The sequence below is a fragment of the Oncorhynchus gorbuscha genome, linkage group LG10, assembly GCF_021184085.1.
Source record: "Oncorhynchus gorbuscha isolate QuinsamMale2020 ecotype Even-year linkage group LG10, OgorEven_v1.0, whole genome shotgun sequence".
NCBI lineage: Eukaryota > Metazoa > Chordata > Actinopteri > Salmoniformes > Salmonidae > Oncorhynchus > Oncorhynchus gorbuscha.
Window position 1 is genome coordinate 82,538,839 of NC_060182.1, and position 60,964 is coordinate 82,599,802.

At 43.2% G+C, this 60,964-nt stretch overlaps 1 protein-coding gene across 1 annotated transcript; it reads left to right on the forward strand.

Annotated features, from left to right (window-relative positions):
• The first annotated feature begins 48,017 nt into the window (after window positions 1-48,017).
• On the forward strand, window positions 48,018-59,040 carry LOC124046649 (galectin-5-like). The gene is made up of 6 exons (XM_046367262.1): window positions 48,018-48,157; window positions 49,989-49,999; window positions 56,136-56,540; window positions 56,750-56,838; window positions 57,825-57,993; window positions 58,381-59,040. Exons 2-6 carry the CDS (start codon window positions 49,994-49,996, stop codon window positions 58,534-58,536), a joined length of 825 nt encoding a protein of 274 aa, XP_046223218.1. The 5' UTR covers window positions 48,018-48,157; window positions 49,989-49,993; the 3' UTR covers window positions 58,537-59,040.
• Window positions 59,041-60,964: the final 1,924 nt, after the last annotated feature.

Genomic DNA, 60,964 nt, shown 5'->3' on the forward strand with positions numbered 1-60,964 from the left:
CCTTCCAGACTCATATTAAGCATCTCCAATCCAAAACTAAATCTTAGAATCGGCTTCCTATTTTGCAACAAAGCCTCCGTCACTCATGCTGCCAAACATACCCTCGTAAAACTGACTATCCTACCAATTCTTGACTTCGACGATGTACAAAATAGCCTCCAAGACTCTAGCAAATTGGATGCAGTCTATCACAGTGCCATCCGTTTTGTCACCAAAGCCCCATATACTACCCACCACTGCGACCTGTATGCTCTCATTGGCTGGTCCTCGCTACATATTCGTCACCAAACCCACTGGGTCCAGGTCATCTATAAGTCTTTTCTAGGTAAAGCTCCGCCTTATCTCAGCTCACTGGTCACCTTAGCAACACCCACCTGTAGCAGGCACTCCAGCAGGTATATTTCACTGGTCATCCCCAAAGCCAACACTTCTTTGTCTGCCTTTCCTTCTAGTTCTCTGCTGCCAATGACTGGAACAAATTGCAAAAAAATCACTGAAGTTGGAGACATATCTCCCTCACTAACTTTAAGCATCAGCTGTCAGAGCAGCTTACCAGTTGCTGCTGCTGTACACAGCCCATCTGTAAATAGCCCATTCAACCAACTACCTACCTCATCCCCATATTGTTTTTGTTTTTCTGCTCTTCTGCACACCAGTATTTCTACTTGCACATCCTCATCTGCACATACAGTATATCACTCCAGTGCTAATTGCTAAATTGTAATTACTTCACCACTATGGCCTATTTATTGCCTTACCTCCTTACTTCATTTGCACACACTGTATATTGTTTGCAAACACTGTATGCTGTTACCGTCAATATTACTCGCCAACGTGCAATCATTGGACAATAAACTAGATGAGGTAAGATCACGAAAATCCTACCAACGGGACATCAAACTGTAATATCCTATGCTTCACGGAATCCTGGCTGAATGATGACATGGATATTCAGCTAGCGGGATACACACTGCACCGGCAGGATAGAACAGCACACTCCGGTAAGACGAGGGGGGCCGGTTTGTGCATATTTGTAAACAACAGCTGGTGCACGAAATCTAAGGAAGTCTTTAGATTTTGTTCGACTGAAGTTGAGCATATTGTGATAAACTGCAGGCCACACCACACTACAGGCCTAGAGAGTTCTCAGCAATACTTTTCATGGCTGTTTATTTACCACCACAGACAGATGCTGGCACTAAGACCGCACTCAGTCAGCTGTATAAGGAAATAAGCAAACAGGAAACCATTCACCCAGAGGCGGCGCTCCTAGTGGCCCGGAGACATTAATGCAGGGAAACTTAAATCAGTCCTACCAAATCTCTATCAACATGTTAAATGGGCAATCAGAGGGAAAAAAATTCTAGATCACCTTTACTCTACACACAGAGACGCGTACAAAGCTCTCCCTTGCCCTCCATTTGGTAAATCCGACCACAACTCTATCCTCCTGATTCCTGCTTACAAGCAAAAATTAAAGCAGGAAGCACCAGTGACTCTGTCTATAAAAAAATGGTCAGATGAAGCAGCTGCTAAACTACAGGACTGCTTTGCTATCACAGACTGGAACATGTTCCAGGATTCTTCCGATGACATTGAGGAATACACCACATCAGTTACTGGCTTTATCAATAAGTGCATTGAGGACGTTGTCCCCACAGTTACTGTACGTACATACCCCAACCAGAAGCCATGTATTACAGGCAACATTCGCACTGAGCTAAAGGGTAGCGCTTCCGCTTTCAAGGTGCGGGACTCTAACCCGGAAGCTTACAAGAAATCACGCTATGCCCTGCGACGAACCATCAAACAGGCAAAGCGTCAATACAGGTGTCATGTTTTGTCATTGATTATCATGCCTTGTCCCTGTTCTTCTCCTTCTATTCGTTTCCCTCTGCTGGTCTTATTAGGTTCTTTCCCTCTTTCTATCCCTCTCTCTCCCCCTCCCTCTCTCACTCTCCCGCTCTCTCTTCTCTCTATCGTTCCGTTCCTGCTCCCAGCTGTTCCTATTCCCCTAATCAATCATTTAGTCTTCCCACACCTGTTCCCGATCCTTTTCCCTGATTAGAGTCCCTATTTCTCTCCTTGTTATTCGTTTCTGCCCTGTCGGTTCCTTGTCTAGAATTCACCGTGCTGTGTTTGTGTATCGCCCTGTCGTGTCGTGTTTTCCTCAGATGCTGCGTGGTGAGCAGGTGTCATGCGGGTGAAAGAGGACCCAAAAGCGACTTAACAGAAACAGAGTTTATTTAAGTCCAAACAGGGAATAACAGAAATCCTCTAGTCTGTAGAGGGGAATAACTGGAGAAGCGGCCACAGACTGCAGGTCGCTTCGGGTAGGCGCAGGCCGTAGTAGACAGAGACACCTGCTCACACGCAGCATCTGATGAAGGCAAAAAACACGACAGGACAGGGCGATACACAATCACAGCAAAAACACGACAGGACAGGGCGAAACGCAATCACAGCATGGTGAATACTAAACAAGGAACCGACGGGACAGGAACGGAACACAAAGGAATAAATAGGGACTCTAATCAGGGGAAAGGATCGGGAACAGGTGTGGGAAGACTAAATGATGATTAGGGGAATAGGAACAGCTGGGAGCAGGAACGGAACGATAGAGAGAAGAGAGAGCGAGAGAGTGAGAGGGGAGGGGGAGAGAGAGGGATAGAAAGAGGGAAAGAACCCAATAAGACCAGCAGAGGGAAACGAACAGAATGGGGAGCACAGGGACAAGACATGATAATAAATGACAAACATGACAGTACCCCCCCACTCACCGAGCGCCTCCTGGTGCACTCGAGGAGGAATCCTGGCGGCAACGGAGGAAATCATCGATGAGTGAACGGTCCAGCACGTCCCGAGACGGAACCCAACTCCTCTCCTCAGGACCGTAACCCTCCCAATCCACTAAGTATTGGTGACCCCGTCCCCGAGAACGCATGTCCATGATCTTATGTACCTTGTAAATAGGTGCGCTCTCGACAAGGACGGGAGGGGGAGGGAAGACGAACGGGGTGCGAAGAAAGGGCTTAACACAGGAGACATGGAAGACAGGATGGACGCGACGAAGATGTCGCGGAAGAAGCAGTCGCACAGCGACAGGATTGACGACCTGGGAGACACGGAACGGACCAATGAACCGCGGAGTCAACTTACGAGAAGCTGTCGTAAGAGGAAGGTTGCGAGTGGAAAGCCACACTCTCTGGCCGCAACAATACCTTGGACTCTTAATCCTGCGTTTATTGGCGGCTCTCACCGTCTGTGCCCTGTAACGGCAAAGTGCAGACCTCACCCTCCTCCAGGTGCGCTCACAACGTTGGACAAACGCTTGAGCGGAGGGAACGCTGGACTCGGCAAGCTGGGATGAGAACAGAGGAGGCTGGTAACCCAGACTACTCTGAAACGGAGATAACCCGGTAGCAGACGAAGGAAGCGAATTGTGAGCGTATTCTGCCCAGGGGAGCTGTTCTGCCCAAGACGCAGGGTTTCTGAAAGAAAGGCTGCGTAGTATGCGACCAATCGTCTGATTGGCCCTCTCTGCTTGACCGTTAGACTGGGGATGAAACCCGGAAGAGAGACTGACGGACGCACCAATCAAACGACAGAACTCCCTCCAAAACTGTGACGTGAATTGCGGGCCTCTGTCTGAAACGGCGTCTAACGGGAGGCCATGAATTCTGAATACATTCTCAATAATGATTTGTGCCGTCTCCTTAGCGGAAGGAAGTTTAGCGAGGGGAATGAAATGTGCCGCCTTAGAGAACCTATCGACAACCGTCAGAATCACAGTCTTCCCCGCAGACAAAGGCAGACCGGTAATGAAGTCTAAGGCAATGTGAGACCATGGTCGAGAAGGAATGGGGAGCGGTCTGAGACGACCGGCAGGAGGAGAGTTACCCGACTTAGTCTGCGCGCAGTCCGAACAAGCAGCCACGAAACGGCGCGTGTCACGCTCCTGAGTCGGCCACCAAAAGCGCTGGCGAATAGACGCAAGAGTGCCTCGAACACCGGGATGACCAGCTAACTTGGCAGAGTGAGCCCACTGAAGAACAGCCAGACGAGTGGAAACAGGAACGAAAAGGAGGTTACTAGGACAAGCGCGCGGCGACGCAGTGTGCGTGAGTGCTTGCTTAACCTGTCTTTCAATTCCCCAGACTGTTAACCCGACAACACGCCCATAAGGAAGAATCCCCTCGGGATCAGTAGAAGCCACAGAAGAACTAAACAGACGGGATAAGGCATCAGGCTTGGTGTTCTTGCTACCCGGACGGTAAGAAATCACAAACTCGAAACGAGCGAAAAACAACGCCCAACGAGCTTGACGGGCATTAAGTCGTTTGGCAGAACGGATGTACTCATGGTTCTTATGGTCTGTCCAAACGACAAAAGGAACGGTCGCCCCCTCCAACCACTGTCGCCATTCGCCTAGGGCTAAGCGGATGGCGAGCAGTTCACGGTTACCCACATCATAGTTGCGCTCAGATGGCGACAGGCGATGAGAAAAATAAGCGCAAGGATGAACCTTATCGTCAGACTGGAAGCGCTGGGATAGAATGGCTCCCACGCCTACCTCTGAAGCGTCAACCTCGACAATGAATTGTCTAGTGACGTCAGGAGTAACGAGGATAGGAGCGGACGTAAAACGTTCTTTTAGAAGATCAAAAGCTCCCTGGGCGGAACCGGACCACTTAAAACACGTCTTGACAGAAGTAAGAGCTGTGAGAGGGGCAGCAACTTGACCGAAATTACGAATGAAACGCCGATAGAAATTAGCGAAACCTAAAAAGCGCTGCAACTCGACACGTGACCTTGGAACGGGCCAATCACTGACAGCTTGGACCTTAGCGGAATCCATCTGAATGCCTTCAGCGGAAATAACGGAACCGAGAAAAGTAACGGAGGAGACATGAAAAGAGCACTTCTCAGCCTTTACGTAGAGACAATTCTCTAAAAGGCGCTGTAGAACACGTCGAACGTGCTGAACATGAATCTCGAGTGACGGAGAAAAAATCAGGATATCGTCAAGATAGACAAAAACAAAAATGTTCAGCATGTCTCTCAGAACATCATTAACTAATGCCTGAAAAACAGCTGGCGCATTGGCGAGACCGAACGGCAGAACCCGGTACTCAAAATGCCCTAACGGAGTGTTAAACGCCGTTTTCCACTCGTCCCCCTCTCTGATGCGCACGAGATGGTAAGCGTTACGAAGGTCCAACTTAGTAAAGCACCTGGCTCCCTGCAGAATCTCGAAGGCTGATGACATAAGGGGAAGCGGATAACGATTCTTAACCGTTATGTCATTCAGCCCTCGATAATCCACGCAGGGGCGCAGAGTACCGTCCTTCTTCTTAACAAAAAGAACCCCGCCCCGGCCGGAGAAGAAGAAGGCACTATGGTACCGGCGTCAAGAGACACAGACAAATAATCCTCGAGAGCCTTACGTTCGGGAGCCGACAGAGAGTATAGTCTACCTCGAGGAGGAGTGGTCCCCGGAAGGAGATCAATACTACAATCATACGACCGGTGAGGAGGAAGGGAGTTGGCTCGGGACCGACTGAAGACCGTGCGCAGATCATGATATTCCTCCGGCACTCCTGTCAAATCGCCAGGTTCCTCCTGAGAAGTAGGGACAGAAGAAACGGGAGGGATGGCAGACATTAAACACTTCACATGACAAGAAACGTTCCAGGATAGGATAGAATTACTAGACCAATTAATAGAAGGATTATGACATACTAGCCAGGGATGACCCAAAACAACAGGTGTAAACGGTGAACGGAAAATCAAAAAAGAAATAGTCTCACTGTGGTTACCAGATACTGTGAGGGTTAAAGGTAGTGTCTCAAATCTGATACTGGGAAGATGACTACCATCTAAGGCGAACATGGGCGTAGGCTTCTCTAACTCTCTGAAAGGAATGTCATGTTTCCGAACCCATGCTTCGTCCATGAAACAACCCTCAGCCCCAGAGTCTATCAAGGCACTACATGTAGCACCCGAACCGGTCCAGCGTAGGTGGACCGACAAAGTAGTACAGGACTTTGATGGAGAGACTTGAGTAGTTGCGCTCACCTGTAGCCCTCCGCTTACAGATGAGCTCTGGCTTTTACTGGACATGAATTAACAAAATGTCCAGCAACTCCGCAATAGAGGCACAGGCGGTTGGTGATCCTCCGTTCCCTCTCCTTATTCGAGATGCGAATCCCTCCCAGCTGCATGGGCTCAGTCTCAAAGCCAGAGGAGGGAGATGGTTGCGATGCGGAGCAGGGAAACACCGTTGATGCGAGCTCTCTTCCACGAGCCCGGTGACGAAGATCTACCCGTCGTTCTATGCGGATGGCGAGAGCAATCAAAGAGTCCACATCTGAAGGAACCTCCCGGGAGAGAATCTCATCCTTAACCACTGCGTGGAGTCCCTCCAGAAAACGAGCGAGCAGCGCCGGCTCGTTCCACTCACTAGAGGCAGCAAGAGTGCGAAACTCAATAGAATAATCCGTTATGGACCGTTCACCTTGGCATAAGGAAGCCAGGGCCCTAGAAGCCTCCCCACCAAAAACTGAACGGTCAAAAACCCGAATCATCTCCTCTTTAAAGTTCTGGAATTTGTTAGAGCAATCAGCCCTTGCCTCCCAGATAGCTGTGCCCCATTCTCGAGCCCGGCCAGTAAGGAGTGAAATGACGTAAGCAACCCGAGCTCTCTCTCTAGAGTATGTGTTGGGTTGGAGAGAGAACACAATCTCACACTGCGTGAGAAAGGAGCGGCACTCAGTGGGCTGCCCGGAGTAGCAAGGTGGGTTATTAACCCTAGGTTCTGGAGGCTCGGCAGGCCAGGAAGTAACAGGTGGCACGAGACGTAGACTCTGGAACTGTCCAGAGAGGTCGGAAACCTGAGCGGCCAGGTTCTCCACGGCATGGCGAGCAGCAGACAATTCCTGCTCGTGTCTGCCGAGCATGGCTCCTTGGATCTCGACGGCAGTGTAACGAGCGTCTGAAGTCGCTGGGTCCATTCCTTGGTCGGTTCCTTCTGTCATGCGGGTGAAAGAGGACCCAAAAGCGACTTAACAGAAACAGAGTTTATTTAAGTCCAAACAGGGAATAACAGAAATCCTCTAGTCTGTAGAGGGGAATAACTGGAGAAGCGGCCACAGACTGCAGGTCGCTTCGGGTAGGCGCAGGCCGTAGTAGACAGAGACACCTGCTCACACGCAGCATCTGATGAAGGCAAAAAACACGACAGGACAGGGCGATACACAATCACAGCAAAAACACGACAGGACAGGGCGAAACGCAATCACAGCATGGTGAATACTAAACAAGGAACCGACGGGACAGGAACGGAACACAAAGGAATAAATAGGGACTCTAATCAGGGGAAAGGATCGGGAACAGGTGTGGGAAGACTAAATGATGATTAGGGGAATAGGAACAGCTGGGAGCAGGAACGGAACGATAGAGAGAAGAGAGAGCGAGAGTGAGAGGGGGAGGGGGAGAGAGAGGGATAGAAAGAGGGAAAGAACCCAATAAGACCAGCAGAGGGAAACGAACAGAATGGGGAGCACAGGGACAAGACATGATAATAAATGACAAACATGACAGCAGGTGTCTGAGTCTGTTTGGTTCAAGTGCCTTCCCGAGGCAACCTGCTGTTCACCTGCTGTTCAAGATCGAGTCTCCAGTTTGTCCTCGTCATTTCGAGTGAAAGTTGTGTTTTTTGATTGTATTTACTTTACTGGATTAAAGACTCTGTTTTCGCCAAGTCGCTTTTGGGTCCTCTTTCACCTGCATGACAGAAGGAACCGACCAAGGAATGGACCCAGCGACTTCAGACGCTCGTTACACTGCCGTCGAGATCCAAGGAGCCATGCTCGGCAGACACGAGCAGGAATTGTCTGCTGCTCGCCATGCCGTGGAGAACCTGGCCGCTCAGGTTTCCGACCTCTCTGGACAGTTCCAGAGTCTTCGTCTCGTGCCACCTGTTACTTCCTGGCCTGCCGAGCCTCCAGAACCTAGGGTTAATAACCCACCTTGCTACTCCGGGCAGCCCACTGAGTGCCGCTCCTTTCTCACGCAGTGTGAGATTGTGTTCTCTCTCCAACCCAACACATACTCTAGAGAGAGAGCTCGGGTTGCTTACGTCATTTCACTCCTTACTGGCCGGGCTCGAGAATGGGGCACAGCTATCTGGGAGGCAAGGGCTGATTGCTCTAACAAGTACCAGAACTTTAAAGAGGAGATGATTCGGGTTTTTGACCGTTCAGTTTTTGGTAGGGAGGCTTCTAGGGCCCTGGCTTCCCTATGCCAAGGTGAACGGTCCATAACGGATTATTCTATTGAGTTTCGCACTCTTGCTGCCTCTAGTGAGTGGAACGAGCCGGCGCTGCTCGCTCGTTTTCTGGAGGGACTCCACGCAGTGGTTAAGGATGAGATTCTCTCCCGGGAGGTTCCTTCAGATGTGGACTCTTTGATTGCTCTCGCCATCCGCATAGAACGACGGGTAGATCTTCGTCACCGGGCTCGTGGAAGAGAGCTCGCATCAACGGTGTTTCCCTGCTCCGCATCGCAACCATCTCCCTCCTCTGGCTCAGAGACTGAGCCCATGCAGCTGGGAGGGATTCGCATCTCGACTAAGGAGAGGGAACGGAGGATCACCAACCGCCTGTGCCTCTATTGCGGAGTTGCTGGACATTTTGTTAATTCATGTCCAGTAAAAGCCAGAGCTCATCTGTAAGCGGAGGGCTACAGGTGAGCGCAACTACTCAAGTCTCTCCATCAAAATCCTGTACTACTTTGTCGGTCCATCTACGCTGGACCGGTTCGGGTGCTACATGTAGTGCCTTGATAGACTCTGGGGCTGAGGGTTGTTTCATGGACGAAGCATGGGTTCGGAAACATGACATTCCTTTCAGAGAGTTAGAGAAGCCTACGCCCATGTTCGCCTTAGATGGTAGTCATCTTCCCAGTATCAGATTTGAGACACTACCTTTAACCCTCACAGTATCTGGTAACCACAGTGAGACTATTTCTTTTTTGATTTTTCGTTCACCGTTTACACCTGTTGTTTTGGGTCATCCCTGGCTAGTATGTCATAATCCTTCTATTAATTGGTCTAGTAATTCTATCCTATCCTGGAACGTTTCTTGTCATGTGAAGTGTTTAATGTCTGCCATCCCTCCCGTTTCTTCTGTTCCTACTTCTCAGGAGGAACCTGGCGATTTGACAGGAGTGCCGGAGGAATATCATGATCTGCGCACGGTCTTCAGTCGGTCCCGAGCCAACTCCCTTCCTCCTCACCGGTCGTATGATTGTAGTATTGATCTCCTTCCGGGGACCACTCCTCCTCGGGGTAGACTATACTCTCTGTCGGCTCCCGAACGTAAGGCTCTCGAGGATTATTTGTCTGTGTCTCTTGACGCCGGTACCATAGTGCCTTCTTCCTCTCCGGCCGGGGCGGGGTTCTTTTTGTTAAGAAGAAGGACGGTACTCTGCGCCCCTGCGTGGATTATCGAGGGCTGAATGACATAACGGTTAAGAATCGTTATCCGCTTCCCCTTATGTCATCAGCCTTCGAGATTCTGCAGGGAGCCAGGTGCTTTACTAAGTTGGACCTTCGTAACGCTTACCATCTCGTGCGCATCAGAGAGGGGGACGAGTGGAAAACGGCGTTTAACACTCCGTTAGGGCATTTTGAGTACCGGGTTCTGCCGTTTGGTCTCGCCAATGCGCCAGCTGTTTTTCAGGCATTAGTTAATGATGTTCTGAGAGACATGCTGAACATCTTTGTTTTTGTCTATCTTGACGATATCCTGATTTTTTCTCCGTCACTCGAGATTCATGTTCAGCACGTTCGACGTGTTCTACAGCGCCTTTTAGAGAATTGTCTCTACGTAAAGGCTGAGAAGTGCTCTTTTCATGTCTCCTCCGTTACTTTTCTCGGTTCCGTTATTTCCGCTGAAGGCATTCAGATGGATTCCGCTAAGGTCCAAGCTGTCAGTGATTGGCCCGTTCCAAGGTCACGTGTCGAGTTGCAGCGCTTTTAGGTTTCGCTAATTTCTATCGGCGTTTCATTCGTAATTTCTGTCAAGTTGCTGCCCCTCTCACAGCTCTTACTTCTGTCAAGACGTGTTTTAAGTGGTCCGGTTCCGCCCAGGGAGCTTTTGATCTTCTAAAAGAACGTTTTACGTCCGCTCCTATCCTCGTTACTCCTGACGTCACTAGACAATTCATTGTCGAGGTTGACGCTTCAGAGGTAGGCGTGGGAGCCATTCTATCCCAGCGCTTCCAGTCTGACGATAAGGTTCATCCTTGCGCTTATTTTTCTCATCGCCTGTCGCCATCTGAGCGCAACTATGATGTGGGTAACCGTGAACTGCTCGCCATCCGCTTAGCCCTAGGCGAATGGCGACAGTGGTTGGAGGGGGCGACCGTTCCTTTTGTCGTTTGGACAGACCATAAGAACCTTGAGTACATCCGTTCTGCCAAACGACTTAATGCCCGTCAAGCTCGTTGGGCGTTGTTTTTCGCTCGTTTCGAGTTTGTGATTTCTTACCGTCCGGGTAGCAAGAACACCAAGCCTGATGCCTTATCCCGTCTGTTTAGTTCTTCTGTGGCTTCTACTGATCCCGAGGGGATTCTTCCTTATGGGCGTGTTGTCGGGTTAACAGTCTGGGGAATTGAAAGACAGGTTAAGCAAGCACTCACGCACACTGCGTCGCCGCGCGCTTGTCCTAGTAACCTCCTTTTCGTTCCTGTTTCCACTCGTCTGGCTGTTCTTCAGTGGGCTCACTCTGCCAAGTTAGCTGGTCATCCCGGTGTTCGAGGCACTCTTGCGTCTATTCGCCAGCGCTTTTGGTGGCCGACTCAGGAGCGTGACACTCGCCGTTTCGTGGCTGCTTGTTCGGACTGCGCGCAGACTAAGTCGGGTAACTCTCCTCCTGCCGGTCGTCTCAGACCGCTCCCCATTCCTTCTCGACCATGGTCTCACATCGCCCTAGACTTCATTACCGGTCTGCCTTTGTCTGCGGGGAAGACTGTGATTCTTACGGTTGTCGATAGGTTCTCTAAGGCGGCACATTTCATTCCCCTCGCTAAACTTCCTTCCGCTAAGGAGACGGCACAAATCATTATCGAGAATGTATTCAGAATTCATGGCCTCCCGTTAGACGCCGTTTCAGACAGAGGCCCGCAATTCACGTCACAGTTTTGGAGGGAGTTCTGTCGTTTGATTGGTGCGTCCGTCAGTCTCTCTTCCGGGTTTCATCCCCAGTCTAACGGTCAAGCAGAGAGGGCCAATCAGACGATTGGTCGCATACTACGCAGCCTTTCTTTCAGAAACCCTGCGTCTTGGGCAGAACAGCTCCCCTGGGCAGAATACGCTCACAATTCGCTTCCTTCGTCTGCTACCGGGTTATCTCCGTTTCAGAGTAGTCTGGGTTACCAGCCTCCTCTGTTCTCATCCCAGCTTGCCGAGTCCAGCGTTCCCTCCGCTCAAGCGTTTGTCCAACGTTGTGAGCGCACCTGGAGGAGGGTGAGGTCTGCACTTTGCCGTTACAGGGCACAGACTGTGAGAGCCGCCAATAAACGCAGGATTAAGAGTCCAAGGTATTGTTGCGGCCAGAGAGTGTGGCTTTCCACTCGCAACCTTCCTCTTACGACAGCTTCTCGTAAGTTGACTCCGCGGTTCATTGGTCCGTTCCGTGTCTCCCAGGTCGTCAATCCTGTCGCTGTGCGACTGCTTCTTCCGCGACATCTTCGTCGCGTCCATCCTGTCTTCCATGTCTCCTGTGTCAAGCCCTTTCTTCGCACTCCCGTTCGTCTTCCCTCCCCCCTCCCGTCCTTGTCGAGAGCGCACCTATTTACAAGGTACATAAGATCATGGACATGCGTTCTCGGGGACGGGGTCACCAATACTTAGTGGATTGGGAGGGTTACGGTCCTGAGGAGAGGAGTTGGGTTCCGTCTCGGGACGTGCTGGACCGTTCACTCATTGATGATTTCCTCCGTTGCCGCCAGGATTCCTCCTCGAGTGCGCCAGGAGGCGCTCGGTGAGTGGGGGGTACTGTCATGTTTTGTCATTGATTATCATGCCTTGTCCCTGTTCTTCTCCTTCTATTCGTTTCCCTCTGCTGGTCTTATTAGGTTCTTTCCCTCTTTCTATCCCTCTCTCTCCCCTCCCTCTCTCACTCTCCCGCTCTCTCTTCTCTCTATCGTTCCGTTCCTGCTCCCAGCTGTTCCTATTCCCCTAATCAATCATTTAGTCTTCCCACACCTGTTCCCGATCCTTTTCCCTGATTAGAGTCCCTATTTCTCTCCTTGTTATTCGTTTCTGCCCTGTCGGTTCCTTGTCTAGAATTCACCGTGCTGTGTTTGTGTATCGCCCTGTCGTGTCGTGTTTTCCTCAGATGCTGCGTGGTGAGCAGGTGTCTGAGTCTGTTTGGTTCAAGTGCCTTCCCGAGGCAACCTGCTGTTCACCTGCTGTTCAAGATCGAGTCTCCAGTTTGTCCTCGTCATTTCGAGTGAAAGTTGTGTTTTTTGATTGTATTTACTTTACTGGATTAAAGACTCTGTTTTCGCCAAGTCGCTTTTGGGTCCTCTTTCACCTGCATGACACAGGGCTAAGATTGTATCATACTACACCGGCTCCGACGCTCGTCGGATGTGGCAGGGCTTGCAAACTATTACAGACTACAAAGGGAAGCACAGCCGCGAGCTGCCCAGTGACACGAGCCTACCAGACGAGCTAAATCACTTCTATGCTCGCTTCGAGGCAAGCAACACTGAGGCATGCATGAGAGCATCAGCTGTTCCAGAAGACTGTGTGATCACGCTCTCCGTAGACGACGTGAGTAAGGCCTTTCAACAGGTCAACATACACAAGGCTGTGGGGCCAGACGGATTACCAGGACGTGTGCTCGGGGCATGTTCTGACCAACTGGCAGGTGTCTTCACTGACATTTTCAACATGTCCTTGATTGAGTCTGTAATACCAACATGCTTCAAGCAGACCACCATAGTCCCTGTGCCCAAGAACACAATGGCAACCTGCCTAAAAGACTACAGACCCGTAGCACTCACGTCCATAGCCATGAAGTGCTTTGAAAGGCTGGTAATGGCTCACATCAACACCATTATCCCAGAAACCCTAGACCCACTCCAATTTGCCTACCGCCCAAACAGATCCACAGATGATGCAATTTCTATTACACTCCACACTGCCCTTTCCCACCTGGACAAAAGGAACACCTAGGTGAGAATGCTGTTCATTGACCACAGCTCAGCGTTCAACATCATAGTACCCTCAAAGATCATCACCAAACTAAGGATCCTGGGACTAAACACCTCCCTCTGCAACTGGATCCTGGACTTCCTGACAGGCCGCCCCCAGGTGGTGAGGGTAGGCAACAACACATCTGCCATGCTGATCCTCAACACTGGAGCTCCCCAGGGGTGTGTGCTCAGTTCTCTCCTGTACTCCCTGTTCACCCACGACTGCATGGCCAGGCACGACTCCAACACCATCATTAGGTTTGCTTACGACACAACAGTGGTAGGCCTGATCACCGACAACGAGGAGACAGCCTACAGGGAGGAGGTCAGAGACCTGGCCGGGTGGTGCCTGAATAACAACCTATCCCTCAACCTAACCAAGACTAAGGAGATGATTGTGGACTACAGGAAAAGGAGCACCGAGCACGTTCCCAGTCTCATCGATGGGGCTGTAGTGGAGCAGGTTGAGAGCTTCAAATTCCTTGGTGTCCACATCAACAACAAATTAGATTGGTCGAAACACAACAAGACAGTCGTGAAGAGGGCACAACAAAGACTATTGCCCCTCAGGAAACTAAAAAGATTTGGCATGGGTCCTCAGATCCTCAAAAGGTTCTACAGCTGCAACATCGAGGGCATCCTGACCGGTTGCATCACTGCCTGGTATGGCAATTGCTCGGCCTCCGACCGCAAGGCACTTCAGAGGGTAGTGTGTATGGCCCAGTACATCACTGGGGCAAAGCTGCCTGCCATCCAGGACCTCTACACCAGGCGGTGTCAGAGGAAGGCCCTAAAAATTGTCAAAGACCCCAGCCACCCCAGTCATAGACTGTTCTCTCTACTACCACATGGCAAGTGGTACCGGAGTGCCAAGTCTAGGACAAAAAGGCTTCTCAACAGTTTTTACACCCAAGCCATAAGACTCCTGAACAGGTAACCAAATGGTGTGCCCCACCCCCAACCCCTCTTTTACGCTGCTGCTACTCTCTGTTTATCTTATATGCATAGTCACTTTAACTATACATTCATCTACATACTACCTAAATTGGCCCGACCAACCAGTGCTCCCGCACATTGGCTAACCGGGCTATCTGCATTGTGTCCCACCACCCGCCAACCCCTCTTTTTACGCTTCTGCTACTCTCTGTTCATCATATATGCGCAGTCACTTTAACGATACCTACATGTACATATTACCTCAATAAGCCTGACTAACAGGTGTCTGTATATAGCCTTGCTACTCTTTTTTTAAATGTCTTTTTACTGTTGTTTTATTTCTTTACTTACCTACACTCACACGCACACACACACACACACACACACACACACACACACACACACACACACACACACACACACACACACACACACACACACACACACACACACACACACACACACACACACACACACACACACACACACACACACACACACACACACACACACACACACATACCTTTTTTTCCCGCACCATTGGTTAGAGCCTGTAAGTAAGCATTTCACTGTAAGGTTTACACCTGTTGTATTCGGCGCACGTGACAAATAAACTTTGATTTGATTTTTGTATTGTGTTATTGACTGTACGTTTGTTTATCCCATGTGTAACTCTGTGTTGTTGTTCTTGTCGCACAACTTTGCTTTATCTTGGCCAGGTCGCCGTTGTAAATAAGAACTTGTTCTCAACTGGCCTACCTGGCTAAATAAAGGTGAAATATATATATTTTTTTTTTAACTAGAAGATATAGGGTGTTTAGTGTCTAGGGGGAGTGTTGCTGGTTCCAGATCATTTGGTTCCATATTGCCCTGTTACACTCTTGCACTGTTGCCTCCACCCCCCTGCTCCTGCACTGCAACACCAACAGAGTGGCTTTATGAGACTGCAAGGTGAACAAGGTCTGCTGGTGCCATGTAGTCTGCTGCGTCCACCATTACCTGAGTGTTCAGAAGAGGGAATAACCTGGCTGCACTGATCTGGACTCTGATAAGGCATTGAGACTGTCTGTGATGTGGACCAACAAAACAGTGCACTGGTTTAGGCAGGATATGATACCCTTCAGCCGGTGGACATGCATGCAGGAGTAGGGATAAAGGTCAAATCTGGACAATGGACACCGCACACTAGACCTTGGATTTCTTTAAAATGTCAATAACTCAAGGCTATAGGCATTAGCGTTTGGAAGAGAGATCTATAGCATAAGATGAAATGACAAAAATGTGTAAATACAGATACAATACTAATTCAGCAATTTTATCCTCCTGATGTAAAGGATTATTAAATACTAAAAAATGTTTTAAGTAAGAAGTAGGTATTGATCTGAAGCCAAAAAAGAAAGGAAATTCACATGCGCACCACAATACCTATTCCACCCATGCTCTACAAAGGTTTTCCAGCACACAGCTTTGACCTACTACGAGCTATGTTGGTGTTGCTCTCATCCCCACTGAAAAACTACTCTCATAATGTTGAGATAATTAGATATCTATTGGGGGAAACAAACTTATTTGGGAAAGCTTCAACATCCGAGCAAACAATTTATATGGAACGCTCAGGTGGATGTTAGCAAACCCAGGGCCAAAATAAACTAAAATGACACAAAACTATATAGAGTGGGACAAAAAAGTATTTAGTCAGCCACCAATTGTGCAAGTTCCTCCCACTTAAAAAGATGAGAGAGGCCTGTAATTTTCATCATAGGTACACTTCAACTATGACAGACAAAATGAGAAAAAAAATCCAGAAAATCCCATTGTAGGATTTTTTTAATGAATTTATTTGCAAATTATGGTGGAAAATAAGTATTTGGTCAATAACAAAAGTTTATCTCAATACTTTGTTATATGCCCTTTGTTGGCAATGACAGAGGTCAAATGTTTTATGTAAGTCTTCACAAGGTTTTCACACACTGTTGCTGGTATTTTGGCCCATTCCTCCATGCAGATCTCCTCTAGAGCAGTGATGTTTTGGGGCTGTTGCTGGGCAACACGGACTTTCAACTCCCTCCAAAGATTTTCTATGGGGTTGAGACTGGCTAGGCCACTCCAGGACCTTGAAATGCTTCTTACGAAGCCACTCCTTTGTTGCCCGGGTGGTGTGTTTGGGATCATTGTCTTGCTGAAATACCAAGCCACGTTTCATCTTCAATGCCCTTGCTGATGGAAGGAGGTTTTCACTAAAAATCTCACGATACATGGCCCCATTCATTCTTTCCTTTACACGGATCAGTCATCCTGGTCCCTTTGCAGAAAAACACCCCCAAAGCATGATGTTTCCACCCCCATGCTTCACAGTAGGTTTGGTGTTCTTTGGATGCAACTCAACATTCTTTGTCCTCCAAACACAACGAGTTGAGTTTTTACCCAAAAAGTTCTATTTTGGTTTCATCTGACCATATGACATTCTCCCAATCTTCTTCTGGATCATCCAAATGCTCTCTAGCAAACTTCAGACGGGCCTGGACATGTATTGGCTTAAGCAGGGGGACACGTCTGGCACTGCAGGATTTGAGTCCCTGGCGGTGTAGTGTGTTACTGATGGTAGGCTTTGTTACGTTGGTCCCAGCTCTCTGCAAGTCATTCACTAGATCCCCCCCGTGTGGTTCTGGGATTTTTGCTCACCGTTCTTGTGATCATTTTGACCCCACGGAGTGAGATCTTGCATGGAGCCTCAGATCGAGGGAGATTATCAGTGGTCTTGTATGTCTTCCATTTCCTAATAATTGCTCCCACAGTTGATTTCTTCAAACCAAGCTGCTTACCTATTGCAGATTCAGTCTTCCCAGCCTGGTGCAGGTCTACAATTTTTGTGTCCTTTGACAGCTCTTTGGTCTTGGCCATAGTGGAGTTTGGAGTGTGACTGTTTGAGGTTGTGGACAGGTGTCTTTTATACTGATAACAAGTTCAAACAGGTGCCATTAATACAGGTAACGAGTGGAGGACAGAGGAGCCTCTTAAAGAAGAAGTTATAGGTCTGTGAGAGCCAGAAATCTTGCTTGTTTGTAGGTGACCAAATACTTATTTTCCACCATAATTTGCAAATAAATTAATTAAAAATCCTACAATGTGATTTTCTGGATTTTTTTTCTCATTTTGTCTGTCATAGTTGAAGTGTACCTATGATGAAAATTACAGGCCTCTCTCATCTTTTTAAGTGGGAGAACTTGCACAATTGGTGGCTGACTAAATACACTGCTCAAAAAAATAAAGGGAACACTTAAACAACACAAAGTAACTCCAAGTCAATCACACTTCTGTGAAATCAAACTGTCCACTTAGGAAGCAACATTGATTGACAATACATTTCACATGCTGTTGTGCAAATCGAACAGACAACAGGTGGAAATTATAGGCAATAACAAGACACACCCAATAAAGGAGTGGTTCTAAAGGTGGTGAGCACAGACCACTTCTCAGTTCCTATGCTTTCTGGCTGATGTTTTGGTCACTTTTGAATGTTGGCGGTGCTTTCACTCTCGTGGTTGCATGAGACGGAGCCTACAACCCACACAAGTGGCTCAGGTAGTGCAGCTCATCCAGGATGGCACATCAATGCGAGCTGTGGCAAGAAGGTTTGCTGTGTCTGTCAGCGTAGTGTCAAGAGCATGGAGGCGCTACCAGGAGACAGGCCAGTACACCAGGAGACGTGGAGGAGGCCGTAGGAGGGCAACAACCCAGCAGCAGGACCGCTACCTCCGCCTTTGTGCAAGGAGGAGCAGGAGGAGCACTGCCAGAGTCCTGCAAAATTACCTCCAGCAGGCCACAAATGTGCATGTGTCTGCTCAAACGGTCAGAAACAGACTCCATGAGGGTAGTATGAGGGCCCGACGTCCACAGGTGGGGGTTGTGCTTACAGCCCAACACCGTGCAGGACGTTTGGCATTTGCCAGAGAACACCAAATTCGCCACTGGCGCCCTGTGCTCTTCACAGATGAAGCAGGTTCACACTGAGCACATGTGACAGACGTGACAGAGTCTGGAGATGCCGTGGAGAACGTTCTGCTGCCTGCAACATCCTCCAGCATGACCGGTTTGGCGGTGGGTCAGTCATTTTGTGGGGTTGCATTTCTTTGGGGGGCCGCACAGCCCTCCATGTGCTCACCAGAGGTAGCCTGACTGCCATTAGTTACCGAGATGAGATCCTCAGACCCCTTGTGAGACCATATGCTGGTGCGGTTGGCCCTGGGTTCCTCCTAATGCAAGACAATGCTAGACCTCATGTGGTTGGAGTGTGTCAGCAGTTCCTGCAAGAGGAAGGCATTGATGCTATGGACTGGCCCGCCCGCTCCCCAGACCTGAATCCAATTGAGCACATCTGGGACATCATGTCTCGCTCCATCCACCAACGCCCACATTGCACCACAGACTGTCCAGGAGTTGGCGGATGCTTTAGTCCAGGTCTGGGAGGAGATCCCTCAGGAGACCATCCACCACCTAATCGGGAGCATGCCCAGGCGTTGTAAGGAGGTCATACAGGCACATGGAGGCCACACACACTACTGAGCCTCATTTTGACTTGTTTTAAGGACATTCCATCAAAGTTGTATCAGCCTGTAGTGTGGTTTTTCACTTTAATTTTGAGTGTGACTCCAAATCCAGACCTCCATGGGTTGATAAATTTGATTTCCATTGATAATTTTTGTGTGATTTTGTTGTCAGCACATTCAACTATGTAAAGAAAAAAGTATTTTTTAAGAATATTTCATTCATTCAGATCTAGGATGTGTTATTTTAGTGTTCCCTTTATTTTTTTGAGCAGCGTACTTTTTTTCCCCACTGTATATCTGGTAAAGAGAAAGTCCTGCAGGAGCTGAGATAAATCATAAAGCAGAGGTATGCAGATTCTACAATATTTTCAGGAAAATCGTGACAATTTTCTCATGATGAAAAGTTACTACAGATGTTCGATCTTAATTTGAGCCAGTTTGCTAGAGCAGGAAAATATCCCTGGGCATTTTTGTAGGGCTTGATAAATGTTTTGTTAGGGCAAATTAAGTCTGAAATTTCAAGGAGGAAATTACAAACTTTAGAAGCCTTTTTAACACAGAAGGAAATCATAATTTAAACAACCAACACGTGGGAGAGGGGAATGTGACTGTACCTCACGTCTCCACCTTCCGATAATGATCAGACTTTTATTTAGAGATATGCTCCCATGCAAGGCAAGCTTGAATGCTAAAGGAAAGGTTCGGAATGTGTGTGGGAAGGATATCTTTCAAATAAATCACGGGATCATAATCATAAAAAATGTACCATTATAGCCTATGTCTCTGTGACCGTACAAATCAAGATCCCTAGAAACTCCAAACGTCAACCCTGCCCTGTCTCCAGTCTAAAAGATAAACCCTTTAAAACAGCAGCAGACAGACAGGGTTAAGTTGCCTGTGATAACTGAGCATGTTTTTGTTTAATTTCTTGACCTGGCATCAAGACACAATCAGCAGACTAGATCACGGGTGAGCCGTGCAACTAACTGACTGACTGACTGACTGACTGACTGACTGACTGTCTGTCTGTCTGTCTGTCTGTCTGTCTGTCTGTCTGTCTGTCTGTCTGTCTGTCTGTCTGTCTGTCTGTCTGTCTGTCTGTCTGTCTGTCTGTCTGTCTGTCTGTCTGTCTGTCTGTCTGTCTGTCTGTCTGTCTGTCAGAGAGAGAGAGAGAGATGGATGAGTTGTGGATGATGCTGAGGGATTCAAAAGGAGCTTCTCTTTGCTCAAATCATTAGTTGAAGTTTATTGTAGCCGGTCTGGAAAATATCAACTCCTTATGAAGTTTGAGCTGATGATTCAAGCAATATTTTTAACTGGATTATGGCCTACTCTTGCGGTTGCAGTGTGGGTAGGTCTTAATACTAGGCATACGACCAGGTAAACCACATCTTCAGTCACTCTTGTAATGTGATCTGCTAAAACTACATATCACTGGCCTTATGAGAACAGTTTGAACATAGAATAGAAACTTTGCATTTCTCTAATGTTTATTAATGTGGCTACTGGTGAATAACGCAAAGATCCCCTTGGATGATCACAGGCTATAGGGTTAGAATCACAAGTAGTCTAGTCCAGGTACTTTAAATAATTACCGCTCTGCAACGTTAATCTAGAAGATAGACCTACAGTATATTCAAATATGCATGGGCTGCCTTACAGAAGTGTCAACCAGAGCATTGTAAATGGGTATAGATTAACCAATTCAATCATTCTCTGCTACAAGTTGATTATTTGGCTCCGGGTGGTTCAACAATGTCTTTCTTAATCAATGTGTTAACCAATCACTGGCTACTATATTGGAACTAATGCCTAGGCGTCATAAGAACGAATAACACAGTAATATATAGCATGGATCATGTTTAATGACATGATGTAGTACCATTCTAGCTTCCCTTCATTGTACTGTTTACTTAGTAGAGGCTGGAACGCCATACTAATCAATTCAGTACAGTACTCCTCTCATGTTCAATTATACAATTAATGCATTGTACATTTTCACAGTTCTATTATTAGTCTCTGATGCATAAAGTTTGATTGCAATTAGTGGCAACAAGTTGATTATGTTTCATATGTTTCTGTGGTGGAGAGCAGAGCAGAGCAGCAAGTCCTCTGTGTGTAATTAAATTGGGCTCCCATCCTCCAAGGACAGTCAGACCGTATCCACTGGTGACTCATCAGGGAGGGGACTTTGCTGACTTACGCTCTACTTGATAAACAAACTTTCTCAAATAAACACACACACAAGTACCAAGCAAATCATACACACACACGCAAGTGGCATGCGGTAAGCAAATACACGCACCAAGATATGCCTACAAATGCATGCAGCACACACACACACACACACACACACACACACACACACACACACACACACACACACACACACACACACACACACACACACACACACACACACACACACACACACACACACACACACACACACACACACACACACACACACACACACACACACACACATATATATAGCACAACCCAGTGATATTATTGGTATTGTGATAACAAGGCTCATAATCCATTTCTGTATATCGACTTGTAATTCGGCAGCAGTGCCATAAAATGCTGGTTCAATACCCTTTTAACGACATTGGGAAAAGCTAGTAAAAACAATGATTTAATGTTCTGTGTTTTCTCCAGTGAATGACCGCAGAGCAATCAGAATTAATAGATTGTTGGTGAGCAGTCCGCTCAGTATATCTATGAGAGGCTGGATGAGATGAGTGCTCAGTGTAGTCATGCATCCTCAGCTTAAAGGAACATGCACACAGCGCGGCATTGCAAATCCAGGCGTCAAGCCCACTCCCCAACTACATACACACAATATACACTTAGACACATATAAATACATGATCACATGAGCACACACACAGACACACACACACGCTTTCCTTCTGCTATACACACACCCTAAGGGGGGCCATGTGTGAGGATATGCTTCTTCCTTATTGCGTTGGCCACCGCTGCCTCTCCCCAAACCTTCTTTGTTTACTTTCTGCAGGCGAGACTCATTTCAATATTGATAACTGAATATGATGCATACGTTTGTTCTGGGCAAGATCTGATTCTTTATGTGGTGGGACGTCCCCTGAGGGGGAAATCTGTGAAGAGAGAAAGACACACACACACACAACATTTTAGACAGGTGGAGATGATTATTAGACATATTGTGATCTGATTTTGATCAGATTTTCTTGACCACCTCCGGAGGTAGGTGTGTCTGGATATCAATCAAGTGGAAACAGATCTAGATTGCCAAACCATTTAAATCATCATTATACTGGCCTCTAAAATGACATTATGTATTGTCTTAAAAATAAATGTCAAATACTTTACATACAGGGAGGCATCAGCTAATCTGGTCACAATGCGTCAACAGCGAATGGATAAGAGACACATTTTAATACCATGTGTGTTTGATCAGATCACAAAACTCACATTTATTTATACATTTAGGGGGTAAATTCAGCTTTAATATTGCAGATAGATTGTGGCTTCCATCAATGTAACTGTCTCCGTCATTTCCAATCCCCCATATATGTTTGGGTAAATATAAACAGTACCAGTCAAAAGATTGGACACACCTACTCATTCAAGGGTTTTTCTTTATTTTTCTTTATTTTTTTACATTGTGAAGACATCAAATCCTGCAGTGCCAGACAGGTGCCATTAATACAGGTAACAAGTGGAGGACAGAGGAGCCTCTTAAAGAAGAAGTTACAGGTCTGTGAGAGCCAGAAATCTTGCTTGTTTGTAGGTGACCTAAATTCATAAAAAATTCTACAATGTGATTTTCTGGATTTTTTTTCTCATTTTGTCTGTCATAGTTGAAGTGTACCTATGATGAGAATTACAGGCCTCTCTCGTATTTTTAAATGGGAGAACTTGCACAATTGGTGGCTGACTAAATACTTTTTTGCCCCACTGTATGTGTTCAAACTCACGTTAGCACAGGGTCTAAAACAAGGCTCATGTCTGTGTCACCATGTGGTCTCTCTTGGCTCACAAGGCCCCCGCATCGGGGCTTAATCTCTCAGATAAGAGCAGTGAGGCAGAGCATGATGGGTGAACATTTGATTGCCTTTTCAGTTCGAGGGATTAGGGTTCATTTCTGGGACAGGCCTAATTCAATCGAAATGTGATTTCCAAAGACAATAGGGGGTACTTTTCACAGCCGGGACTCGTGGTTGATGTGATACATGGATTTTTTTATTCAAACAATTGTGCTGCTGCTCAGAGCTCAAATACAGTTACACACATATCTGAGAAACTCCACGGGTCATATTGCGAAGTAGCTATGGTAACTGAAACGAACAAACGATAAAAGGTTGAGAAAAAGTTAAACTCTCTGCCATAGAATTCCATTGTTGTCATCTTTTGTGAAACAATAAGTTCTGCCTCAGTGCACAGATTGTGAGGATTGTTGTGGTAACATTGATGAAAAAGGACAAACCTTACACTCACATCCATCAGGGTTTTTGTTGTTGCATAATACAAATCTGTTAGATGAGGGATGTATTTATTTATCTGCTAAAACTAAAAACTACACTGAAAATCATGACAATGATTACAAAACCATTATGATGATGACAGCAATAACAAATGTCTGTATCTAATCTATCAGAGACATTATTCCTCCCATTATGTCCATGATTTAGTGGCAGCTCCACTCACTCTGTGTTTTCTGTGTTAAAGACACACAATGGGCAAATCTCAGAACTGCCTGCCCACCTCTGTGACACTCCAATCAGCTGCCCTGACATGAGTCAGCCTGTCTGTTATCTGGCAGGGGATCTCTCTCTCTCTCTCTCAATTCAATTAATGGGAAACATATGTTTACAAAGCAAGTGAAATGGATAACAAACAAAAGTGAAATAAACAATAAAAAATGAACAGTAAACATAACACTCACAAAAGTTCCAAAAGAATAAAGAGATTTCAAATGTCATATTACGTCTATACAGTGGCTTGCGGAAGTATTCACCCCCTTTGTTGTCTTACAACATGGAATTAAAATGGATTTTTGGGGGGTTTATATCATTTGATTTAGACAACATACCATACCACTTTGAAGATGCAAAATAGTTTTTCTTGTGAAGCAAACAAGAAATAAGACAAAAATAGAGAAAACTTGGGCGTGCATAACTTTTCACCCCTCCCCCCAAAGTCAATACTTTGTAGAGCCACCTTTTGCAGCAATTACAGCTGCAAGTCTCTTGGGTTATGTCTCTATAAGCTTGGCACTGGGATTTTTGTCCATTCTTCAAGGCAAAACTGCTCCAGCTCCTTCAAGTTATATGGGTTCCACTGGTGTGGAATGACATCTGGGCTTTGACTAGGCCATTTCAAGACATTTAAATGTTTCCCCTTAAACCACTCGAGTGTTGCTTTAGCAGTATGCTTAGGGTCATTGTCCTGCTGGAAGGTAAACCTCCATCCCAGTCTCAAATTTCTGTTAGACTGAAACAGGTTTCGCTCAAGAATCTTCCTGTATTTTGCTCCATCCATCGTTCCTTCAGTTTTGACCAGTTTCCCAGTCCCTACTGATGAAAAACGTCCCTCCGGTATCATGCTGCGACCACCATGCTTCACTGTGGGGATGGTGTTCTCGGGATGATGGGAGGTGTTGGGTTTGCGCCAGTTCAATTTTAGTCTCATCTGACCAACTAATTAGCATAACGCAACGGACATAAATATCCCTAGAAAATATTCATATTCATGAAAATCACAAATGAAATATATTGAGACACAGCTTAGCCTTTTGTTAATTACCCTGTCATCTCAGATTTTCAAAAAAATCAGAAAAGCAATCAAATTAAATTGTTTGTCTTTGATGAACTTCAGATGTTTTCACTCACGAGACTCCCAGGTATATAGCCAAAGTTCATTTTTTCCCAAAATATTATTTTTGTAGGCGAAATAGCTCCGTTTGTTCTTCACGTTTGGCTGAGAAATTGCCCGAAAATTGCAGTCACAAAAACAGCGAAAAAATATTCCAAATTAGCTCCATAATATCGACAGAAACATGGCAAACGTTGTTTATAATCAATCCTCAAGGTGTTTTTCTGATATCTATTCGATAATATATCCGTCGGGACAATTCGTTTTTCAGTAGGACCGATTGGAGTAATGGCTACCTCTGTATTTTACACAAGAATCTCTCTCGGAGCCACCATGTGACCACTTACGCAATGTAACCGCCTACGGCTATTCTTCACCATAAATGCGTAAAACTACATCACAATGCTGTAGAGTCCTTGAGGAATACGTAGAAAGCATAAGCTCGTTGATGGCACATTCACAGCTCAATAGGGACTCCTTGGAACGCAGTGCTTTCAAAACCTGGGGCACTTCCGGATTGGATTTTTCTCAAGCTTTCGCCTGCAACATCAGTTCTGTTATACTCACAGACAATATCTTTACAGTTTTGGAAACGTTAGTGTTTTCTATCCAAAGCTGTCAATTATATGCATATTCTAGCATCTTGTCCTGACAAAATATCCCGTTTAAAACGGGAACGTTTTTTTTTTCAAAAATGAAAATACTGCCCCTAGAATCGCAACAGGCTTTAGCAATGGCTTTTTTTCTGGCCACTCTTCCATTAAGCCCAGCTCTGTGGAGTGTACAGTTTAAAGTGGTCCTTTGGACAGATACTCCAATGTCCGCGGTGGTGCTTTTCAGCTCCTTCAGGGTTATCTTTGGTCTCTTTGTTGCCTCTCTGATTAATGCCAACTTGCCTGGTCTGTGAGTTTTGGTGGCGGACCTCTCTTGGCAGGTTTGTTGTGGTGCCATACTCTTTAAATTGTTTTAGAATGGATTTAATGGTGCTCCGTGGGATGTTCAAAGTTTCAGATGTTTTTTTATAACCCAACCTTGATCTGTACTTCTCCTCAACTTTGTCCCTGACCTGTTTGGAGAGCTCCTTGGTCTTCATGGTGTCACTTGCTTGGTGGCACCCCTTGCTTAGTGGTGCTGCTGACTCTGGGGCCTTTCAGAACAGGGCTGGGGTTCAAACACTTAAAAGACACACCCTATCCCCTCAGCCCTCAAATTAAGTGGACACTTCTGATGACGTATCATGACGTCTGACGAGTATACACTTGCAGGGCAAGGAGCGAGGGAGGAAGGAATTATTTTTAAATGGACCACCCTTGGCCGGAAATTCATCACTTGTCCATCCCGCGATGATTGTGTTTTCAGCCACTGGTGGCTTGTGGGTGCTTTATATATGCAATACATTCAAATATGAGTGCATGTCTACTTATATTAAATATGTAATTATTAATATATGCCTACTGTATGATAGCTAACAAATGAATTAGCTAACTTTAGCCTACCTACCTGGAACTTCTGAAGAAGGGAAATATTTTATTTCTTCAATTTCCAAAAGATAAAACATATTTACTTTTTACGTTGTAGCAACATTTCTATTTGCACTTATTTTGACTTACACTTGTATGTTAACTTCTCCATTGATGTTGTTTTTGAGTTTTTGCTGAATTTTCTGAGCTGATGTACAATCGTTGCATTATGGGGAGTTTCAGGCCCCGGAGTGAACATAATTTTACACTCACAAAGCTGACTAAAAATGAGGGCTGAGAGACTTACTTTGCAAACTTGTGTCTTTTAAGTGTTTGGACAGCAGCCCAAGAGTATATATATTGAGATCATGTGACAGATCATGTGACACTAAGATTGCACACGGGTGGACTTTATATAACTCATTATGTGACTTCTGAAGGTAATTGTTTGCACCAGATCTTATTTAGGGGCTTCATAGCAAGGGGGTGAATACATATGCACGCACCACTTTTCCGTTTTAAATTCTTTTGAATTTTTTGAAAGAAGGTCATTTTTTAAATTTCACTTCACCAAATTGAACTATTTTGTGTATGTCCATTACATGAAATTCAAATAAAAATCCATTTAAATTACAGGTTTTAATGCAACAAAATAGGAAAACCTTTGCAAGGCACTGTATACAGTGTTGTAACAATGTGCAAATATTTAAAGTACAAAAGGGAAAATAAACATAAGTTGTATTTACAATGGTGTTTGTTCTTCGCTGGTTGTGCTTTTCTTATGGCAACAGGTCACAAATCTTGCTTCTGTGGTTGCACACTGGTATTTCACCCAATACATATGGAAGTTTATCAAAACCGGATTTGTTTTCTAATTCTTTGTAGGTCTGTGTAATCTGTATCTAATATGGTCATACATTTGGCAGGAGGTTAAGGAGTGCAGCTCAGTTTCCACCTCATTTTGTGGGTAGTGTGCACATTGCCTGTCTTCTCGAGAGCCAGTTTTGACTACAGTGGCCTCTCTCAATAGCAAGGCTATGCTCACTGAGTGTACATAGTCAAAGCTTTCCTTAAGTCTCTCTCTCTCTCTCTCTCTCTCTCTCTCTCTCTCTCTCTCTCACCCCCCCCCCCCAGCGGGCCTACTAATTGAGTTTTTGCAGCTTTCTGCAGCCAGCAGTGGGTTTAATGTGCCTCCTTCAGCTAATGTCTTCCACTGGTGAGCACTGATGTGAAAGCTTCAGCAGGAGAGAAACCAAGACTATGACATCACAATTGCGGCAGTTCCATCTCAATTCTAGTCTGGCATTGATACACCCCCTCTCTCTCCGTACCAGTCATATTAGGTTAACATGGCTTTAATGAATTACATGGTAAGTGCTCAGTGGGTGTTGTTGAGAAGGGTTGGGGCTAAAGCTATTAAATTAAGGCATGATCTATTTCCAGATCAGTTTCATCAGGACCAATTTTATTCTTGTCTCGTTCTATCTGCATCCCCCCCAACACACACACACACACACACACACACACACACACACACACACACACACACACACACACACACACACACACACACACACACACACACACACACACACACACACACACACACACACACACACACACACACACACACACACACACACACACACACACACACACACACACACTGCTTGGTGTTTATGCATTATGCTGTGATTGTCCCCATTGTTTTAGCCTAACAGCTTATTCTATGTGTGCTTGTGCAGTGATGTGTTAACAGGGTTCATTCACATGGAGCATAGCAAAGCAAAGTGGTTGTTGTGGTAGTTTTGTCATTCAACTCTTGCATAAACAGTTACTGAAAATATTCTTTAGAGGTTCGGTACACAGGGTAGTGTGAATAGTAGGCCTACTATTGTTTTATAGTAGATAAATACCTGGTCATTTTGTAAATATATATTATTTTCTGTAACTACTGCCCAGCCCATCTCATTGATATCACATTATTAGAGATACACAAATTGTTTTTGCACCCACCATGCATCATGTGCGTAATGGTCATGTGAGGTGAAATGTGTATATTTGGGGATGTGAACACTCTGTTTGTTTGTTTGACCTGACGAAGATCCGTTTCAGATGGAAACGTTGTTAATAAGGTGGTGAATTGGGTGCTTTAACAGTGTGCAGGCCTTCTTGTTCTTTACTAGTATCATTTATTAGCCCAGCACCCAGCAAGGATGTGCATATGACCAAACTTTTTTTAATGGTAGATACAGTACATGTCATAATATGCTGACAAATACACATGCTTCTACAAGGAGTTCCTTTAAATGGATAAAACCGATACCAATATGTGCACCTCGCAAAAAATGTTCTGGCTCAAACTATTATTTTCCCTTTATACTTAAAGCTGCAATATGTAACTTTATGGGTGACCGACTAAATTCACATAGAAATGTGGGTTATAGATCTTCTCACTGAAACCAAGTCTAAAAAGTGGCACCAATATGCAGAAATCACTCCTGGTTGCTAATATTAGAATAGTTCGCCTAATTTCAGTTTATGTGACAAAACAAGCAATGTATTGTGTAGAGAATCACATTGTACCATCTAAACCAACTTGCTTTCAATGAGAATGGCAGATCTATAGCTCTAATTTCTATCTGAATTTGGTCGGGTCGCTCAAAAAGTGACTTATTGCAGCTTTTACCCTTAATACGGTTTAAGTCGGAAGTTTACGTACACTTAGGTTGGAGTCATTAAAAATTGTTTTTCAACCACTCCACACATTTCTTGTTAACAAACTATAGTTTTGGCAAGTCAATTAGGACATCTACTTTGTGCATGACACAAGTAATTCTTCTAACAATTGTTTCCAGACAGATTATTTCACTTATACAGTCATTCACAGTATCACAATTCCAGTGGGTCAGAAGTTTACATAAGTTGACTGAGCCTTTAAACAGTTTGGAAAATTAAAGAAATTATGTCATGGCTTTAGAAGCTTCTGATAGGCTAAATAACATTATTTGAGTCAATTGGCGGTGTACCTGTAGATGTATTTCAAGGCCTACCTTCAAACTCAGTGCCTCTTTGCTTGACATCATGGGAAATCAAAATAAATCAAAAGAAAAAAATGTGTAGACCTCCACAAGTCTGGTTCATCCTTGGGAGCAAATTCCAAATGCCTGAAGGTACCACGTTCATCTGTACCAACAATAGTGGGCAAGTATAAACACCATGGGACCACGCAGACGTCATACCGCTCAGGAAGTATTAATACAGGAGATGATCGTGGACTTCCGGTAACAGCAGAATGAGCACCCCCCTATCCACATCGACGGGACAGTAGTGGAGAAGGTAGAACGTTTTAAGTTCCTTTTACAGATGAACAATCTAGAGCATGCTGTCGGGCTGTATCACCGTCTGGTACAGCAACTGCTCCGCCCACAACCGTAAGGCTCTCCAGAGTGTAATGAGATCTGCACAATGCATTACCGGGGGCAAACTACCTGCCCTCCAGGACACCTACACCACCCGATGTCACAGGAAGGTCATAAAGATCATCAAGGACAACAACCACCTGAGCCACTGCCTGTTCACCCCGCTATCATCCAGAAGGCAAGGTGAGTACAGGTGCATCAAAGTGTGGACCGAGAGACTGAAAAACAGCTTCTATCTCAAGGCCATCAGACTTCTTAGTGATCCCTTCCCGCTCAGATCCCGGTAACGGGATTGCTTTGACAACATCCAGTGAATTTGCAGCGCGCCAAATTCAAAAACAGAAATATATTCAAATAAAATGTTCATAATAAAAATTCACAAAACATATATGTATAATACATTAAAATAAAGCTTAACTTCTTGTTAAACAAGCCGCAGTGTCAGATTTCAAAAAGGCTTTACAGCGAAAGCAGACCATGCGATTATCTGAGGACAGCACCCCGCATACAAACACATGAAAATCACATTTCAAACAGCCTTTCAAGATCTTCTTCTGTTGGCACTCCAAAATGTCCCAGAAACATCACAAAAGGTCATTTTGTTCAATAAATTCCTTCTTTATACACCCAAAATGTCAATTTATTTGGTGCTTTTGATTCAGAAATACACCGGTTCCAACTCGCCCAACATGACTACAAAGTATCTAATAAGTTACCTGTAAACTTGGTCCAAACATTCCAAACAACATTCCTAATCCAAACTTAGGTATTGTAAAATGTAAATAATCGATCAAATTTAAGACGGGATAAACTGTGCTCAATACCAGACGAAAACTAAGTGAAACGTGTTCCAGGTCGCGCGCACCAAAAGACTAGAGTCCACCTGGAGTGACACCTGGAAAGAACAGGGCTACTTCTTAATTTCTCAAAAGAATAACATCAACCAATTTCTAAAGACTGACATCTAGTGGAAGCCATAGGAACTGCAAGCAGTTTCTATTAAAAAGGGCTTACCATAGAAAACTAATGGAAAACAGATTGACCTCAAAAACAAATATCCTGGATGGATTGTGCAATGGGTTTCACCTGCCAAATCAGTTCTGTTATACTCACAGACATTATTCAAACATTTTTAGAAACTTCAGAGTGTTTTCTATCCATGTCTACTAATAATATGCCTATCCTAGCTTCTGGGTCTGAGTAGCAGGCAGTTTACTTTGGGCACGCTTTTCAGCTGGACATGAAAATACTGCCCCCTATCCCTAAGAACTTTTAAATTAAACAGCCATTACTAACATTGAGGGGCTGCTGCCAACATACTGACTCAACCCCAGCCACTTTAATAATGGAAAAATTGATGTAATAAATGTATCACTAGCCACTTTAAATAATGTTTACATACCCTACATTACCCACCTAATATGTATATACTGTACTCTATACCATCTACTGCATCTTGCCTATGCTGTTCGGCCATCACTCATTCATATATTTGTATGTACATATTCTTATTCCCTTCCTTTACACTTGTGTGTATAAGGTAGTTGTTGGGAAATAGTTAGGTTAGATTACTTGTTAGATATTACTGCATTGTCGGAACTAATAGAACAAGCATTTCGCTACACTTGCATTAACATCTGCTAACCATGTGTATGTGACAAATAAAATTTGATTTGAGATGAATGTACTTTGGTGCGAAGAGTGCAAATCAATCCCAGAACAACAGCAAAGGACCTTGTGAAGATGCTGGAGGAAACAGGTACAAAAGTATATTCACAGTTAAACAACTCCTATATCGACATACCCTGAAAGGCCGCTCAGCAAGGAAGAAGCCACTGCTCCAAAACAGCCATAAAAAAAGACAGACTACGGTTCGCAACTGCACATGGGGACAAAGATCGTACTTTTTGGAGAAACGTCCTCTGGTCTGAGGAAACACAAAACGAACTGTTTGGCCATAATGACCATCATTATGTTTGGAGGAAAAAGGGGAGGCTTGCAAGCCGAAGAACACCATCTCCAACCGTAAAGCACAGGGGTGGCAGCATCATGTTGTGGGGATGCTTTGCTGCAAGAGGGACTGGTGCACTTCACAAAATAGATGGCTTCATGAGGGAAGGAAAATTATGTGGATATATTGAATCAACATCTCAAGATCTTCAGTCTAGAAGATAAAGCTTGGTAGCAAATGGGTCTTCCAAATGGACAATGACCCAAGGCATTCTTCCAAAGTTATGGAAAAATGGCTTAAGGACAACAAAGTCAAAGTATTGGAGAGGACATCACAAAGCCCTGACCTCAATTCTATAGAACATTTGTGGGTAGAACTGAAAAAGTGTGTGCGACTCAGTTACACCTGCTCTGTCAGGAGGAATGGGCCAAAATTCACCCAACTTGATGTGGGAAGCTTGTGGAAGGCTACCTGAAACGTTTGACCCAAGTTATACAATTTAAAGGCAATTCTACCAAATACTAATTGAGTGTATGTAAACTTCTGAGCCACTGGGAATGTGATGAAAGAAATAAAAGCTGATAATAAATAATTCTCTCTACTATTATTCTGACATTTCACTGTCTTAAAATAAAGTGGTGATCCTAACTGACCTTAGACAGGGAACTTTTACTAGGATTAAATGTCAGGAATTGTGAAAAACTGAGTTTAAATGTATTTGGCTAAGGTGTATGTAAACTTCCGATTTCAACTGTATATTTCAAGGACATGTTGTATGTTCATGTAGACAACAAGTAGATAAGTAGGTAAGTTAAATGTAGCACACAAGTGGTCACAATGTGGTAACGTTAGATTTCCTTTGATGTCAGCAGTTGGCTGCATTAACGTGCAGTAGTTCACATCTGTTAAATAAATGTCCTGTCTCATGGAAGCCAACCAACCACAATGTTCTTCCACTCGACTCCAGACAGATCTATTCTCACGAACCCTTTCAGTTTGAGATTCTCAGGATTTTCTAATGCCTTTCAAATGGGTTCCTTTCATAAATGCAATTCATTATATTTTTATTCATTCAGTAGAAGAAGCAGAATAATTCAAATGCTAATATTTCCATTCCATACACATGTAATTCACACATGGTGCAATGCAGCATAATATGCTAAACATAACATTGAGTAGTAAAGAGCTTGAATGCATAACGACCATGGATGGCTCTGCTGTATGTCGCAATGATCCATGTCGAGACTCATGAGGTAAATAAACTCATAATGAACAACTAAATAATTACATCTTAAAATAAAACTTCAGTCAAAGCTTAGGAAGTGTTAGCTATATCACACGATTGTGCTAACATTTCTCTTTACCCTTCAACATGTCTCTGCAGAGGCCTGAGTAGTTTGTCACTATGTCTCCACGGTTGTCAAGTATGCAACAATGCTGTATGCCCCAAGTCTGAGTAGCAAGCTATCTTCTGCATTAGCAGAGAGAGCACAACGTGTAGTGAATGTACTGTGACTGCACTAAATGCACTTGACGTGACACTCATTAACTCTAACAGGGGAGTAGACAAACATTGAACACAATGGCAATAAGATTCATTACATTTGCCTGTATTCTGATGAGGCTTTCTGTAACGCCACGCTAAGTCTCACATCACCAGGCTGGGTTGACTGTTCTGCCATCCAGTTACAGCTGCTTGTAAAGTACCTTGCAGACTGTGCAAAATTGTAGCTACTGTAAGCAATGGAGAGACATTTTGGTTTTTAGGTTAGATGCAAATGAATAATGCACAGTGAGTGAGTTCTAATGTCTCTGATGTCTCTGATGAGTGTACCATTCGACCTTGGTATTTCTTCGTCTTGGGTCTGCAGTTATAATGTTCATTCACTTTATCTTGTGGGTTCACCCCGCCTCCTCACAGAAATAACCAGAGCTCTGCTTTTGTCATTAGACTTAGTTTTGCCAACAGGGAAGCAAAGAAGCCAAGCATTAGATTAAGTTAGCAGTTAGTTTAACCCCTCAGCCCTAATCCTGATGGAACATGTCATGTTCTTTTCAGCAGAATCATATTACTTAATCTTCTGTAAAACATTCTGGTTTAGATAGCTACTGCATTGATATTGTTTCCCTATATTCTACCCTTTCCCCAATCATCCTACTACTAGCCTGGTCCCAGATCTGTTCTGTGCTCTTGTCAACGCCAAGCCAACAATTACCATTTTATTTGACAATGAGTTGGCATGATGGCACAAACAGACTGGCACACAGGCTACTACAATGTTACGTCACACAGCATATGGGGAGAGAACAATGTGTCAGAGGCCTACTGATATGAGTACAGCAGTGCTGAGAACAGCCGTGTTAAATGTTCTGCCTTGAGCCACTCAGAGGGGTCAGGATGCTCTTCCTGCCTGGCTGGATAGGCTGAAATTCTAGTAAGACTTAGACTGACTGAAGGGACACATGACTCCCTTGAATAACCTCCAAGCAAAACAAAGTGGAATTCCAAGGAGAGGCTTGCAGCCAGAAGAGAAAGAACGTTACTTGTATTAGCAGGAGTCGGGGCAATATGTATACAAGGAGCTTTTTGTGCTGTCAAAATGGCCGCTAATCCGCTCTCTCTCTCTCTCTCTCTCTCTCGGCAGGAGAATGGAAATGAGGAGATAGTTTTTGTTTAGAGTCCTCTTGTGTAGAGGAATTAGACAGGGCTTGTTAAGGGCCTTGTGTGTTCATACATGGGACATGTCCCAAATGGCACCCTATTCTCTATATAGAGCACTACTTTTGACCAGGACCCATAGGGTAGTAGTACACTAAATAGGGAATAGGGTGCCATTTGGGTGCATCGTCGCTAAAAGCAACAAGCAATAAAAGGGCCCAAAACAAACATGTTGTTGTCACCATAACTCTTCAAGACAGTGCAGGAAATTCCAATAATGTGGAAATGATGTGTGTTTAGATGTGATCTATATCTTGGAATGCAGTGTGTTGTGTTCTAGTGCTGGGAGTAAACACTGAGCAGACACTGGCTCTTTCAGTTTACAGAGCATCCCACAGTATTAACCATGTTCTTATTATTGTACAGACAAGACAACACTCCGTCTTTGAGGCATTTGTGACGCATTACTTGGTGAGGTAGTTCTAAGCTATCGCTGTGTCTGACATGGCAACCTATTCCCATACACTACACTACTTTTGACCAGGGCCCATAGGGCTTTGGTCAAAAGTAGTTTACTAGGGAATAGGGTGCCCTATCAGATGCAGCCATTCTCTCTGTGCACTTTCTGCTTTGACAACGGCTCTGATAGGAATAAGATCTATATATACATACAGAGTGAATCATTCTCAGGCTACTAAATAAACTGAAGAATTCAACCTCCATTTGTTGGCACATGGGATCCTATTTCAAATACTATGATATGCAGGTAGAATAGCAGCTAAAGCGTTCGGCTAGTAACTGAAAGGTCGCAGGCTCAAATCCTTGAGCTGACAAGGAGAAACATCTGCCGGTGTGCCCTTGAGCAAGGCGCGTAACCCTAATTGCTCCGGGGTTGCTGTTGAATGGCAGAGTTACGAAAAGGCCTTTTTTTGCCATTTCATTTTTTGTTTGTTTCCCCAATGTTTCTTGAACCTGGGATTTCATTTGAAGTTATTGTCATATGGCACAGCACTGAGCTGTTAAAGTGAGATCGCGCACCTGTTGTTACCCACTCCACACCAGTGTAATTTGGTGTTGGTGTTTAGATACAGGTGTGAATGGCAGAGTGTTGGATTTGGGTTAGTAAGTAACACAGGAGGCTACTGAGGGGAGGACTGCTCAATAATGCCCGGAACATAGCGAATGGAATGGCAAGCCCGTCCTCCCCAATACAAGTGACACCAACCTCCTGTAGTAGGTAGTATGTTATTATTAAAAGGCATTGTCTGTGGATATCTGAGGGTTGGAATTGAGATTAGAGTGATTAGCAGATACACTAAGAATTCAGTACAATTAGGAAATAAATATATCATTATAATAAATATATTTTTAAAAAAGGGATTAGAAATTATGCAAGTAATGTTATTTGATAGTCTCCAGTTCTATCTGCTAATGTCATAGCTGATCTATCCCCTAAATAAACAAAATATTGTTGCACTGTATTTTATTGTCGCTGTGCAATGCATTGTTCTACTATAGACATTGTTCTACTATATACATTGTTCTACTATATACATTGTTCTACTGTAGGCCTACCGTATTCCATTTTCCCATGGAAGCACACATTGGTTGAAGAGCACACTATTCATACATACTGAGGTATGACCAAAGGAGTTTGAACTCAATACAATAATTAGAATTATAAACACAATATACTGTATTTTTATCTGTTTAAATATGAATCAAAGCACACAAGAGATGGTGCTGATAATAACCACACTGCTATGATGTACAGTATATTATTACTGAAGGTTTTCCAAATGTTGAGCTGCACTGAGTCATTGTGAAATTGAATGGATCCAAACTGAATTGCGAAACCATTTTGAGGGGAGAAAAAGTATTCTTGACCAATCCCTAGTCTAGCCAATCTGTAATAGTAATTTGAAGGATTAGAGTGCCATCTAGTGTTCAAAGTATGTACCATCACATCACCCTGTATTAAACTGACATTAAGTCCTCTGTACTTCACTAGTAAAAATGACATATTACATCAAATGGCATATTACATCAAAAGGATTCTACTTATCTGTTGGCTGCTAGAATCTTGACTCGAACCCAAAAATGTGATCATATTCAAGTGAATCCAGCCTCTGGATTCCTGTTAAGGCTACGTCTGATTACAAGTTTTTACTGCTAACCTACAAAGCATTACATGGACTTGCTCCTACTTATCTCTCTCCGATTTGGTCCTGCCGTACTACACAAGACGCAGGTCTCCTTATTGTCCCTAGAATTACTAAGCAAACAGCTTGAGGCAGGGCTTTCTAAAGAGGTCCATTTTATGGAATGGTCTGCCCATCCATGGAGAGATGCAGACTCGATCTCAACCTTTAAGTCTTTACTGAAGATTCATCTCTCAGGAAGTCCTATGATTGAGTCTAGTCTGGCCCAGGAGTGAGAAGGTGAACGGCAAGGTACTGAAGTGCAGAACCACCCATGCGGTCTCTGCCTGGCAGGCTCCCCTCTCTCCACTGGGATTCTCTGCTTCTGACCCTATTACGAAGGCTGAGTCACTGGCTTACTAGTGCTCTTCCATGTCGTCCCTAGGAGGGGCGTGTCACGTCGTGCCAGGCTTTTATATCCTGCACATACGTTACCTTGTCATGCTGCCTCTCCAGTTTCAACTGTTCTGCTTGCAGCTATGGAACCCTGACTTGTTCACCGGACGTGCTACCTTGTCCCAGACCTGCTGTTTTCTTCCCCTCTCGCTATACCTGCTGTCTCGACTTCTGAATACTCGGCTATGAAAAGCCAACTGACATTTACTCCTGAGGTGCTGACCTGTTACACCCTCTACATCCACTGATTATTTGACCCTGCTGGTCATCTATAAAGGTTTAAACATCTTTAAAAACAATCTGGCCTTAATGACCATGTACTCTCCACCCAGCAAAGCCAGAAGAGGACTGGCTACCCCTCAAAGCCTGGTTGCTCTAGGTTTCATCCTAGGTTCCTGCCTTTTCTAGGGAGTTTTTCCTAGCCGCTGTGCTTCTGCATTGCTTGCTCTTTGGGGTTTTGAGCTGGGTATCTGGAAAGCACTTTGTGACAACGTACAAAGGGCTTTATAGATACATTTGAAACTTTGATCGTCATTTATTACAGAGCAAATTGTTAGAGGATCAATATGATCAGATCAATATGGGAAATTGAGATAGAATACTCCATTTGTAAACAGGTACATACACCATAAACATTGTTCTACAGATTGTTATGATAGACACCTGTTGCGCACACCTCTTGGAGGGGGGAACGCAACACCCTGCTACACTAAACTACCCGTGGAGTGAAAGAGGTATGTGACTAAGTGCAGGTAAGGATGACAGAGAATTTTACCATTAACAGGGAATTTATTCCATCACACGGTCATTTTGGGAAAAAGGGTCTGGACAGAACCAAAGCAAAGTTAGATCCCCCTCTCCTAATTTACCTACCTGGTGCACTAACCAAAATATAGGGGATGGTCCGCCCAGGTCTTACCTAGCGTGCATAGACAGAGTACATATGTATGCCTACAGGCCTCTTGCCTAAGCACTCCCAAGGTGCCTTCCCCTTCCCCCTGGGAACAAAAACAGTAATGCTAACATAACATTAACAATTTCAATAATCTAAACAGTCCTTGTGACAAAGACATACCTCAGCAGGACCAGCTACAAAATACTTTACAAAAACTGTGTGAGCAACAACCAACACAGGACATTAAAAAATTATATATATTTTTTTTAAAGAACAACCAACACAGGAAATGATTTTTTTATTTTTTTTTTAAGAACCACCAACACAGGACATTCAAAAATTAATATATATATATATTTTTTTAAAGAACAACACCAACCAACCAACCAACCAACCAACCAACCAACCAACCAACCAACCAACCAACCAACCAACACAGGACATACCAATACGCTCCCCCTCTGAGCAAAGGAACACTGGCTTTTATACAGCTGGAGAAGGAGTCTGTAATTACAGACAGCTGTATCCCCTGACGAGAGGGCGAGGCCAGCTCCAATCTGCCATGAGGCCGACCAATCAGTTGCTTGGGGGAATCCAGGATAGCCATTTCCTGAAATACATACACATGCATACAAACCCACAACAACACAGAAACCGGGGAATGTAACACACCTTTCACTGTATTGACAACTAAAGTCACATTCAGGGATTAAATTGTGAGTTCGGGGAGCCCTATTTAGAGGTTTTAGGTTAAGGGTTGTGCCAGGTTTGAGCATAAGGTTGAGGGTTATGGCTAAGGTTAGGTTAGGTTAGGTTCCTTTATATCTACTTGAAAATCTATGGCAAGACCCTTCCCCCAGGGGATGGGGTTTAAGGTAAGGTTATGGTGGTTGAGGTAAGGTTATGTTACAGTTTTTCTCAATCGTGTACAAGTCATTTTTTCATCTGTGTTTAAATGTACAGTGTCTATAGCAGAACAACAATGATCAAATACATTTACAGAACTTCAGATCATCATCATCTTGTGTTACCAATACGCATATAGCCTACATGGTAAAACGGGTTACTGTAGGCCTATATGTACAGTAGAATAATGCATTGCACAGCAACAGTTTGCAGTAGAACAATAGAACACAGTAGAATACATTTTAATAATACCACGGAAGCCCACCCAGTACAAACATTATCCTACTTACCCAAATCCAAGACTCAGCTATTCACACCCGTATCTAAACACTAACACCACTGCCCTTTGTGTGTTAACTGTGTTACTCCCGCAATGTAACCACTGAAAGATATTAATTACTTAAGTTCCTAACTATTAAACAAATAGGAACGATAAGCTCTATTCAAATACACCAAACCACAGTAGGCTATGTGCAATAGGATCTATGCACGTCTGTTCCAAGTCAAGTTATTTATGTAGCCTGGGAATTATTCACACTGTATGTACAGAACCTTCAGAAAGTATTCACAACCCTGGACTTTTTTCACATTTTGTTGTTACAGCCTGAACTTAAAATGGATTAAATATATATTTTAAATATCACTGGCCTACACACAACACCCCATAATGTCAAAGTGGAATTATGTTTATCATTTTCTGAACAAATTAATAAAACATTTAAAGCTGAAATGCCATGAATCACCAAGTATTCTGCCCCTTTTGTTATGGCAAGCCTAAATAAATTCAGGAGTAAACATATCCTTAACAAGTCACATACTAAGTTGTATGAACAATGCATTCAATAATAGTGTTTAACATGATTTTTGAATGACTACCTCATCTCTGTACCCCACAAATAAAATGATCTGAAAGGTCCCTCAGTCGAGCAGTGAATTTCAAACACAGATTCAACCACAAAGACCAGGGAGGTTTTCCAATGCCTCGCAAAGAAGGACGGACACCTATTGGTAGATTTAAAAAAGAAGACCTTGAATATCCCCTTGCTCATGGTGAAGTTATTAATTAAACTTTGGATGGTGTATTAATACACCGTCACAACAAATATACAGGCATCCTTCCTAACTCAGTTGCCGGAGAGGAAGGAAACCACTCAGAGGTTTCACCACGAGGCCAATGGTGACTTTAAAACATTTACAGTTGAATGGCTGTGATGGGAGAAAAGTACATTGTAGTTACTCCACAGTACTAACCTAACTGACAGAGTAAAATTAAGAAAGCCTGTACAGAATACAAATATTCCAAAACATGCATCCTGTTTGCAACAAGGCACTAAAATAATCCTATAAAAAATGTGGCAAAGCAATTAAAGTAAAGTCTTTTACTTTGTAGACCAGCCTCAAACAGCTGAAAAAACTATATTTTTGTTTTTTGAAAATATATTTGACAGCGGTTTAGATGGTACAATGATTCTGTACACCAGGGTTTCCCAAACTCTGAGAAACGGAATAGAGCTAAGCACAGGCAAAATTCTAGAGGAAAACCTGGTTCAGTCTGCTTTCCACCAGACACTGGGGATTAATTCATCTCTCAGCAGGACAATTAACTAAAACACAAGGCCAAATCTACACTGAAGTTGCTTACCAAGAGGGCAGTGAATATTACTGAGTGGCCGAGTTATAGTTTTTACTTAAATCTTCTTGAAAACCTATGGCAAGACCTGAAAATGGTTCTCTAGCAATGATCAACAACCAATTTGACCACTCGAAGAATTTTGAAAATAATAATGGGTAAATGTTGCACAATTCAGGTGTGGAAAACTCTCAGAGACTTACCCAGAAAGCCTCAGTTGTAATTGCTGCCAAAGGTGCTTCTACAAAGTATTTACTCGGTGGTGTCAATACTTATGTAAATTAGTTTTTGGTTTTTCATGTTCAATATATTTGCAAAAATGTCTAAAAACACGTTTTCACTTTGTCATTATGGGGTTTTGTACCTAGATGGGTAAAAAAAATCTGTTTAATCCATTTTGAATCCAGGCTGGTAAAAGCTTGTCCTTTCAGCCGCAACCATATCCTAAGACTAGCTCACCAAGAACAACAGCACAAATGCCTCAAAGATGGAGCGTCTTGTTTGTACCATAGTAGGAACATAGTTATTACTGTGGGATGGGATGTCTCCTCTGGCTCCTTAATTGAACAAGCCAGTGTCTGCTTAGTGCTTACTTCCAGCACTAGAACACAACACACTGAATTACAAGATATAGATTATATCTAAACACAGATCATTTCCAAATTATTGGAATTACCTGCTCTGTCTTGAAGAGTTATGGTGAGAAAAACATGTTTCTTTAGGGATGTTTTATTGCCCATTGCTTTTAGCCATGAGCTGCTTCCCAGAGAATGAAGTTGGGTTACTTTGGCTTACTCCTAAATCCACATCTCCAACATTCTGACCTTCCATTATAGAGCTTTGCTTTAGTGTGGATTTAGGCCAATACATTCATATCAGTTATGTTCCTCCATTCTATTCACCTTTCCTTATTTTTATTGAGTATTGTGTTTCTGTGCGCCAATGGGAAGTCTACAAAACTATGAGCAAACCAACCTTTGTATTGAATACATGGAATTGGATTGTGATTATACCAATGAATGAATCCTGCACAATCTTGTCACGAATATTTTTCACCAGATTTCGTTTCACTGTCTCATATAGACCAGGTTCCCTCAACACTAAGGCTGACGCGCTGTCAAGACTCTATGACACTGAGGACAGGTCCATCGATCCTACTCCCATCATTCCGGCAGCTAAGCTGGTGGCACCGGTAGTATGGGATGTGGACGCGGACATCGAGCGGGCGCTAAGGGGGGAACCTACGCCTCCACAGTGTCCGGAGGGTCGTAGGTACGTGCCGCTGGCTGTTCGTGATCAATTGATTCGATGGGCTCATTGTCTACCCTCGTCGGGTCACCCAGGTATTTATAGGACAGTGAGAGGTCTTGAGAGGAAGTACTGGTGGCCCACTTTGAGGAGGGATGTGGGATTCTATATTTCCTCCTGTTCGGTGTGCGCCCAGAGTAAGGCTCCTAGACACCTGCCAAGAGGTAAATTACAACCTCTTCCCGTTCCACAACGGCCTTGGACCCAGCTTTCGGTGGATTTTCTTACTGACCTCCCCCCTCTCAGGGTAACACTACTATCCTGGTCGTTGTGGATCGGTTCTCTAAGTCCTGCCGTCTTATCCCATTGCCCGGTCTCCCTACGGCCCTACAGACTGCGGAAGCTCTTTTCACCCATGTCTTCCGGCACTACGGGGTGCCCGAGGATATAGTTTCTGATCGGGGCCCCCAATTTATCTCCCGTGTTTGGAGAGCATTTATGGAACGTCTGGGGGTCTCGGTCAGCCTTACCTCAGGGTATCACCCGGAGAGTAATGGTCAGGTGGAGAGAGTTAACCAGGAGGTGGGTAGGTTTCTGCGGTCGTATTGCCAGGACCGGCCAGGCAAGTGGGCGAGATATATTCCCTGGGCAGAAATAGCCCAGAATTCACTAAGCCACTCTTCTACCAACATGTCACCATTTGAGTGCGTGTTGGGGTACCAGCCGGTCCTGGCACCGTGGCATCAGAGCCAGACTGAAGCTCCTGCGGTGGAGGAGTGGGTACAGTGCTCTAAGGAGACCTGGAGGGCAGTCCAAGAGTCATTACGCCAAGCGAGTATAAGGCAGAAGAAGAGTGCTGACCGTCACCGCAGTAAGGCCCCCGTGTTTGCACCTGGGGACAGGGTCTGGCTCTCGACCCGAAACCTGCCTCTCCGCTTGCCCTGCCGGAAGCTGGGTCCGCAGTGTATAGGGCCATTTAAAGTCCTGAGGAGAATAAATGAGGTTTGTTATCGATTATTACTTCCTTCGTATTATCGTATTAACCCCTCATTTCATGTGTCTCTTATCAGACCGGTGGTAGCTGGTCCCATGCAGGAAAATGAGGTACCGGAGGTTCCTCCACCCCCTCTGGACATCGAGGGGTCCCCGGCGTACAAGATACGAGCTATTCTGGACTCGAGACGCCGGGTGAGAGGCTTGCAGTACCTCGTCGACTGGGAGGGGTACTGTCCGGAGAAGAGGTGCTGGGTTCCGGCGAGGGATATTCTAGACCCATCCATGTTGAGTGAATTCCATCGCCTCCGTCCGGATCGCCCAGCGCCTCGGCCTCCGGGTTGTCCCCGAGGCCGGCGTCGGCGCGCTGCGGGAGCTGCGCGTCAGGAGGGGGGTACTGTCACGAATATTACCGAAGGTGACTCCTCTTCTTGTTCGGGTGGTGCTCGGCGGTCGTCGTCGCCGGTCTACTAGCTATCGCCGATCCGTTGTTCTGTGTTCGTTTAGTTTTGTCTAATTGGTAGCACCTGTTTCTAGTTTGGTTGTTAGGATAGGGTTATATATAGTCTGTTTAGCCCGCTTCTGTTTCGTGCGGGCTTGTTCGTCTGTTTTGTTGTTTGAGTGTATTTTTGTTGGCATTTGGGTTTCACGCTGTCCGTTTATATTTCTGTTCATTTGTGTTTTCACTTTTGTACATGTTATGTTTCCGGGACATTAAAGCGTGTTGTTTTTCCCACATCTTTTGCTCTCTGCGCCTGACTCCACACCTCTTCACTCATTACCGTAACAAATCTGTTTTTTTTTTAAATCAGGAATAATATTTGATGTGTTTGAAATTGTTTGGTGAAATATGCATAAAAGGAGAGTAATTTCCCATAATTCTGCACCTTTGGATAGTTGATAATTTTGTTATCTACTGGGATTTTTAAAATGCATAAAATGTGTTATTTTGTCTGCTTGGACTCAAGAGATAAGTATTTTTTCAGGCAGTCATCCCAGCTAGCACATAACGTTCTGAGAACCATGTTTCTTAGAGCTTGGTGAGAGCGTGGAGTCCTATGGTTATTTTGTATACAACCTTCAAAGAATGGTGCAGGATAGCTTTTCTTTCAACCTTTTATCAAACTGGGCAAGCGAGATAAGAGCAAATTCTTATTTACAATGACAGCCTACTGGGGAACTGCCTTGTTCAGGGGTAGAATAACAGATTTCTACCTTGTGAGCTCAGGGATTTGAGCCAGCAACCTTTCAGTTATTGGCCTTACGCTCTAACCGCTAGGCTACCTGCTTGGCTTTGGAACATTCTCAGCACATTTAAGGAACTTGACAAAATAAATGTCATTACTTTAAATGAACGTATCCTAAAAGTTCAAACATTGTAACGTTTAATTGACAGTTTGGTAATATTCTAGAGATTTTGGTAATATTCTAGACATTTTGACCAACTGGTTTGACATTGGTGGTCCTATGTGGCTCAGTTGGTAGAGCATGGCACTTGAAATGTGAGCATTATGGGTTCAATTCCCACACAGTACCAGTACTCAATAAAAGTATCAAAATGTATGTATGCACTACTGTATGTTTCTTTGGATAAGAGAATAGTAAAAAACAATGATATTCTGTGGGAATTTCAGTGTTTCTGAGAGGTTTTCTCTTTGATCCAAGGTGTAAGAGTCTGGCTCAACACTGGTCACATTCCTAGAAATGTTGATTTTTAATTTAACCTTTATTTAACTAGGCAAGTCAGTTCAGTTGTGAGCTCTGAAGCCATTCAGGGTAAATTGACCTTTCAGTCACTGAATTTGACCTTATCTGAATCATATACCAGCTTTGTGACGGGGTTAGGAAAAAAGAAGCCACAGACAGACCATTGGATAGTGTATGAGTATCCTTACAATATATAATTTGTTATGCACTTTCTATGTAAGGCACTCACTTATGTCCCATGCATGACATCAAATAATGATAATTATGATTGTGTGTGTGTGCAATGCTGTGTGTGTATTTGCATGTGTGTGCATTCGTGTGTGTGTGTGTGCATGTGTATGCATTTGCATGTGTGTGCTAGGAGAAGCCTAACTTGTTTAAAGTGTAGCTGAGGTAAGAGCACAAGGCACATCATTATGTGCTGGAGAAGTTGCCAAATAACAAACAACTTTAAAAATAACACAGTGTACAGAGACTCTTTTAAATTGCCATCAAATTAGCAGCTATTTCTCTATGGTTCATAATCTAAAGCTTTAAGGAATGCATATACTACCGTTCAAAAGTTTGGGGTCACTTAGAAATGTCTTTGCTTTTGAAAGAAAAGCACATTTTTGGTCCATTACAATAACATCAAATTGATCAGAAATACAGTGTAGACATTGTTAATGTTGTAAATGACTATTGTAGCTGGAAACGGCTGATTTTTTAAAATGGAATATCTACATAGGCGTACAGAGGCCCATTATCAGCAACCATCACTCCTGTGTTCCAATGGCACATTGTGTTAGCTAATCCAAGTTTATCATTTTAAAAGGCTAATTGATCTTTAGAAAACGCTTTTGCAATTATGTTAGCACAGCTGAAAACTGTTGTTCTGATTAAAGAAGCAATAAAACTGGCCTTCTTCAGACTAGTTGAGTATCTGGAGCATCAGCATTTGTGGGTTCGATTACAGGCTCAAAATGGCCAGAAACAAAGCTCTTTCCTCTGAAACTCGTCAGTCTATTCTTGTTCTGAGAAATGAAGGCTTTTAACTTAAAATGCTAAACTTGGATTAGCTAACACAACGTGCCATTGGAACACAGGAGTGATCGTTGCTGATAATGGGCCTTTTAACATTCTGGGAACGGAAGTGAAAATTTGTCCTGTTCTGAGAATGTTAATTTTTAGGTTGCAGAAAGGTTCTGAAAACATTAGACTATAGTTTCCTGAAAGTTTGCCTGGCAGGTTTTATTAAAGTTCTAAAAAGGAAAATTCTAGGTTATTTGAAGATAATACATTTTATTAGGTACTTTTTAGCGATATCCAACTGGTAGTTACAGTCTTGTCCCATCGCTGCAACTCCCGTACGGACTTGGGAGAGACAAAGGTCGAGAGCTGTGCCTCCTCTGAAACACGACCCCGCCAAGCCGCACTGCTTCTTGACACATGCTTGCTTAACCCGGAAGCCAGCCGCACCAATGTGTCGGAGGAAACACAGTACAGCTGGTGACTGAAGTCAGCGTGCATGCGCCCGGCCCGCCACAAGGAGTTACTAGAGCACGATGGGACAAGGACATCCCAGCTGGCCAAACCCTCCCCTAACCCGGACGACGCTGGGCCAGTTGTGCATCACTTCACTTCACGGCCAGCTGCAACACATCCTGGGATCAAACCCGGATCTGTAGTGACACCTCTAGCACTGCCTTAGACCACTGTGCCGCTCAGGAGGCCCTGAAGATAATTAAATAACATTCAGAGAACATGTTTCAGTAAGATTTTTTAACTGTTTTGAACTCCAAGCACATTTGCTTAAGCATTAACCATGCAAATACATTTTTTATTGTGACATGCGTCAGTGAGATTCACACCTATGATCTTCTGTTCTCTATCCCTGGAATTAGTACACTGTGCTACCAGGATGGTGCGAGCTTGCCATCTCTTTTTTACTCATACAACGCTGTTCATTTTAGTTTATTTAAACAGACCCCATTTCAAGGGAAACAAGCACTAATTAAGTTCAGGTGTCACCAATTAGTGGGCGAGGCCAACACACTGAACAAGATAAGAGGGTAGACAGAGTTTTGTTGATGTTGAGAATGAAGCGTATATGTTTTTAAATAACGTTCTTTGAACAGTACTAATGTTTCTTGTTTTTTTTTATGGAACGTTTTCTTAATGTTCTGAGAACATGAACTTAAATAGAACCGCGAGGACACCTGCAGAACACATTATGCTGAAGTACTGAAATTCCTCACAGAAGAAAGTTGTTTCTGAATGTTGTCTGAACAACTTGATAACCTAACTTTAAATTGAACCATGAGGAAACCTGTAGGAAACGTTATGCTGAATTACTGAAATGTCCACCTAAGAAACATATGGTTCAGGTTCTTATAACTTTATGTGCTAGATGGGTATCTTGACCCATTCCCAGAACATTGTGGGAAGGTTGTGTGCAAAATGTCCATTGGACAAGCACACTCTCACCAATGTCTTAGACACATATGGTTCTCAGAAAGTTATATGCTAGATAAGTAGTTTCCTTTGAAATTAGGTCTTGTTTAAATCGACTAAAACGAACAGCTTTGTATGCGTAATAAAACATGGCATTCTAGCTCCATTCTGGTGGCACAGTGGACTAATTCCAAGGATAGAAAACAGAAGATCATAAGCTCAAATCTCACTGATACTCTGTCATCATAAACAAGAAATGTGCTTGCATGATTAATGTACAAGGAAATTAATTTCTATCTGTGCTTGGAGTTCAAACAAGTTACCACCCCCCCATTTTTTATTATATATATATATATATATATGTTTTAAATAATGCACTCTACACATCAAAACCTTGCCTTGTTAAATAAAGGTTAAATAAAATATTTAAAAATTAAAAAATAAAAAATATATATATATATATATATATATATATATATATTTACTAACGGTATATTTACTGCGTTAGTAAATTGACTCTGGCTATCTATTTCGATTTCAGGCTATCTATTTCGATTTCAGTAAAATGGTCAGAGTGAGGTGTTTTCTCATTTGTGTCTGGAAGTAGCTAGCAAGCTAGCCAACTTTAGCCAGTTAGTTTGGATGGTTGACTGTCGTTGTGAGATCAGAACACTCAGATCAACCTTACGTCCAGAGTGCGCTCTGAACGCTCCTAGAGCAACACGCTCTTAATATATGAACAGGCAATCTGACAAGGCTCTGACGTTACCACCCAGAGTGCACTCTCACACACTGGAGGCAATTTACAAACGCACACTTAATAAGTCCGTGCAGAAGCGTTTGAAAACAAACCCAGGGCCAGTGCCATTGTTGATACTACAGTATTTGCATTGAAAAAGTGCCCACCAGTCAGGAAATCAAGTAATCGGTGTCTGTAGATAAATTATTAGAATGAAAGTAAAACAGTTATACTATGTGTTTGCTGAGTAATTAGATCAAATTCACTATGATTGTGTATATTTTTTTTGTACAGTTAACATTAACTTCCAGTTAGTTTCGCTCACATTGCTGGTCCCATTGTTTAGAATTATTCCGCAATTAGGTAAAGAGTTATGGGATATTAGAATCCTCTTGTTCAAACCTGTATATTTTGGGTTTGACTTCTACAAACAACGCACCTTTAAAAAGTATGCTTGATAGCATTCCAACCACACCCACAAACCATAGAAACGGACTATGTTTTTTTTTTTGCTGTGCATTAAACCTTTGTGGTTTGGACAGTCTGCAAACACACCCTTACAGAGGCGCAACATGTATACACATGGAAATTTTCCGTGGAAAGGTTTCTCTCATCATAACTAAACATTTAATAGATAACTGTAAGAACCTCATATTAGAATTATTCATAATTGTACTGTTTAAGAAAGAAACTCACAAATAAACACATAGAAAACTGTACGCCATTTTGTTGTACATACTTTTAATGCTGGTGGGAAAGTTACTCTGCGGGTGTGGTCTCTCAGAAGCGAGACCGGGAAATAAAGGTGTGTCCTTGTGGGGGGAACCCGTTTATATACGCCCTGACACACAGCTTTCCCTGTCTACTGTATCTCTGCCAACTGACCGGAGCTACTAACAGGTATTTCTTCATTTGGGTCATACACCAGCTATTGCTTTGTATTGTGTATCAGCTGCTTGTACTGTGATCTTGAGAAATGTGTTTTTGTGCATTGTTATACTAATATTAATTTTAAGGAAGGTTCACGTTGAATTTTACGACAGCTTTTGTGTAGGGAGATAGATGGCATATTACATAACCAGGAAGGTATTTTAATGTCGGATGGTTAGATATACAGTATCTCACACTGGATATGCAGTATGATATATTCTGTATCACAGCGCACACCGCTTAAAAATGCCATGTCAACGATCCCAAATGGATTCCTGTTGCTTAAGTTGATCAGTGGCCTTTCGAGTGAGGACCGGAAAGTTTTTTTTACAGAAGATAGTACCTGCGATTCACGATTCAACCACAATCTTAGAAAAATATTTGCTATCTAGAACGGTTCTTCGGCTGTCCCCCATAATAGAACCCTTTAAAGAACCCTTGTTTGTGCAAGGCAGAACCCATTTGGGTTCCATGTAAAACCCTTTCGAGTGAGTGTTCTACCTGGAGGTTCTCCTATGGAGACAGCCAAAGGACCCTTTTGGAACTCGTTTTTCAAAAAGTGCAGTTTCCATGAGGCACTGAACATTCCACAAAGCTGAGCAATATGACTGAATGTTTGCTCTAGGTAGGAGAGTATTTTTCACTCTAAGTCAACTTATCATGTTCCTACCTGTCCTGTGTTCTTTCATGTTTTCATTTCTACATGTACATTTTAGTCATTAAGCAGATGCTCCTATCCAGAGCTACTTGGTTAGTGCATTCATCTTAAGCTCGCTAGGTGAGACAACCGCATACTGTATCACAGTCGTACATCTTTCCTCAATAAAAACGTTCTAAGCAAAGTCCGAGCTATTAGGAAAATTATAAGTGAATTATTTTGTAATGCTTTTCTTTTATTACAGCCCCTCTGTTTTCACATCTCTACTCTGTCTGATAGGATAGTAATAGCAGTCAGTACATATCCGGTTAGGAATCTTAATATAGCAGAGAATCATCCCTCCTCCTCATGATCATGACAATTTGTTAGTTAGGCCTCGTGGTACACAAAGAATCCAGGAAGTAGGCTAATTTTGAATAAATACTTTTAGTTTACTTTTGAAATATATGTAATGTGTTCAGAGCTATTATATATTATAGGCTATTATTATTTTTTAATTTGTAAAGTGATTTTCTCAGACCCAAGGTGCACATTAATTTAAAAAAGATACGTATAATAATAAAAACACTGACAACAAAGTTATACAGGTGTTTCCAGAATACTAGCAGAGGTCCTTGAAAGCTTTTCTGAAAGCACAGTCTGGAGCTGTGCCTTAAAGAAGGACTGAGACTCTGCAGCCCTAATAGTGTCCACAGTCGCGGAGCAACTGAAAGCCAAGTCACCCGTAGTTTTTAGTCTACTGCAGGGCTGCTAAAGGGAGATGGACCTGGAGGAGCGAAGGGTGTGTGGGGCAGGTGGGTAGAATGTCAGACCGGTATTATGGCTTTGTCTGTTGAAATAAACACCTTACCTCCACCGATATCCTGACTCAAATTAGCTCTGGTCTGATGCATATGAAGGAAAATTCCAAATGGGTGTGGTGGGGATAGGGTAGGTGTTCCCCTGATTGATACAGTCTTATGACATGAATGCATTCTTATAATTCTGTACAGAAAACATTGCCTACCTGTATGGTTCTATAGAAAAGACTACATCTAATGTTTGTCATAAACATTTGAGCATACTTTCCTCTCAATACCTGTATGGTTGAAGTATTTAAAACATGCAATAATTTTAACTCAAACATTTCACTCTCCTTTTCAGATACAATGGATGTAAGTAAACACTTTTTCTAATATTCTATCAAATTGCAAGAATGCTTAATACTATAAGCAATAAAGAGCTCACTGTATTTCCCCAGCTAGCACATTTGGTTCCTTGGAAGTTGTTGGGAATGTACGTTTCAGGAAGAAAAAAATGTAGCCTGTTCTGGGAACGTTTATTTTTAGATTGCAGGGAGATTATGCAAACGTTTTACTCTGGATCCTTAAATTTTCCTGTGAGGTTTTATTAACACTCAGAGAATAAAAATTCTAGGTTATTTTGAGGTTTTTTAATAACTTCCTTAACTTTCACTGAATGTTTCAAGACTTTTAACACTGCTAGCTTATTTTGGGGTTCGTTTTTTTGAACGCCATGCACATGTAAATGTAATTTCCTTAGGCATTAATCTTGCAATTTGTTATTGTGACACTGCATCAGTGAGATTCAACCCTATAATAGCCTGTTCTCTATTGATGGATTTATTCCACTGCACCTCCAGAATGGCGCAAGCATGCCATTTTGTTTTTATGCCTACAAAGCTGTTAATTTTAGTCTGTTCAAACAGACCCCATTTCAAAGGAAACAAGCACTCATTAAGATCAGGTGTGGCCCGTTAGTGGGCGCAGCAAATGCACCTGATCACACTTAACAAGATAAAGGATAGAGTGAGTTTTTTATGCTGAGAACAGAATGTATATGCTTTTAAATAACTTTAACGTTCAGAGAACGTTCTAATAATGTTTTCTTGTGGTTTTTATGCAACATTTTCTTAACGTTCTTGGAAGAATGAGGACATTACTTTTAAATAAAACCATGAGGAAACCTGTAGGAAACGCTATGCTGAAGTACTGAAATTCCCACTGAACGTTCACTGAACTATTTGAGAACATTTGGGGTGTTGGGCTCACATGGGCCGTCGATGTCTCCTAGGATTTTATATATATATTTTTTAAAGGTTTAGTCCCTCCAGTTGAAAAATGTGTGATATCAGTGCAGCAATGGTAGCTTTTTGTGTTACACCAAATAATTTCTCACGTATGCCCTTTAATCATATATCATTGGAAAGCTTAGATTCACAGCTATCCATCAGACACATTTTCGGAAATGTTCAGGGCCCAGCATCTTAAATCAAAGTTCATCGTTAGAACCTTCGTAGGAGCATCATTCAATCTCCCAGCTGTTTCTCAAAACCATCGTTACTAGAGTTGTACTTAAAACAACGCTAGTTTCTTACCACAGACGACTCGCAGAACAGCTAAGTGCATCATTAGATGTTTGTTTTTTTGCCCATCCGCGTCACTTTATTCACAGATCTCAGCTAAACATAGATGAACTTCTTCGTGCTGTCTGACTGTGACCGCCGATAACTTAAAAATGAAGTTGACTACAAATGCAAAGTTGTCAAAGTGTTTGCAATTGTCACAAACAAGTGAAGGATAAAAAATATGCTTCAAATGAAAGCAGAGATGACTGCATTTAAATATAAATAGGCTACATGGATGCACTATACAGTGCATTCAGAAAGTATTCATACCTCTTGAATTTTTCCACGTTTTGTTGCGTTACATCCTTATTCTAAATAGTTTATTTTCCTCATCAGTCCAAATGTGAGATTTTGGGTTCCAACCTCTGTCTTTGTGAGACGCGAAGTAGGTGAACCGATGAGCTCCGCATGTGTGGTTCCCACTGAGTGTAGTTCTCACTGGGGCGGCAGGTAGCCTAGTGATTAGAGTGTTGGACTCCCAACCAGGTTGCTAGATCAAATCCCTGATCTGACAAGGTAAAAATCTGTTGTGCCCCTGAACAAGGCAGTTAACCCACTGTTCCTAGGCTCTCATTGAAAATAAGAATTTGTTCTTAACTGACTAGTTAAATAAAAAAAAGAAGCATGGAGTTGTGGTGGCACTTTGCTGGTGACCGCACCACCACACCACCTCCACGCTTCTTTTTTTTTTATTGGTGTCAGTGATATATTTCAAATTCAAGGTACACTTAACCAGCATGGCTACCACAGCATTCTGCAGTTATATGCCATTCCTGCTGCCACCACCATGCTTCACCATAGGGATGGTGCCAGGTTTCCTCCAGATGTGACACTTGGAATTCAGTCCAAGGAGTTCAATCTTGGTTTCATCAGACCAGAGAATCTTCTTTCTCATTGTCTGAGTCCTTTAGGGTCCTTTTGGCAAACTCCAAGCGGGCAGTTGTGCCTTTTTATTGTGGAGTGGCTTCCGTCTGGCCACTCGACCATAAAAGCCTGATTGCTGGAGTGCTGCACAGATGGTTGTCTTTCTGCAAGGTTCTCCCATCTCAACAGAGGAACTCTGGAGCTCTGTCAGGGTGACCATCGGGTTCTTGGTCACCTCCCTGACCAAGGCCCTTCTCCCCCGATTGCTGTTTGGCTGGGAGGCTAGCTCTAGGAAGAGTCTTGGTGGTTCCAAACTTCTTCCATTTAAGAATGATGGAGGCTGCAGTGCTAGAGGTGTCACTACAAACCCGTGTTCGATCCCAGGCAGTGTCAAAGCGGTGCACAATTGGCCCAGCATCATTCGCGGAGGGTTTGGCCGGCCGGGATGGCCTTATGCCATCGCGCTCTATCGACTCCTTATGGCAGGCACTCTGACTTTGGTCGCCAGTTTTACGGTGTTTCCTCCGACACATTGGTGCGGCTGGCTTCCAGGTTAAGCAAGCAGTGGGTCAAGAAGCAGTGCGGCTTGGCAGGGTCGTGTTTCGGAGGACACATGAAAATCGACCTTCACCTCTCCCAAGTCTGTATGGGAGTAGCAGCAATGGGACAAGACTGTAACTACCAATTGGGGAGAAAAAGGGTTAAAAGTAGAATAAATTAAAAAGAAGGAATGAATGGAGGCCACTGTTCTTGGGGACCTTCAATGCTGCAGACTTTTTTGGTACCCTTCGTCAGGTCTGTGCCTCGACACAATCCTGTCTTGGAGCTCTATGGACAATTCCTTCAACCTCGTGGCTTGGTTTTTGCTCTGACATGCCCTGTCAACTGTTGGGACCTTTTTATACAGACAGGTGAGTGCCTTTCCAAATCCATATCCAATCAATTTAATTTATCATAGGTGGACTCCAATAAAGTTGTAGAAATAAGGATGATCAATGGAAACAGGATGCACCTCTATTGCGAGCCTCATAGCAAAGGGTCTGAATAGTTATGTAAATAAGGTATCTTTTAAAAATATAAATTTGCCAACATTTCTAAAAACCTGTTTTCACTTTGTCAATATGGGATATTGTGTGTAGATTAATACATTTTAGAATAAGGATGTAACGTAAGAAACATTTGGAAAGGTAAAGGGATCTGAATACTTTCCGAATTCACTGTCAATGTAAATTACAATGTTAATGTTCAATCAATTGAGTTCTATTTTGCCAATTACATTTACATTTACATTTAAGTCATTTAGCAGACGCTCTTATCCAGAGCGACTTACAAATTGGTGCATTCACCTTATGACATCCAGTAGAACAGTCACTTTACAATAGTGCATCTAAATCTTAAAGGGGGGGGGGTGAGAGGGATTACTTATCCTATCCTAGGTATTCCTTAAAGAGGTGGGGTTTCAGGTGTCTCCGGAAGGTGGTGATTGACTCCGCTGTCCTGGCGTCGTGAGGGAGTTTGTTCCACCATTGGGGGGCCAGAGCAGCGAACAGTTTTGACTGGGCTGAGCGGGAGCTGTACTTCCTCAGTGGTAGGGAGGCGAGCAGGCCAGAGGTGGATGAACAGTACAGTCTAATGTTTGCCTCAATATACAGTACCAGTCCAAAGTTTGGACACCTACTCTTTATTTGTACTATTTTCTACATAATAGTAAAGAAAAACTATGAAATAAAACACATGGAATCATGTAGTAAACAAAAGTGTTAAACAAATCAAAATATATTTTATATTTTAAGATTCTTCAAAGTAGCCACCCTTTTTGGGCACCTTAACACAATTCTGTTGAATAATTTAACATCTGTATATCTGGCACACCTGTCATGTGGTTTTGTATTCTACATGAACATTTTAAGATATTTTTGGTGTTACTACAATTACATTTCAAACAGGTGTGGTCCAATAAGACCCCATTGAGTAGTTTGGTGGCTATATTGGAAAAAGGCTTCTGTGAGGTTAATGTGTGAATTCTCTGATGGACCTGCATCTACAAATCTTTTTAATAATCAGGCCTAGATGTGTGTGTGCAATTTGCTGCCTCTTATCAAAGTTGGAATACAAAAACTTAGCTGTCCAATTACATGGAATTCTATGGCTGAGCTTTCAACATTTTAATGTCAATGGCACATATGGGAGATTTATTTTATTTTTTACAATAGTTGTAGCTGGTCATGCCAGTTGGTTTTATATATATATATCTCATTTGAAAGGTAATTTCCCTCCCTTTCCAAATCACTTTTTTAAAGTGATTTAAATGCATCATGCTTTCCCTTTTTAAAGCCATTTTATACGGGTAAATTTGATATCTAACATAAGTCAAAGTTCTGTTGACCTGAACATTTTGAAATTGTCTGCAGGATAGCTGTGAATCTAAGCTTTCCAATTACACATGTGTGTATAAGTGAGCAATAACTTGTTGTATGACATTGTTTGTCAGGGGAAAAATGAATGGGATGAATGAAATAAAGAGTGATAACACTCAGCAAGCTACCAAGTCGTTATTGATGTCATAAGAAGGAATTCCCCTCGACCACGCCCACAATTTGGGGAATACAAACATTCTTTTCCCATTGACCCCCATTGTAAAAGAGCCAAATTAATTTTTTGTTATATAGAAATAATAAAACAGGCCAAAAAACTGCTTGTTAACCAGGTAAAAAATCCCAACCTACGGTTCAATGAAACTATGTAGGGAAATGGAGCCTGCGAGAAGAGCCCTGTGGTTTCAGGCTATTCAGCGTGGGACATGTGAGGAACCGGTGTCCATGTAGACTACTCTGTGTGTGGAAAACATGTCATCTCAGGTAAAACCTACTTGTAGCTGTGTAGTCTGTGTTGTTGGTTTTGCTAGCTTAATGTTCCAGTCGGTAGCTAGCACTCACTCACGTGGTTAGCAGCATCATGAAAAGGGGCGTGAGGGAAGCCCTACAATATTACATTTTTCCAAGTAGTGAACATTTTGCGTGCAGGCAATGTGGAAAAGGGATCTTTAAAAATGTTGTACTTTTCTTAAATTTAGTTTTGTAATTGACTAAAACAAGCAGATAACAAGATAATTGCATTTGAAAAATTCAAGTTTTTGCTGTGAGTCAATGGAGCCTAGGTAACCACAGATTGTTTTCCCCCCACAGGTGGGCGGGCCGCAACGTTCTATCTTATACCGACTGGCGTGATTGCTGCACTGCAATCACACATTTTCCATCTCTAGGTCCTTCTGTAGCTCAGTTGGTAGAGCATGGCGCTTGTAACGCCAGGGTAGTGGGTTGGATCCCCGGGACCACCCATACGTAGAATGTATGCACACATGACTGTAAGTCGCTTTGGATAAAAGCGTCTGCTAAATGGCTATTATTATTATATATTATATTATTATATATTATTATATTATATATATTATTATTATTATTATTATTATATTATTATATTATAAAAAAAATTAGGAGACATCTTCGGCCCAAGTGAGCCTAATATGGACTAATGTCAAACCAGTTGAATGTTCCTAGAACATGACCAAAATTGAAATGAAAGGTAACCATGTTTGAACTTTTAAGACCCATTTTGTTAAAGTAATGAAATACCAAGAAATTATTATTTTTTATCAAGTTTTGTCAAGTTCCTTAAATGTGCTGAGAATATTCCAAAGCCAAACCACTATCCTGCACCATTCCCAGAAGGTTGTGGGTAGGTTGTATGCAAAATAACCATAGGACTCAGAACATTATGTGCTAGCTGGGTCCAGTGAGAAATTAAGCAAGGAGACACATCCACTTGTGCACACTACCTATCCCCTCTCTCACCCCGCTCTGCTCCTCCTCTCTCACTCTGCTCCTCCTCTCTCACCCTGCTCTGCTCCTCCTCTCTCACCCTGCTCTGCTCCTCCTCTCTCACCCTGCTCTGCTCCTCCTCTCTCACCCTGCTCTGCTCCCCCTCTCTCACCCCGCTCTGCTTCCCCTCTTTCCCTACAGCTTTCAGATGCTCTGGGTGGTGAACCGGGCTGGCCAAGCCAGAACAACCAGCAGAGTAGTGGGGGTGTGTGGCCTGGTGGGCAACCCAACCAGCCAACATGGCCAGGACAGCCTGGTGGTCAACCGGCTTGGCCTGGACAGCAGCAACCAGGCCAGCCTGGTGGTCAACCGGCTTGGCCTGGACAGCAGCAACCAGGCCAGCCTGGTGGTCAACCGGCTTGGCCTGGACAACAACCAAACCCTTCCCAACCCTCATGGCCCGGACAACCAGGTGGGGGACAGCCCAGTCAGCCAACATGGCCAGGGCAGCCAGGACAGATTAGCCAACCTACTGCACCCGGATGGCCAAGCCCAAGCCCCGGTCCAGGCCCTGCCCAACCAACTGCTCCACAACATAGTGCACTGGTAAGAGAAGACATTCAATCCTGAGGATGTTGGGTATGACGGTTTGAAATACAACGAGCAAGGTTCTGCATGGTTCAGAACTATCTTTGTGACAGATTATCTCTCATGACCTCTACTCAGACATTGTTGTAAGCCTGTCCTAATGACACTCAACTGGTTTTGGCTGTTTTTATTTGCTGTTTTCAACAAACTCATTATTTCCCCAACAGAAAGTGCCATATGACCTGAACCTGCCAAATGGATGCTACGACAAGATGCTCATTACAATTCGTGGGACAGTTAACCAAAATGCCAAAATGTCAGTATTCACAACAAAATATAGTTTCTGTGGTAAATTGTGACGATCTACATTGTAGCTATTTCCACACTTTGATTCTAAATGTTGCTCAGTTATTTTAGTCTTGTAGTTACTCAAATGGCATGCCTTTCCTTGATATGTTGCCTGCAAACTTCTTATACCATAACCTAAGTACTAGTCTGTTTGTACCATCATACCACTCCTTGCCACTTGTCATGCCAAATTTCATGTATAGGATGACAAGGAGTTGGAATGATGGCACAAACACATCTGGGACGTGGCTACTTCTACTGCTAATCTCAATCTAATAAGGACTCAAATCTTATCAAATACAAACGCTTGTTCCTTTGTTCAAAGTGTGTGATGCATAAGTATCTATCTCCGGATGTAAACCGAGACTAATAGAAGTTAGACGAGAGGATCTAGATAATCAAGCTCTGGGTAGTTAACAAATCTAGATTACTGTCAAATGTAAATCAATGAGGCCCCTTTTGAAAGAGGTTGGCAGACAGTAATCCCAATAGAGCATCTTGACATCATTATTTCCAATCCTCACCTGAGTACAATTTAACTGATGTAAGGACAATGGGTGAGAATAGAACAAATGATCTGTGATTATTTCATAACCAGATAATACCAATCACTTAAGTCAAGAGTAGGCCTACAGTAACTATGGCCACATACTCAAAAGCTCACATCACCATGGAAACCGTCGCGGAGTGCTGTTGAGCATGTGGCTCATAGAACACACACACACACATCACAAAACATAATGCTGTTGTCTGACTTGTAATTGACACTACGAGATAAACGCATTGGTGATGTAATTGTCACAAAATCCAAGGTTTACCACTATGTTATTAGCTTCGTCCCAAATATGTTTGTGCTCTTGAAACACCATTGCTCATTGTCAAGCCAAACAAATTGTTTGAAAATAAAATGAGTCACAAGGAGTTGGTATGAACACTGCTATTATCTCCCTGTAGGTTCACCATCAATCTAACCAAAGGGAATGACATTGCCATGCACTTCAACCCACGCTTTAATGACCAGGGAAAGAAAACGATTGTGCGGAACAGTCAGATAGGCAATACATGGGGAAAAGAGGAGAGGGAGCACAATCACTTCCCCTTCACTCAGGGCCAGCCCTTCGAGGTGAGGAATCGATCTTCTGGTTTACTTCATGTCAATCAACCAATCAGAGTTTTAAAACCATGATGGCTGGGGTCCATTGGGAATTAGGATGTGTCCCAAATGGCACCCCCCTATATAGTACACTACTTTTGAACAGAACATGCTTTGGTCAAAAGTAGTGCTCTAAATAGGGAATAGGGTGCCATTTGGAAAATATCTTTAGACACTCCTGTATTCATCAAGATATTTTCAGTTGTATGATTTTAAAAAATGTAAAACAAATTAAAATGTTATTCATGATCAACAGATCATGTTTTACAATCCATATATTAATTTACATTTCAGTCATATCTTAACACATTATTTGATTTTGCATAATAATGAGTTTGTGGTCCTGTGTTTTTCCAGATGAAGATAATGTGCACGAACAGTGAGTTCAAGGTGGCAGTGAACAGCTCACACATCCTGGAGTTCAAACACCGCATCCGTGATATCCAATCCATCAAACACCTGGTCATCTATAATGATGTCACCCTCACGTCTGTGGAGATTGACAAACTATAAGATCTAGCAGGGTTGGTTTCAGCCATAGAAATGGAATGACCAGATTAGCCAAAGTCCCTCAGGTTCTATTTTTATGGTTCCAGTGACCTTCCATCATTGGCTTTTAACATAAACATACAGTAGCTTGAGTCTCAAGCTTTAACCCAGTAGTACTACCATCATATTATGTACTTCTACTAAGCTGGTATATTCTCTGTGGAAAAATGTATTTTCTTAGACTTTTAATAAGAGAGAAAGTCGTCAACTTACAAATTCATTGGTTTTAAGTCTGAATAGGTACATATATTTTAATGTAAACCACCTATATCCAATGTTATACTCAAACATATTTTTTTCATTGACTAATATCTCTTCCTCCAGATACAGTATGTTTTGTGATTTATTTTTATTGTTGTATAACCTTTCACACTAGGTGGCACAGTTGAGACTGTTGAATGTTTTAGAACCACAACAAGCCTAGTATTTGCTGTGGCAAAATAAACATTACCTTGGCTACCTATACCACACAGTAGTAGATTAATTTGAGAACACCAATGCATATTACCACTTAACATATAGGCTATTATTACTTTGCATTAGTGAATGAAGGACCATGTCTGTAAAATCCTGTAAACATGCTGTATTTTAAAGCGCTTTCTCAACCCTGCAATCATGAGCAAGTTCACTTGTTAGTGCAAGACATCATTACATTACCATCTTTCTGTAGTGTTTCCATAAGCAGTGATTATCTTGTTTCCATTACCAGCCATCAGCACTTAACATGTTTATTCAGGGAGGAGAGTGTTAATATCTGTGAGGGATATTACGGTTGACAATCATATCTCAAATTAAGTAAATGTGACTATTTACACAGACCACATTGACTGAATCAACATGGAATCTTTTCACTGGTAACCACTAAACAAAATATGAGGAGACTTAAACTACAGAGATACCTCTAAATACTATAATTTGATTACTCTCCTGATTAAATAGTTTGAAGTCCCTTTAAAAGAAGTGAACTGTTATTTTAGAGCTTCTGCTGCTGACGTCTATATCATGTGTTTTTCTCCATTATGTTCTTCTTAAGCAATAAGTTACATCACAATGTGGGAGAACACGTAAAACAAACTTGTTACAGTTGCTCTCATAACAGACCTCTCTCAATCCATGTTCACAAACTTGTTATTACATTTACTGCCCTTCACCAACCCACAGCAATGAGCCCATCGCACTGTTAAGCTCACAAGATGAGACTGACGAGATGCATGTAGACACATGATAAACTTTTCCCCCCACCCCAGCCCGGCATGCCTCTGGTTGTTGTCTATAATCTACCAGCCAGACCATGTCTCCTCCTGATAATTACTTCCCCAGCAATAACTGATAACAGTGTGTCAGGTAGACAGGGCAGATAGGAAGGCGTGTGTATGTGTGTACACACTCTTAGAAAAAATGGCGCTAGAACCTAAACGGGTTCTTTGGATGTCTCCATAGGAGAACCCTTTTCAGAACCCTTTTTGGTTCCAGGTAGCGCTCCTTTGGGTTCCATGTAGAACCTTGGAACAGACAGAGGGGCCATGGGAAAAAGGTCAGGTGGAGCCAGCCAGATGTGGTGCACATGTTTACAATACTGTAGTGCACGATAATACACATAGCTCCATGGTACCTATGATTTTGTGGTACTTGGTTGAGATACAACACACACTTTTTAAAGGCTTCCTTGATGTTGGCACTAGCACACAAACAGAACCATGAATATGGGTCACCAACACAGGAAAAACCATCTCTTAAAAGAGTTCAAAGCTTGTATGTCTTTAAGATAACAGTCAGCACCTTACCTTTGGTATATGATTCAATGATCAACTATGAAGATGGTTTAAAGCTATGGGTGGGGGGGGGACACTGACAGAGATCACATTCCTCTCTACACTAGGCTACTAAAAGAGGCTGGCACATGCTTAGCTGACTGACACTATTCTGTGTGTTGTGGCTATTGTGACCTATGGCGGGAAACAAGGGTTACATCCCAAATAACACCCTATTCCCTATATAGCACTTATTTTAATCATACTGTAGGTTCTGGTCAAAAGCAGTGCACCAAAGTGCAATAGGGTGTCATTTGGGATAAACAAAAAGACACCTTAGTATCATGACGTCAGGTCAGTGATTCATTTTTAATGATGGAAACAGACTACGGACTGAATCTCGATGGAAACTGAAGACAGAAGAGATTGATTATTCAATGACTCTTCTATGCCTACATATAAACTGCTGTGAACTTCATAAAGGTTGGAACTTTGAATTGTTCTCAAATCGCTTTTGCACCTGGTTTATGGTATGGCTTGTAATAGGAATTTCAGAACTATTATCGTAATATAATATCATTTTGGTCACCTATAATTTTGGTCACCCGTAAATCATGGGGACTGGTTCACCTAATAACGCT

Coding starts and splice junctions, on each gene's coding strand:
- LOC124046649 (XM_046367262.1), top strand. Junction 56,541..56,749: donor CTCCACAACATAGTGCACTG/GTAAGAGAAGAC, acceptor TTTCCCCAACAG/AAAGTGCCATATGACCTGAA. Junction 57,994..58,380: donor CTCAGGGCCAGCCCTTCGAG/GTGAGGAATCGA, acceptor GTGTTTTTCCAG/ATGAAGATAATGTGCACGAA.